Raw genomic sequence first — 60,948 nt, forward strand, 5'->3', positions numbered from 1 at the left:
AACAGCGCTTGTTTGGAACAGCGCTTGTTTGGAACAGCGCTTGTTTGGAACAGCGCTTGTTTGGAACAGCGCCTGTTTGGAACAGCGCCTGTTTGGAACAGCGCTAGTTTGGAACAGCGCTAGTTTGGAACAGCGCTTGTTTGGAACAGCGCTTGCTTGGTACAAGAAAGGTTAGCCAGCAACTACATGTTGTTCAATATTATTACTGTGGCATGATTATTCTAGCAACCTAACTTCTTACATGTTTCATAATTTATTGTTTGCTGGCTAGCAAGCTATTAAATAGCTAATGTTACCAAACCTCATGATGTAACGGTTTTCTTCCGTTGAACGAGAGGAGGACCAAAATGCAGTGTGGTTAGTGTTCAGCATGTCTAATATAGATGATAAATGAGAATACTACAAAATATAAAACATGTTAATACCAAAACAGTCCTATCTAGTGCATAGACACAAAGACAGAAGACAACCACCCACAAAGTACCCATAGAATATGGCTGCCTAAATATGGTTCCCAATCAGAGACAATGATAGACAGCTGCCTCTAATTGAGAACCAATCTAGGCAACCATAGACATACAAACTACCTAGAAAGGAGACAGCCCCATAAACATACAAAAAACCCTAGACCCGACCAAACACATAAATCCCCCATGTCACACCCTGACCTAACCAAAATAATAAAGAAAACAAAGACAACTAAGGCCAGGGTGTGACACATGAATAGCCTAAGTGTTACTGTTAGCAAGCTAATCTCGTTCACCACACACTTCCGCTCAATTAGCCTGGGGACAAGGCAAGCGAATATATTATCAACAGCAGATGACAAGTTTCAAGTCCTATTCTGTAAATCCTTCACAAAAATATGTATCAACATTTTACTTATAGTAGCTAATTGTGAAGTATGGAATTTCCTGAAACAGTAATTTATGAGCGTTGGTTGAGGGTGAGCCAGTCCCATCTGATAGATGGAAGAAGAAGTCCAGTCCAGCATGCAGATGGTGGGTCTGTCTCCAACATGCAGATGGTAGTCCTGTCTCCAGCACGCAGATGGCGGGCCTGTCTCCAGCTGCAACAGTGAAACAGTCAGATACTTTCTCGAAATATCTCTGGCACAGTACACACGGCTATATCGAGTAATTTGCACAATGGCCGGGGCTGAGTTTAACACCTTGCAAACCTAAATTATGAGGCTACCGTGTTTAGTATTTAGTCTGATCATATTAGCCAATGTTTTTTGTTGCAAAAGCAATTATTGATTGGTTTATGAGAATGCATTGATCACTTGAAGAAGTTTAGTCTTAGGCAAAAAAATATTGCCTGTCAAAATCGGAGCAGCATAGCACAATTGGCATCCATGAATAAGCGCCACTGCCCTTACCTAACCCTAACTTTAACTCTTACCGTAACGATTTTGAATATCAACTTCAATGGGGTAAGGATGTCCCTTAGGGTTGTCCCAAGGATCCAGGATTGCACATACCATATCTTCACTGCAGCATGCTCAAGTTTATAGAATGATGAAAAGAAACACAATTTTTAAATAAAATAAAAACCTAAAATGTTTGAAGCATATTTTGGAACACACACTAAATATGCCTAGGCTACCAGCAATTTAAAAAAACAATTGTGCAGCAATTACCCAGCCCTCAAATACCCTCAAATACAGTAGAGAGAAAGCAATTTTATTCTTGATCATAATTGTATATATTTTTTCAATGGTTTTCATGGTTGTGCCTTTCGATGTTCAAACAGGATCCTGAAACGCCTTGGTCTTAGTATTTTGTATTTTTTCTATTTATTTGGTCAGGCCAGGGTGTGACATGGGTTTATTTTGTGGTGAGTTTTTGTATTGGGGTTTTAGTAGGTATTGGGATTGTGGTTTAGTAGGGTTGTCTAGCATAGTCTATGGCTGCCTGAGGTGGTTCTCAGTCAGTCAGGTGATTCTTGTTGTCTCTGATTGGGAACCATATTTAGGTAGCCTGGGTTTCACTGCGTGTTTGTGGGTGATTGTTCCTGTCTCTGTGTTTGTTGTCACAAGATAGGCTGTATAGGTTTTCAAATGCCGTTTGTTGTTTTTGTATATTTAGTTATTTTCATTAAAGAACATGAGTAACCACCACGCTGCATTTTGGTCCGACTCTCCTTCTCCACAAGATAACCGTTACAGATGCAGATGACAAAATATGGCAACGTTTCTTCCACTCAAAATGAATAAATAATTCCTAATCTATTAAAATACATTTGTAAATAAGTAATAATACAATGGTCGTTTCATCAAGAGAATGCCCCTATGCACAATCCCTACATCTGTCCTCTAGATGATTCATTCTGTCACTCTGCACTAAACTCAGATAATCAATTACATGCAAACGCCCCGTCCTGTATTGGACTCAAAATGCTGTGCATTGCAGAGAACACTGAGTCTTTGAAAAGTACAGACAGACACACACACACACAGTCACACACACACACAGTCACACACTATGGCAGTCTTCTGAAAATATATGCAGAGCAATCTGTTCGTTTGGCACGAGTTCAGCATCCCTAAAAAGTCTGAAATATGCAGCCTGGCGCTACTGACCTCCAGGGACTGTGATAACAATAAACAAATACACAGTTTATCACACTTCATTCTGCCAGACTCTCCACCAGACACTTCCTTCTGCCAGTTTATCACCAACACGTCCTCCTGCCAGACTCTAGTTCTACCAGACTCTCCACCAGTCTCTTTCTTCTACCACACTCTCCACCCGTCTCTGTCTTCTGCCAGACTTTCCTTCTACCAGACTCTCCACCCCTCTCTTTCCTCTACCAGACTCTCCACCACTCTCTTTCTTCTACCAGACTCTCCACCAGACTATTTATTCTGCCAGACTCTCCACCACTATTGTTCTTCTACCACACTCTCCCCCACACTCTTTCTTCTGCCAGACTTTTCCTTCTACCAGACTTTCCATCATACTCTTCCTTCTGCCAGTCTCTCCTTCAGACTCTTCCTTCTGCCAGACTGTAGTTCTGCCAGACTGTAGTTCTGCCAGACTGTAGTTCTTCCCATCCCAATAATATGAAGCGTACCCCCATAAAAAGGAAAATTAACAAACAGGTTTTGCTTTCCAGATTGTAGCTTATTCCCTAAATAGTGCACTACTTTAGACCATATCACTATTCCCTATATAGTGTACTACCTTGGTCTCTGGTCAAAAGTAGTTCTAAGGCAATATGATGCTATTTGGGATGCAGACAATGTATGCAACAGTAGTAAGGTGGTTCCAGATGAACTTAATCTGTTTTCCTAGAAGCCGGGGATTTTGTCCCTCTGACCTTTTATCACCAACAGTGCTATAAGACAATTCTATCAAATCATTCATTCTTCCATTGCCACCCTGTTTGTGGATTTGAATATACAGCCTTGTGTACATGAGTGTGTCACTGATTATTCTTTGGTAGGTAAGGATTTTGTCTATTGAGTGTACAGTTATTTTGTAGTGCCTTACACACACACACAGCCCTACACAAAAACTCATAGTCCTAGTGCTCTCACCAAGCAGATGCACAGGGACCAACCATCAAAATTCATGCCTCTCAAACGTCCCGTCCTGTATTGTTCTCAAAATGCTGTGCCATGCACTAGTATCAGTGCTGTGTTGCCTGCTCTGTTTGCGTAGCTGGCGACACACACACACACACACACACACACACACACACACACACACACACACACACACACACACACACACACACACACACACACACACACACACACACACACACACACACACACACACACACACACACACACACACACACACACACACACACACACACACACACACACACACACAGAGAGAATCAGATATGCAGGATGCGTTGTCTGAGACAAGATTCTACAGCCTCTAGGGCTGATGGGAGATCCACAAAGTTCAGCAGAGCTTGCTTCCTGTGTCCTCCAGAAATTTCACTCTGGGTTGTAGTCACTAAAAGGTCAGGGCTGAATGGAATAAAACGGCACATTCTGGTAGGAATGCAATGCTACTGTAGCTCAACACTCTTCACATCCTGTTCTTCCTTCTGTGCCAAAGCTGGTCATCACACACACGCACGCTCGCACAAACACACACACACACACTCACACACTTGTGCACACACAGACATACACACACACATACACATGCACACACGTTGGAACAAAACTATTCTTGTAAACAGTACATTTTAGGTTGAGGTGATGACTTTCATTCTGAGTTGGTAGCTACTATTCAGTAGGTATTAAACAACAGAAAATCAATACGTTTGGAAACAAGGATTACCTCTGTTTTGTTGAGTCATGTTTCTATTGTTGAGGGGGATTGTTGTGTGTGTAGATGTGCGCGAGGTGGGGGGCCTTGTGCGTATGTGTATGGTAGCAAGCGTGTGTGTGTGAGAGAAAAAGAGAGAATCGGTGTACCACTGTATGTGTGTGCAAGTGCATAGTGCATGTACATGGGCCATGTGTGAGTCTGAACGTTTGTCTGTTTGACCGTGAGTACGTGTTTTGCCTTCCCTTGAGATCATCCTTTAAATGGGGAGTTAGTGTGTGTGGCATGCTCTGTGTACGTGCATGAGTGTGTGTTTGTTTGTTTGTGTGTGTCATTAATCCATGACATGGGGAGAGACTAGGGAGTTAGTGTGTGTGTGTGTGTGTGTGTGTGTGTGTGTGTGTGTGTGTGTGTGTGTGTGTGTGTGTGTGTGTGTGTGTGTGTGTGTGTGTGTGTGTGTGTGTGTGTGTGTGTGTGTGTGTGTGTGTGTGTGTGTGTGTGTGTGTGTGTGTGTGTGTGTGTGTGTGTGTGTGTGTGTGTGTGTGTAGTACATGAACTATGTGAACTCTTTCTGCTGGCCTGTCTAAATAAAGCCACAGCATATTTGGTAATTGCTCACAAAGTCTCTTAGGAGGCATTGTGTGTTGGTCTCCTTGTGTGTTGGTCTGCTGGTGTGTTCAAGCTGTGTCCACACATACTACTGTTGACTCCTAATAAATGTGACAGCGTGGGACTGTTGAGACATTGTTCACTAAACTGGAGCATGCTGTTATCAGCAGAATAAATGTTCCCAAAAAACGTCAGTGAATTGGAGCTGGTGAACGGAATTGCACTTATATTATGTTTGCACTTATAGTATAAGAAGTGTACTAATTAAGAATATAGTGTCATGACTGCTTCTGGTACTTCTAAAGTGCAGACCAATGCTTAACCATTGTTTGAATCTGGGTCACACAATCTCCCTAAGCCCCCAGAAAGAATTTGTAAACATGTCTACATTATGAAGTCAATTTAAATCCATAAGACATACTCTTGCTCAGGAATGGCGTTGTGGATAACAGCCATTTTACAGGCTCCTGACGAATTCTGCTATTTAGTGGGGGGGGTTTTGCGCTGATCGTAACTTATTTTGTACATAATGTTTCTGCCATCGTTTCTTATGACCGAAAAGAGCTTCTGGGCATCAGAACAGCGATCACTAACCTCGGTTTGGAAGAAGATTTATACTTCAACGAGTCGGAGGCGCAGGACATACTGCTGGACATCAGAACAGCGATCACTAACCTCGGTTTGGAAGAAGATTTATACCTCAACGAGTCTGAGGCACAGGACATACTGCTCACCCGTACCAGGCCCTAATCGCTGAGACTCAAAAATAAAAAGCCATTGTAAGAGAGGCCGACGTGCGGGCACCCTGACGAAACTACGTCGGCGAGTACATTAACCACCTCTACCCGCCGTTCTATTGGTGAACCTAAATCAAATCAAATCAAATTTATTTATATAGCCCTTCGTACATCAGCTGATATCTCAAAGTGCTGTACAGAAACCCAGCCTAAAACCCCAAACAGCAAACAATGCAGGTGTAAAAGCACGGTGGCTAGGAAAAACTCCCTAGAAAGGCCAAAACCTAGGAAGAAACCTAGAGAGGAACCGGGCTATGTGGGGTGGCCAGTCCTCTTCTGGCTGTGCCGGGTAGAGATTATAACAGAACATGACCAAGATGTTCAAATGTTCATAAATGACCAGCATGGTCAAATAATAATAAGGCAGAACAGTTGAAACTGGAGCAGCAGCACAGTCAGGTGGACTGGGGACAGCAAGGAGCCATCATGTCAGGTAGTCCTGGGGCACGGTCCTAGGGCTCAGGTCCTCCGAGAGAGAGAAAGAAAGAGAGAATTAGAGAGAGCATATGTGGGGTGGCCAGTCCTCTTCTGGCTGTGCCGGGTGGAGATTATAACAGAACGTGGCCAAGATGTTCAAATGTTCATAAATGACCAGCATGGTTGAATAATAGTAAGGCAGAACAGTTGAAACTGGAGCAGGAGCATGGCCAGGTGGACTGGGGACAGCAAGGAGTCCTCATGTCAGGTAGTCCTGGGACATGGTCCTAGGGCCCAGGCCAGTTGAAACTGGAGCAGCAGCATGGCCAGGTGGACTGGGGACAGCAAGGAGTCATCATGTCAGGTAGTCCTGGGGCATGGTTCTAGGGCTCAGGTCCTCCGAGAGAGAGAAAGAAAGAGAGAAGGAGAGAATTAGAGAACGCACACTTAGATTTACACAGGACACCGAATAGGACAGGAGAAGTACTCCAGATAAACAAACTGACCCTAGCCCCCGACACATAAACTACTGCAGCATAAATACTGGAGGCTGAGACAGGAGGGGTCAGGAGACACTGTGGCCCCATCCGAGGACACCCCGGACAGGGCCAAACAGGAAGGATATAACCCCACCCACTTTGCCAAAGCACAGCCCCCACACCACTAGAGGGAAATCTTCAACCACCAACTTACCATCCTGAGACAAGGCCGAGTATAGCCCACAAAGATCTCCGACACGGTACAACCCAAGGGGGGGGAACCCAGACAGGCCGACCACAACAGTGAATCAACCCCCCCAGGTGACGCATCCCCCCCCAGGGACGGCACGAGAGAGCCCCAGCAAGCCAGTGACTCAGCCCCCGTAACAGGGTTAGAGGCAGAGAATCCCAGTGGAAAAAGGGGAACCGGCCAGGCAGAGACAGCAAGGGCGGTTCGTTGCTCCAGAGCCTTTCCGTTCACCCTCCCACTCCTGGGCCAGACTACACTCAATCATATGACCCACTGAAGAGATGAGTCTTCAGTAAAGACTTAAAGGTTGAGACCGAGTTTGCGTCTCTGACATGGGTAGGCAGACCGTTCCATAAAAATGGAGCTCTATAGGAGAAAGCCCTGCCTCCAGCTGTTTGCTTAGAAATTCTAGGGACAATTAGGAGGCCTGCGTCTTGTGACCGTAGCGTACGTATAGGTATGTACGGCAGGACCAAATCAGAGAGGTAGGTAGGAGCAAGCCCATGTAATGCTTTGTAGGTTAGCAGTAAAACCTTGAAATCAGCCCTTGCTTTGACAGGAAGCCAGTGTAGAGAGGCTAGCACTGGAGTAATATGATCAAATTTTTTGGTTCTAGTCAGGATTCTAGCAGCAGCCGTATTTAGCACTAACTGAAGTTTATTTAGTGCTTTATCCGGGTAGCCGGAAAATAGAGCATTGCAGTAGTCTAACCTAGAAGTGACAAAAGCATGGATTAATTTTTCTGCATCATTTTTGGACAGAAAGTTTCTGATTTTTGCAATGTTACGTAGATGGAAAAAAGCTGTCCTCGAAATGGTCTTGATATGTTCTTCAAAAGAGAGATCAGGGTCCAGAGTAACGCCGAGGTCCTTCACAGTTTTATTTGAGACGACTGTACAACCATTAAGATTAATTGTCAGATTCAACAGAAGATCTCTTTGTTTCTTGGGACCTAGAACAAGCATCTCTGTTTTGTCCGAGTTTAATAGTAGAAAGTTTGCAGCCATCCACTTCCTTATGTCTGAAACACATGCTTCTAGCGAGGGCAATTTTGGTGCTTCACCATGTTTCATTGAAATGTACAGCTGTGTGTCATCCGCATAGCAGTGAAAGTTTACATTATGTTTTCGAATAACATCCCCAAGAGGTAAAATATATAGTGAAAACAATAGTGGTCCTAAAACAGAACCTTGAGGAACACCGAAATGTACAGTTGATTTGTCAGAGGACAAACCATTCACAGAGACAAACTGATATCTTTCCGACAGATAAGACCTAAACCAGGCCAGAACATGTCCGTGTAGACCAATTTGGGTTTCCAATCTCTCCAAAAGAATGTGGTGATCAATGGTATCAAAAGCAGCACTAAGGTCTAGGAGCACGAGGACAGATGCAGAGCCTCGGTCCGATGCCATCAAAATGTCATTTACCACCTTCACAAGTGCCGTCTCAGTGCTATGATGGGGTCTAAAACCAGACTGAAGCATTTCGTATACATTGTTTGTCTTCAGGAAGGCAGTGAGTTGCTGCGCAACAGCCTTCTCTAAAATCTTTGAGAGGAATGGAAGATTCGATATAGGCCGATAGTTTTTTATATTTTCTGGGTCAAGGTTTGGCTTTTTCAAGAGAGGCTTTATTACTGCCACTTTTAGTGAGTTTGGTACACATCCAGTGGATAGAGAGCCGTTTATTATGTTCAACATAGGAGGGCCAAGCACAGGAAGCAGCTCTTTCAGTAGTTTAGTTGGAATAGGGTCCAGTATACAGCTTGAAGGTTTAGAGGCCATGATTATTTTCATCATTGTGTCAAGAGATATAGTACTAAAACACTTGAGCGTCTCTCTTGATCCTAGGTCCTGGCAGAGTTGTGCAGACTCAGGACAACTGAGGTTTGGAGGAATACGCAGGTTTAAAGAGGAGTCCGTAATTTGCTTTCTAATAATCATAATCTTTTCCTCAAAGAAGTTCATGAATTTATCACTGCTAAAGTGCAAGTCATCCTCTCTTGGGGAATGCTGCTTTTTAGTTAGCTTTGCCACAGTATCAAAAAGGAATTTCGGATTGTTCTTATTTTCCTCAATTAAGTTAGAAAAATAGGACGATCGAGCAGCAGTAAGGGCTCTTCGGTACTGCACGGTACCATCCTTCCAAGCTAGTCGGAAGACTTCCAGTTTGGTGTGGCGCCATTTCCGTTCCAATTTTCTGGAAGCTTGCTTCAGAGCTCGGGTATTTTCTGTGTACCATGGAGCTAGTTTCTTATGAGACATTTTTTTAGTTTTTAGGGGTGCAACTGCATCTAGGGTATTGCGCAAGGTTAAATTGAGATCCTCAGTTAGGTGGTTAACGGATTTTTGTCCTCTGGCGTCCTTGGGTAGGCAGAGGGAGTCTGGAAGGGCATCAAGGAATCTTTGTGTTGTCTGTGAATTTATAGCACGACTTTTGATGTTCCTTGGTTGGGGTCTGAGCAGATTATTTGTTGCAATTGCAAACGTAATAAAATGGTGGTCTGATAGTCCAGGATTATGAGGAAAAACATTAAGATCCACAACATTTATTCCATGGGACAAAACTAGGTCCAGCGTATGACTGTGAGAGTGAGTGGGTCCAGAGACATGTTGGACAAAACCCACTGAGTCGATGATGGCTCCAAAAGCCTTTTGGAGTGGGTCTGTGGACTTTTCCATGTGAATATTAAAGTCACCAAAGATTAGAATATTATCTGCAATGACTACAAGGTCTGATAGGAATTCAGGGAACTCAGTGAGAAACGCTGTATATGGCCCAGGAGGCCTGTAAACAGTAGCTATAAAAAGTGATTGAGTAGGCTGCATAGATTTCATGACTAGAAGCTCAAAAGACGAAAACGTCATTTTTTTTTTGTAAATTGAAATTTGCTATCATAAATGTTAGCAACACCTCCGCCTTTGCGGGATGCACGGGGGATATGGTCACTAGTGTAGCCAGGAGGTGAGGCCTCATTTAACACAGTAAATTCATCAGGCTTAAGCCATGTTTCAGTCAGGCCAATCACATCAAGATTATGAACAGTGATTAGTTCATTGACTATAATTGCCTTTGAAGTAAGGGATCTAACATTAAGTAGCCCTATTTTGAGATGTGAGGTATCATGATCTCTTTCAGTAATGACAGGAATGGAGGTGGTCTTTATCCTAGTGAGATTGCTAAGGCGAACACCGCCATGTTTAGTTTTGCCCAACCCAGGTCGAGGCACAGACACGGTCTCAATGGTGATAGCTGAGCTGACTACACTAACTATGCTAGTGGCAGACTCCACTATGCTGGCAGGCTGGCTAATAGCCTGCTGCCTGGCCTGCACCCTATTTCATTGTGTAGCTAGAGGAGTTAGAGCCCTGTCTATGTTGGCAGATAAGATGAGAGCACCCCTCCAGCTAGGATGGAGTCCGTCACTCCTCAGCAGGTCAGGCTTGGTCCTATTTGTGGGCGAGTCCCAGAAAGAGGGCCAATTATCTACAAATTCTATCTTTTGGGAGGGGCAGAAAACAGTTTTCAACCAGCGATTGAGTTGTGAGACTCTGCTGTAGAGCTCATCACTCCCCCTAACTGGGAGGGGGCCAGAGACAATTACTCGATGCCGACACATCTTTTTAGCTGATATGCACGCAGAAGCTATGTTGCGCTTGGTGATCTCTGACTGTTTCATCCTAACATCGTTGGTGCCGACGTGGATAACAATATCTCTATACTCTCTACACTCGCCAGTTTTAGCTTTAGCCAGCACCATCTTCAGATTAGCCTTAACGTCGGTAGCCCTGCCCCGGGTAAACAGTGTATGATCGCTGGATGATTCGCTTTAAGTCTAATACTGCGGGTAATGGAGTCGCCAATGACTAGAGTTTTCAATTTGTCAGAGCTAATGGTGGGAAGCTTCGGCGTCTCAGACCCCGTAACGGGAGGAGTAGAGACCAGAGAAGACTCGGCCTCTGACACCGACCCGCTGCTTAATGGGGAGAACCGGTTGAAAGTTTCTGTCTGCTGAATGAGCGACACCGGTTGAGCGTTCCTACAGCATTTCCTTCCAGAAACCGTGAGAAAGTTGTCCGGCTGCGGGGACTGTGCCAGGGGATTTATACTACTATCTGTACTTACTGGTGGCACAGACGCTGTTTCATCCTTTCCTACACTGAAATTACCCTTGCCTAACGATTGCGTCTGAAGCTGGGCTTGCAGTACAGCTATCCTCGCCGTAAGGCGAGCACAGCGGCTGCAATTAGAAGGCATCATGTTAATGTTACTACTTAGCTTCGGCTGTTGGAGGTCCTGACGAATCGTGTCCAGATAAAGCGTCCGGAGTGAAAAAGTCGAGGAAAAAATAAATATATGAACGGTAATTAAAAAGTGAAACCCGTAAAGTTGTCAGGTAGCAAAATAGGTTGGCAACAAAACGCACAGCAATTTGAAAACAAGGCTGCAAGTTGCGACCGGAAATGACGTCACTGGAGAATCACTGGAGAACAAACTGGACGAGCTCCGTTAGAGAATATTTTATTAACAGGATTTGAATAACTGTAATATCCTATGTTTCTCTGTGTTGTGGCTGAACAAGGACCTGGATAATATACTGTATATCTAGCTGTTTTTTCTTTGTATAGGCTCTTTGTTAACAACCGCGTGTGTGCGATCTTCAATATTAAGGAAGTCTCAAGGTTCTGCATGCCTGAGTTAGAATACCTCATAAACTGTTGACCATACTATTTACCAAGAGAGTTTTCATCTATATTATTCCGTAGTTGTCTTATTATCACCACAAACCGATGCTGGCACTAAGACCACACGCAACAAGCTGTATAAGGCCATAAGCAATCAAGAAAATGCTCATCCAGAGGTCACGCTCAAGCAAAGCTCTCCCTTGCCCTTCAAATCTGACCATAACTATCCTCGTCAAGGCTTGACTTTTACTTAGTGAGCCACTTGTCCATTGGAAAAGTAATGCAGATTTTTACTTATTCAAAACCTCAAGTCACTTGTCCAATAATAAAAAATGGGTTGTAACACAATTTGTGCTATATTGTATGATGCAAGGAACCACTTTACTGAATGAAAGGCATTACTATCTTTTTTTAACATAGGTAATCAAAAAGAATATAGGCTACACTCTCACCTATTGGCTTCTTCGCATATTCAAGCCTGTTTCAAAATACAACATTGCCCCTTTATGGCTCTCCTGGAGGAGGGTTGGCCACCCTTGGTAGCCTATAAAATATTGCAACGTTACAATTACAACCAAATACTTTGTATGTCTTTATAAAATAATTCCCTCCAGGGCTCAAAATTTAACACTGAACCATGCATAAGAGCACCAGGTGCTCCACACGACTGTGTGATCACGCTGCGTAACCAATGTGAGTAAGACATTTAAACATTCACAAGGCCTCGGGGCCAGACGGATTACCAGGACGCATACTCAGAGCATGCACTGACCAGCTGGCAAATGTCTTCACTGACATTTTCAACCTCTCCCTGACCCAGTCTGTAATACCTGCAAGTTTCAAGCAGTCCATAATTGTGCCTGTTCCCAAGAATGCCAAGGTAATCTGTTTAATTTACTACAGTATGACCCCATAGCACTCACATCTGAAGCCATGAAATGCATTAAAAGAGTGGTCATGGCTCAATCAACACCATCATCCCAGACACCCTGGACCCACTCCAATTTGAATACCACCCCAACAGATTAACTATCTCTATTGCACACCTTCCTCTGCAACTGGATCCTGGACTTCCTGACGGGCCGCCCCCAAGTGGTGAGGGTAGAAAACAACTCATTGGCCATGCTGACCCTCAATATGGGTGCTTATTCCCCTCCTGTACTCCCTGTCTACCCATGACTGCATGGCTCTGCACCACTCTATCACAATCATTACGTTTTCAGATAATGGTAGGCCTGATCACAATTGTTGAAATAGTCCCAAAACGTTTTGCTTGTCATCAATCATGTTTTCAAGAAATGCAATTTTCAAAGTACACAAATCATCCCTGTATGTTGCATTTAGCATCATATGATGATTTCTGTATTTTGAAAAGACACCATTTGTTGTTTTGTTATGAATCGTTATTTTATTTTTTGGTATCATGGGACAGCATAAACGTGGAAAATGAACATGCACAACTTAATCATCCATGTAAAAGTGTGTCAAATACACTATATATACAAAATAATGTGGACACCCCTTCAATTTATTTTTTCATGGTTCAGTTTAGGCCAATTAGTACAACATCTAGTGGAATGCCTTCCCAGAAGAGTGGAGGCTGTTTTAGCAAAGGGCGGGACCACCTCCATATTATTGCCCATGATTTTGGAGTGAGATGTTCGAGCAGGTGTCCACATGCTTTTGGTCATGTAGTGTATGTATGTTGAAAACACTGTTAAAAGCACTATGTGTGTAAATAACCCTAATCTTGCCAACATACAAAAAGAGCTGTGAATGGTTCAGTTGGGACCATCAGGCGATATCCTGACAAGTTATACACGTTTTTCTTTACAACATTCCCATAAAATGTGTCTAGAACATTAACATATTGCATTCTAAGAATGTGTTCTGTGTATATTTGGTGGGACTTTAATGGAATATTCTCCTAAACCTCAGAAAACTGGACACAGGTATGTTCATGCAACATTCTCATGAAACCTGTCTGGAACATTAAAGGAATACTTCGGGATTTTGGCAATGAGGCCTTTTATCTACAGTTGAAGTCAGAAGTTTACATACACCTTAGCCAAATACATTTCAACTCCGTTTTTCACAATTGCTGACATTTAATCCAAGTAAAAAATCCCTGTCTTAGGTCGGTTAGGATCAGCACTTTATTTTAAAAATGTGAAATGTCAGAATAATACAGTAGTATAGTCCTTGCTCGCACATGATTTTTCTGCCCATACATTTTCTATGGGATCGAAGTCAGGCTTTGTGATGGCCACTCCAATACCTTGACTTTGTTGTCCTTAAGCCATTTTGCCACATTTTTGGAAGTATGCTTGGGGCCATTGTCTATTTGCAAGACACATTTGCGACCAAGCTTTATCTTCCTGACTGTTGTCTTGAGATGTTGCTTCAATATATCCACATGATTTTCCGTCCTCATGATGCCATCTATTTTGTGAAGTGCACCAGTCCCTCCTGCAGCAAAGCATCCCCACAACATGATGCTGCCTCCCCCGTGCTACACGGTTGGGATGTTTTTTTCCATCTTGCAAGCCTCCCCCTGTTCCCTCCAGATATAAAAATGGTCATTATGGCCAAACAATTATATTTTTGTTTCATCAGACCAGAGGACATTTCTCCAATGTGCAGTTGCAAACCGTAGTCTGGCTTTTTTATGGCGGGTTTGGAGCAGTGGCTTCTTCCTTGCTGAGTGGCATTTCAGGTTGTCGATACAGTTTTTTACTGTGGATATAGATACTTTTGTACCTGTTTCCTCCAGCATCTTGACAAGGTCCTTTCCTGTTGTTCTGGGATTGATTTGCAATTTTTGCACCAAAAAGTTGCGACTTTAACTGTACTTCTCCAGAGTCAGATGAACTCGTGGATACTATTTTTATGTATCTGTGTCCAGTATGAAGAAAGTTAGAGGTAGTTTCTCGAGCCAATGCTAACTAGCACGGCAACCATGTTCTGTGAATATTTGGCGGAATGTTGATGAAATATTCTCATAACCCTCAGAGAACTGAACACATGAATGTTCTTGCAACATCCCATTAAACATGTCTAGAACATGAATGTTGTATCACGGCTCAGAATAAGACCCAGATGCAGACAGTTCGAAGTAACAAAAGTTTATTACAAAAAACAGGGAGCAGGCAAACGACAGGTCAAGGGCAGGTCAGTAATCCATAGCAGAGTCCGAAAGGTACAGAACGGCAGGCAAGCTCAGGGTCAGGGCAGGCATAGGTCAGTAATCCAGGTCAGTGTCACAAGGTACAGAATGGCAGGCAGAATGGTCAAAACTGGGAAAACTAGAAAACAGGGACTCGAGACAAACAGGAGTATGGGGATAACCGCTGGTAGGCAGACAAATGAAGAACACAGGTATAAATACACTGGGGATAACGGGGAAGATGGGCAACACCTACAGGTGGGTGGAGACAAGCACAAGTCAGGTGAAACAGATCAGGGTGTGACATGTATATATTCTGAGAACATTATAACCACGTTCTAAATCAATTATTCTTGACAGTAAGGGAATATTCTCCTAACTTTAACACCAAAACATGAAGTGTTCTAAGAAGGTTTTTACTATTATAGATAGAATGTTCCCCTAACTAACGGAAAACTGGAAACTCAATCAGGGATGTAGTGAAGGGTACGCGTTTACGCACCTTTTATTAGTGAAATAGTGTTTAAAATTGTATTTTTATTAAGTGAATTATTGTTTACCCACATATTATTACGTTCCCAGCATTGATCAATGGTCAGAATGCTAATATTATTAATCTGAGTTCTAATTGTGCCTACTTCTCTGTGAACAAGAGGACTCATGATTTAGCTATGCTCAATATTTTTTCCTGCTCCCCCATATTTGCCTTATTAACAGCACATTCCTTCACCACTCTGTCCAGCGACAAACTCCGCCCACGTCACAGGCCGAGACGTGAAACTAACTACCTCAGCCCAGACCAAAGCTAGCAAGTGGCAGAGAGATGTACACCGCTGACATTGGCCTTGCAAGATGCTAGACATAAGGCACAAAAAAAAACAGTAACTGTGGGGTCCCCTGAAATGTAAATAAGAACATTAATAACTTGTTTCTCTTCAAATGGGTATAGAATACAACATTTTAGAGTCAACTAAGAGATGTTTACACTGTTCAAATGCACTTTCATATCAGTATGTTTTGGAACAGCATGTGGGAACTAAAATTGAGTGAAATATAAAGACAATTTAAATATTATTCTCAAGTATATAAAAATATATTTTTTTAAACTGCTTTACAGAAAGTAGTGTGACAGACAGTGGTTAAGCAAACAGTGTTGAGGCTGAGGCATGCTGCAATGCAGGAGGAGGCAGAGGACATACAGAGAGAGGAAGCAAGGAGATAGAGGTTACAGTGGTTCCCAAATGTGTGGTCCCATGAAATGTAAAGACAGTCCCCTGACAGAATCTGTAATCTTATCAAACAAAATAACTTGTAACTTATAGAATAGAATATAGAATACATGTATAGAATACAACATTTTAGAGTAAACTAATGGCCTTTTATACAGGTGCACTTTAGCAGTTTACAATACAGAAAACTGTATTGCAGTGCAGTTCAAATGCGATACTAAGAAAATGAATGTGATTAAAAATATTATTTCAGTATAAACATCTCCACAGCCTATTTTTTCTGGACTTTTCTAGTGTCCAGTCCAAATAAACTGTTTTGGGAGGGATGCCCTGATGTGCATTTTGTGTAATTTTTAACTACAGAAAATGGCTAACCGGGCTATCTGCATTGTGTCCCACTACCCGCCAACCACTCTTTTTATGCTACTTCTACTCTCTATTCATTATATATGCATAGTCACTTTAACCATACCTACATGTACATACTACCTCAATAAGCCTGACTAACCGGTGTCTGTATTTTGCCTTGCTGCTCTCATTTTTAAATGTCTTTTTACTGTTATTTTATTTCTTTAATTACCTGCACACACACACACACACACACACACACACACACACACACACACACACACACACACACACACACACACACACACACACACACACACACACACACACACACACACACACACACACACACACACACACACACACACACACACACACACACACACACACACACACACACACACACACACACACACACTTGTTTTTCTCCACACTATTGGTTAGAGCCTGTAAGTAACTATTTCACTGTAAGGTCTGTAAGGTCTGCACACGTGACAAATAAACTTTGATTTAATTTGATTTGACATTAGGCTTTCCTTATAGACCGGCATGAAAATGCAATCAAACAATACAGTTCTAAAAATGTCATGTTTTTTATCTTTATTTAACTAGGCAAGTCAGCTAAGAATAAATTCTTATTTTCAATGACGGCCTATGAACAGTAGGTTAACTGCCTGTTCAGGGGCAGAATGACAGATTTGTACCTTGTCAGCTCGGGGATTTCAACTTGCAACCTTTCGGTTACTAGTCCAACGCTCTAACAACTAGGCTATCAATAGGCTACCCTGCCGGTTTATCTCTATGGCTGTTCCTCTAATCTCAATTGACCACTGGAGTTTATAGTTTACCCACCTTTTATACATCACCGCACTCAATCATTAGGGGAACATTACGGTTCACATTACAAAAACGTTCTCTCTCCCTAGAATTGTTAGCTGGGTATAACACTTAGAATGCAGCGATGTTTTGGACATGCTAGAATGGATATCGGAAAGTAGCCCTTCTTTTAAACAGATTGAATGGCCCAATCACAGACACAAGAGGAATAGATTAGTGTTTGTTTTGTGAATGCATTCATTTGATTGTACATGATGTCAGAAATAGATTTCTTTGATGGTGTCTTCAGCTGACTACTTCATTTGAGTAGAGCCCAAAATCTTTTCTAGTAGTGCTTTCTGGGAAACAGACAAAACAATTTAGCTCAATGACAGTAAACATGTCATAGGATTTGGGTAAAAAAACAAAAACAATCCATCAATTACATAACGCAGGATAATCAAATACTGACAGAAGACACTTGGCAGACACTGAAGAAAACACTACGTGTGGAAACGTTGGTTATGTCTACCCAACTTTCTTTCTTTTTGTACAGCTTTCTCTCCATTAGTCAGTATCTATCCAATCATTTTGGGGTGTGTCAGCTCATGCTTCTTGCATACACTGGTATACTGCACAGTGTGTGATGCATGTGTGTATGCCTGAATTGAACACACGATCTTGACGTAGCTCTTACTATCTCAGCCATACAGGACCAGATATGATAGTAACTATATCAACCAAGATTTGGTTTTTATAAATGTCACATTCCTAATTCAATAGAGGGTCCAATAATTTTTTGTTTTATACAAACATACTTCCAGCTGAAATACAAACATGGCTTCTGTTGTGATGAGTCCATATTTATAAATACATGTCTGACCTGATAAAAAATAATCTGATTCCACAGCGAGTCAGGGTCCACACACACACACACACACACACACACACACACACACACACACACACACACACACACACACACACACACACACACACACACACACACACACACACACACACACACACACACACACACACACACACACACACACACACACACACACACACACACACACACACTCTCTGTACTCTGGGAACTCCCTAAATGTTCTACCGTCGTATGGGAGAAAACATCTATTATTGACCACAAGGCTCTTTTGCATATTCACAGCCACCAAATACAGCTCCATCACCAACCAAATCAAGTTGTACCAATCTAAGTGCATTTTTAAGAGCTTCTCCTGTGCCTTTGTATACTTTTTAGCCAGTAGTTTTAAAAGTAGTGCTCACAAGCCAAAAGTGGTCCACGAAAAGTGTGTACGACGCCACATTATGTGAAGATATCATACACCCAAGACATGCAGGTTAGCATTTTGGGAGGTAATGATATTTGTGCATCTAACTTTCTCACTCATCATTATTCACGATTCATTCAGGATTATCCATAATCATGGTAGCATCCACATTAATGTAGAAGTGTTTAGAAACATATTCTATTCTTATTTACAATAAAAGTGACTCCAAAATGACACAATCAATTATTTACCATTCATTTCTATTTGGGCACAAAATGATCTGAAACATAACCGAAACAAACAGCAAATGCATCCAACAAATTCAGTCACAAGCTTGATGTAGTCATTGCGTGCTATGAATTTAGGACCAAATATGTAACTAATTAGTACATTAATACACATATAAGTGATGTGCTTCCACACCTGCATTGCTTGCTGTTTGGGGTTTTAGGCTGGGTTTCTGTACAGCACTTTGAGATATCAGCTGATGTACGAAGGGCTATATAAATACATTTGATTTGAAATTTGATTTGAAATTGTCCCAATACTTTCGGTCCCCTAAAATGGGGGGAATATGTACAAACAAGTGTTGGAGTTTCTAAGCAGTTCACCCGATATGGATGAAAATACCTTCAAATGAAAGCTGACAGTCTGCACTTTAACCTCATAGTCATTGTTTGATCTGCTTCCCTCTCCCAATAATTACAGAGGGCACTGTATAGGTAGGGTTAAAGTGACTAGGCAAAATGATCGATAATAGACAGTATAGTGTCAAAAAGAGTTTGTGCAAAAGTGTCAATGGAGATTTGTCTGGGTAGTATTTGTTTAACTATTTAGCAGTCTTATGGATTGTGGATAGAAGCTGTTCAGGAGCCTTTTGGTCCCAGACTTAGTGCCGTGTGATAGCAGAGAGAACAGCACATGGCTGGAATCTTTGACCATTTTTAGGGCTTTCCTCTGAAAATGCCTGGTATAGAGGTCCTTGATGGCAGGAAGTTCGACCCCAGTGATGTACAGGGCCGTACGCACTATCCTCTTGTGTTAGCTGTCAATCACATGGTGAGGGGTGGAAGCTCATTGGTTGAACTCTAATTACTAGGAGCTGGCCCATGTGGGAGAAAATGTAGGAAAAATGGCACAGCACAGCTTCCAGAAAAACAATCAGGGATTTCGTAGCAAATTCAGGTAAGACAGTAATTCTGCTCATAGATTATGCATGTTTGAACTACACATTGACACATCCAACACATAGTGGGCAAAGTTCCAGAGCATGTCCTTAAACAGGGAACAGCCTCTCAGGATGTTTTCCAAACCCAAATGAAAACTGGAAGAAAATTGGAAATGGAACATCTCAGAGCTAGCACACCTTCCAAATATATACAGTGCCAGTCAAAAGTTTGGACACACCTACTCAAGGGTTTTTCTTTATTTTTACTACTTTCTACATTGTAGTATAATAGTGAAGACTTGTGGAATCATGTAGTAACCAAAAAAGTGTTGCTGAGCACTTGTTGGCTGCTTTCCCTCACTCGGCGGTCCAACTCATCCCAAACCATCTCAATTGGCTTGAGGTCGGGTCATTGTGGAGGCCAGGTCGTCTGATGCAGCACTCCATCACTCGCCTTCTTGGTCAAACAGCCCTTACACAGCCTGGAGGTGTGTTGAGTCATTGTCCTGTGGAAAAACAAATGATAGTCATACTAAATGCAAATCAGATGGGATGGCGTATCACTGCAGAATGTTGTGGTAGCCACACTGGTTAAGTGTACCTTGAATTCTAAATAAATTACAGACCCTGTCACCAGCAAAGCACCCCCATGCTTCACTGTGGGACCACACATGCAGAGATTTTTTATTTTATCTTTATTTAACTAGGCAAGTCAGTTCTTATTTACAATGACGGCCTACCGCGGCCAAACCCAAATCCAGACAACGCTGGGCCACACTCTGGACTCTCAATCACAGCTGGTTGTGATACAGCCTGGAATCACACCAGAGTCTGTAGTGACACCTCTAGCACTGAGATGCAATGCCTTAGACCGCTGCCGCTATTCAGGAGCCCACTTGGGAGATCATCCGTACACCTACTCTGCGTCTCACAAAGACAAGGCGGTTGGAACCAAGAATCTCAAATTTGGACTCATCAGACAAAAGAACATACTTCCACCAGTCTAATGTCCATTGTTTGTGTTTCTTGGCCCAAGCAATTCTCTTTTTCTTATTAGTCTCCTTTAGTAGTGGTTTCTTTGCAGCAATTCGACCATGAAGGCCTGATTCACACAGTTAATGTTGTGATGTGTCTGTTACTTGAACTCGGTGAACCATTTATTGGGGCTGCAATCTGAGGTGCAGTTAACTCTAATGAACTTATCCTCTGCCGCAGAGGTAACTCCACTCTAATGATGGACTGTTGTTTTTCTTTGCTTATTTGAGCTGTTCTTGCCATAATATAGACTTGGTCTTTTAGCAAATAGAGCTATCTTCCGGATACTACCCCTACCTTGTCACAACACAGCTGATTGGCTCAAATGCATTTAGAAGGAAAGAAATTCCACAAATGAACTTTTAACAGGGCACACCTGTTTACATTTACATTACATTTAAGTCATTTAGCAGACGCTCTTATCCAGAGCGACTTACAAATTGGTGCATTCACCTTATGACATCCAGTGGCACAGTCACTTTACAATAGTGCATCTAAATCTTAAAGGGGGGTGAGAGGGAATACTTATCCTATCCTAGGTATTCCTTAAAGAGGTGGGGTTTCAGGTGTCTCCGGAAGGTGGTGATTGACTCCGCTGTCCTGGCGTCGTGAGGGAGTTTGTTCCACCATTGGGGGGCCAGAGCAGCGAACAGTTTTGACTGGGCTGAGCGGGAGCTGTACTTCCTCAGTGGTAGGGAGGCGAGCAGGCCAGAGGTGGATGAACGCAGTGCCCTTGTTTGGGTGTAGGGCCTGATCAGAGCCTGGAGGTACTGAGGTGCCGTTCCCCTCACAGCTCCGTAGGCAAGCACCATGGTCTTGTAGCGGATGCGAGCTTCAACTGGAAGCCAGTGGAGAGAACGGAGGAGCGGGGTGACGTGAGAGAACTTGGGAAGGTTGAACACCAGACGGGCTGCGGCGTTCTGGATGAGTTGAAGGGGTTTAATGGCACAGGCAGGGAGGCCAGCCAACAGCGAGTTGCAGTAATCCAGACGGGAGATGACAAGTGCCTGGATTAGGACCTGCGCCGCTTCCTGTGTGAGGCAGGGTCGTACTCTGCGGATGTTGTAGAGCATGAACCTACAGGAACGGGCCACCGCCTTGATGTTGGTTGAGAACGACAGGGTGTTGTCCAGGATCACACCAAGGTTCTTAGCGCTCTGGGAGGAGGACACAATGGAGTTGTCAACCGTGATGGCGAGATCATGGAACGGGCAGTCCTTCCCCGGGAGGAAGAGCAGCTCCGTCTTGCCGGAGCAGGTGACTACCTCATGAAGCTGGTTGAGAGAATGCCAAGAGCCAAGAGTGTGCAAAGCTGTCATCAAGGCAAAGGTTGGCTACTTTGAACAATCTCCAATATAAGATATATTTGGATTTGTTTAACACTTTTTTGGTTACTACATGATTCCATATGTGTTATTTCATAGTTTTGATGCCTTTACTATTATTCTACAATGTAGAAAATATTGTTTTTTTAAATAAAGAAAACCCCTGGAATGAGTAGGTGTGTCCAAACATTTGACTGGTACTAGATATACTGTATATATTTAAACGCCTTGCCTCAATCTAATGGTATTCATGCTGTAGGCTAACCCGTTTCCAATAGGCTATCTTAAGTGAAAAATCAATGAAAGATGGTAGCTGTGTTGTTACCCCACTTAACCTTTTCGTTGTGGAAATTATCCCATTATTTTGAGTAGATCAAGGAGAAAAATAACAATATTTTTGTCAAATGCAAACTCTGCAAAGGCAGCATTGATCTCTTCATCCAGAAACTGTTATGCTGATGAATGAGGACCCAAAAGCGACTTAACGAAAACAGAGTCTTTATTCCAGTTCTAGACAAAAGTGATAATCCTGGAAATTATCAAGGTGAAAACAAAACAGGAAAACTGAAATCCACTCGTCAGTAGAGAGGACTGACTGGAGACTCGACCACAGACTGCAGGTTGCTTCGGGAAGGCACCGGCCGTAACAGACCTAGACACCTGCTCACACGCAGCATCTGAAGAAGGTAAAACACGACAGGGCGAGACAAGGACACTGAACAGCGAACATCATACAAGGATCCGACAAGGACAGAAGCGGAAAACAGAGGGAGAAATAGGGGCTCTAATCAGAGGGCAAAATAGGGGACAGGTGTGAAAAGAGTAAATGAGGTAGTTAGGAGAATGAGGAACAGCTGGGAGCAGGAACGGAACGATAGAGAGAGAGAGCGAGAGAGGGAGAGAAAGAGGGAAAGAACCTAATAAGACCAGCAGAGGGAAACGAATAGAAGGGAAGCACAGAGACAAGACATGATAACCAATGACAAAACATGACAGAAACACCACATCAAACCTGAAAAAGCATTTGGCTATTGTGCACAAATGCACAAAGCTGGTAGCCAAAGTTCCAGAAATGCATGAAAGAGGAGAAATCTAATCACATTATGATAATTAACAAAGATGCCTAATATTTCTAAGTGTTCAAACGAAATTTCCATTTTAAAAAATGAAATGTCTGATAAATGCAATAATGACATTAACATTGTTAAGAATGTGAGAGTAGGGTGTCTCCCGTAGCAAGTTTCAAACCCATGCTACCAACACCAATGATGAACGCCCTTGCCACTGTCCCAATAAGAGATATTTCTAGGGCATGTGCTTATGACCCAGTATTCGGCCCTGTCCAGAAGAAACCCTAAACCCTTCTCCCTAGGTATTTGTGTAGATCTGAAACAACTTGATAGGTGTAAGCAATAGGGTGAATGCACTTTGAAGTAAATCTCAGATGTGTTCAAATTCACCCAAGGAAATATTTTATTGATCATAATGATTCAGGAGTATCATGAAAACAGGTTAACATGCTCCACCAACATTAGACAACTATGCTGACTATACCTTCAATGGCTGAAATAAGTTTAACAAATCAAGGATGTGAGAATATTGTAATTTTCCTAAATCCTTCTTTGTGGAACCTGGCCCCACGACTGGACAGTACTCAATGTGCAACAAAATTAGGGACTGTACGACCTGCCTTGTTGTTAGCGTTGTTAACAAGGCAGAGTAGCACTTTATTGTGGACAGACCTCTCCCCATCTTAGCTACTGTTGCATCAATACATTTTGACCATGACAGTTTACAATCCATGGTACTCCAAGAAGTTTAGTCTCCTCAACTTGCTCAATTTCCACATTATTCATTACAAGACTTGTTGAGGTTTAGGGTTTAGTGAATGATGTGTCACAAATACAATGCTTCTTTCTTGCAACCCATTCTGAAACTGACTGCAGCTCTTTGTTAAGTGTTGCAGTGGTTTCACTTACTGTGGAAGCTGATCAGCATACATAGACAGACTTTACTCAGTGCCAGTGGCAGGTCATTAGTAAGGTATGGAGTTATTTTCGGCTCATGCATTCTCATTTCGACGCCAAACCCATCACGTGTGTGCGTGGCCAAGGAACTCTATTTTAATGTCATCTGAACAAAGCACCAGTTACAATCCAAGTGCCAATGCTGTTTAGAAAACTCCAGGCAATTTTATCTGCTGAATTAAATTAAAGTAGAGCTCTTTGCCATGCAATGAGACTGCATGCTGTTGACCCTTGTTAAGGTCAACAGCATAATGAACTTTCCCTTGCACCAGGATATTTTAGCCAAAAACCTGGTTGCCTCTGCTAGGAGGCTAAAACTTGGCCACAAGTGGGATCTTCTAGCAAGACAATAACCTCAAGCACACATCAACATCCACAAAGAAATGATGATTTCTTTGTGGCTACAGAATCAACATTTTGCACTGGCCATTTCAGTCTCTGCACTTAAAAATCATTGAACCTGTGGTTTGAATTGAAGACGGCAGTCCATAAGTTCAGATGAAGGATATTAAGGATCTTTAAGAATGCTGTACGGAGAAATGGTCTAAGATCCCATCCAATGAGTTCTCGAACTCATAAAGTCTTTATTATTATCCTCAATACATTTTACATTTACATTTACATTTAAGTCATTTAGCAGACGCTCTTATCCAGAGCGACTTACAAATTGGTGCATTCACCTTATGACATCCAGTGGAACAGTCACTTTACAATAGTGCATCTAAATCTTAAAGGGGGGGGTGAGAAGGATTACATATCCTATCCTAGGTATTCCTTAAAGAGGTGGGGTTTCAGGTGTCTCCGGAAGGTGGTGATTGACTCCGCTGTCCTGGCGTCGTGAGGGAGTTTGTTCCACCATTGGGGGGCCAGAGCAGCGAACAGTTTTGACTGGGCTGAGCGGGAACTGTACTTCCTCAGTGGTTGGGAGGCGAGCAGGCCAGAGGTGGATGAACGCAGTGCCCTTGTTTGGGTGTAGGGCCTGATCAGAGCCTGGAGGTACTGAGGTGCCTTTCCCCTCACAGCTCCGTAGGCAAGCACCATGGTCTTGTAGCGGATGCGAGCTTCAACTGGAAGCCAGTGGAGAGAGCGGAGGAGCGGGGTGACGTGAGAGAACTTGGGAAGGTTGAACACCAGATGGGCTGCGGCGTTCTGGATGAGTTGTAGGGGTTTAATGGCACAGGCAGGGAGCCCAGCCAACAGCGAGTTGCAGTAATCCAGACGGGAGATGACAAGTGCCTAGATTAGGACCTGCGCCGCTTCCTGTGTGAGGCAGGGTCGTACTCTGCGGATGTTGTAGAGCATGAACCTACAGGAACGGGCCACCGCCTTGATGTTAATTGAGAACGACAGGGTGTTGTCCAGGATCACGCCAAGGTTCTTAGCGCTCTGGGAGGAGGACACAATGGAGTTGTCAACCGTGATGGCGAGATCATGGAACGGGCAGTCCTTCCCCGGGAGGAAGAGCAGCTCCGTCTTGCCGATGTTCAGCTTGAGGTGGTGATCCGTCATCCACACTGATATGTCTGCCAGACATGCAGAGATGCGATTCGCCACCTGGTCATCAGAAGGGGGAAAGGAGAAGATTAATTGTGTGTCGTCTGCATAGCAATGATAGGAGAGACCATGTGAGGTTATGACAGAGCCAAGTGACTTGGTGTATAGTGAGAATAGGAGAGGGCCTAGGACAGAGCCCTGGGGGACACCAGTGGTGAGAGCGCGTGGTGAGGAGACAGATTCTCGCCACGCCACCTGGTAGGAGCGACCTGTCAGGTAGGACGGAATCCAAGCGTGGGCCGCGCCGGAGATGCCCAAATCGGAGAGGGTGGAGAGGAGGATCTGATGGTTCACAGTATCGAAGGCAGCCGATAGGTCTAGAAGGATGAGAGCAGAGGAGAGAGAGTTAGCTTTAGCGGTTCGGAGCGCCTCCGTGATACAGAGAAGAGCAGTCTCAGTTGAATGACTAGTCTTGAAACCTGACTGATTAGGATCAAGAAGGTCATTCTGAGAGAGATAGCGGGAGAGCTGGCCAAGGACGGCACGTTCAAGAGTTTTGGAGAAGGGATACTGGTCTGTAGTTGTTGACATCGGAGGGATCGAGTGTAGGTTTTTTCAGAAGGGGTGCAACTCTCGCTCTCTTGAAGACTGAAGGGACGTAGCCAGCGGTCAGGGATGAGTTGATGAGCGAGGTGAGGTAAGGGAGAAGGTCTCCGGAAATGGTCTGGAGAAGAGAGGAGGGGATAGGGTCAAGCGGGCAGGTTGTTGGGCGGCCGGCCGTCACAAGACGCGAGATTTCATCTGGAGAGAGAGGGGTGAAAGAGGTCAGAGCACAGGGTAGGGCAGTGTGAGCAGAACCAGCGGTGTCGTTTGACTTCTTTTCAAAATGGTTGACGAAGTCATCTGCAGAGAGCGAGGAGGGGGGGGGGGTTCAGGAGGGAGGAGAAGGTGGCAAAGAGCTTCCTAGGGTTAGAGGCAGAAGCTTGGAATTTAGAGTGGTAGAAAGAGGCTTTAGCAGCAGAGACAGAAGAGGAAAATGTAGAGAGGAGGGAGCGAAAGGATGCCAGGTCCGCAGGGAGGCGAGTTTTCCTCCATTTCCGCTCGGCTGCCCGGAGCCCTGTTCTGTGAGCTCGCAATGAGTCGTCGAGCCACGGAGCGGGAGGGGAGGACCGAGCCGGCCTGGAGGATAGGGGGCATAGAGAGTCAAAGGATGCAGAAAGGGAGGAGAGGAGGGTTGAGGAGGCAGAATCAGGAGATAGGTTGGAGAAGGTTTGAGCAGAGGGAAGAGATGATAGGATGGAAGAGGAGAGAGTAGCGGGGGAGAGAGAGCGAAGGTTGGTAAGGCGCGATACCATCCGAGTAGGGGCAGTGTGGGAAGTGTTGGATGAGAGCGAGAGGGAAAAGGATACAAGGTAGTGGTCGGAGACTTGGAGGGGAGTTGCAATGAGGTTAGTGGAAGAACAGCATCTAGTAAAGATGAGGTCGAGCGTATTGCCTGCCTTGTGAGTAGGGGGGGAAGGTGAGAGGGTGAGGTCAAAAGAGGAGAGGAGTGGAAAGAAGGAGGCAGAGAGGAATGAGTCAAAGGTAGACATGGGGAGGTTAAAGTCGCCCAGAACTGTGAGAGGTGAGCCGTCCTCAGGAAAGGAGCTTATCAAGGCATCAAGCTCATTGATGAACTCTCCGAGGGAACCTGGAGGGCGATAAGGATGGTAAGCTTGAAAGGGCTGGTAACTGTGACAGCATGGAATTCAAAGGAGGCGATAGACAGATGGGTAAGGGGAGAGAGAGAGAATGACCACTTGGGAGAGATGAGGATCCCGGTGCCACCACCCCGCTGACCAGAAGCTCTCGGAGTGTGCGAGAACACGTGGGCGGACGAAGAGAGAGCAGTAGGAGTGGCAGTGTTATCTGTGGTGATCCATGTGTCATGTTTTGTCATTAATTATCATGTCTTGTCCCTGTGCTTCCCCTTCTATTCGTTTCCCTCTGCTGGTCTTATTAGGTTCTTTCCCTCTTTCTATCCCTCTCTCTCCCCCTCCCTCTCTCACTCTCTCGCTCTCTTCTCTCTCTCTATCTTCCGTTCCTGCTCCCAGCTGTTCCTATTCCCCTAATCAATCATTTAGTCTTCCCACACCTGTTCCCGATCCTTTTCCCTGATTAGAGTCCCTATTTCTCTCCTTGTTTTCCGTTCCTGCCCCGTCGGATCCTCATCTATAATTCACCGTGCTGTGTCTATGTTTTGCCCTGTCGTGTCGTGTTTCCCTCAGATGCTGCGTGGTGAGCAGGTGTCTGAGTCTGCTAGGTTCAAGTGCCTTCCCGAGGCAACCTGCAGTTCTCGATCAAGTCTCCAGTCTGTTCTCGTCTTTACGAGTAGTATTATGCTTTTTGTTTTGTAAAGTTTCTTACTGGATTAAAAACTCTGTTTTCGCCAAGTCGCTTTTGGGTCCTCATTCACCTGCATAACAGAAGGATCCGACCAAGGAATGGACCCAGCGACTACAGACGCTCGTAACACTGCCGTCGAGATCCAAGGAGCCATGCTCGGCAGACACGAGCAGGAATTGTCTGCTGCTCGCCATGCCGTGGAGAACCTGGCCGCTCAGGTTTCCGACCTCTCTGGACAGTTCCAGAGTCTTCGTCTCGTGCCACCTGTTACTTCCTGGCCTGCCGAGCCTCCAGAACCTAGGGTTAATAACCCACCTTGCTACTCCGGGCAGCCCACTGAGTGCCGCTCCTTTCTCACCCAGTGTGAGATTGTGTTCTCTCTCCAACCCAACACATACTCTATATAGAGAGCTCGGGTTGCTTACGTCATTTCACTCCTTACTGGCCGGGCCCGAGAGTGGGGCACAGCTATCTGGGAGGCAAGGGCTGATTGTTCTAACAATTACCAGAACTTTAAAGAGGAGATGATTCGGGTTTTTGACCGTTCAGTTTTTGGTGGGGAGGCTTCTAGGGCCCTGGCTTCCCTATGCCAAGGTGATCGATCCATAACGGATTACTCTATAGAGTTTCGTACTCTTGCTGCCTCTAGTGACTGGAACGAGCCGGCGCTGCTCGCTCGTTTTCTGGAGGGACTCCACACAGTGGTCAAAGATGAGATTCTCTCTCGGGAGGTTCCTTCCAGTGTGGACTCTTTGATTGCTCTCGCCATCCGCATAGAACGACGGGTAGATCTTCGTCACCAGGCTCGTGGAAGAGAGCTCGCATCAACGGTGTTTCCCTGCTCCGCATCGCAACCATCTCCCTCCTCTGGCTCTGAGACTGAGCCCATGCAGCTGGGAGGGATTCGCATCTCGACTAAGGAGAGGGAACGGAGGATCACCAACCGCCTGTGCCTCTATTGCGGATTTGATGGACATTTTGTTAATTCATGTCCAGTAAGAGGCCAGAGCCCATCAGTAAGCGGAGGGCTACTGGTGAGCGCTACTACTCAGGTCTCTTCATCTAGATCCTGTACTACTATGTCGGTCCATCTACGCTGGACCGGTTCGGGTGCTACATGCAGTGCCTTGATTGACTCTGGGGCTGAGGGTTGTTTCATGGACGAAGCATGGGTTCGGAAACATAACATTCCTTTCAGACAGTTAGACAAGCCTACGCCCATGTTTGCCTTAGATGGTAGTCATCTTCCCAGTATCAGATTTGAGACACTACCTTTAACTCTCACAGTATCTGGTAACCACAGTGAGACTATTTCTTTTTTGATTTTTCGTTCACCTTTCACACCTGTTGTTTTGGGTCATCCCTGGCTAGTATGTCATAATCCTTCTATTAATTGGTCTTGTAATTCTATCCTATCCTGGAACGTATCTTGTCATGTGAAGTGCTTAATGTCTGCCATCCCTCCCATTTCTTCTGTCCCCACTTCTCAGGAGGAACCTGGCGATTTGACAGGAGTGCCGGAGGAATATCATGATCTGCGCACGGTCTTCAGTCGGTCCCGAGCCAACTCCCTTCCTCCTCACCGGTCGTATGATTGTAGTATTGATCTCCTTCCGGGGACCACTCCTCCTCGGGGTAGACTATACTCTCTGTCGGCTCCCGAACGTAAGGCTCTCGAGGATTATTTATCTGTGTCTCTTGACGCCGGTACCATAGTGCCTTCTTCCTCTCCGGCCGGGGCGGGGTTCTTTTTGTTAAGAAGAAGGACGGTACTCTGCGCCCCTGCGTGGATTATCGAGGGCTGAATGACATAACGGTTAAGAATCGTTATCCGCTTCCCCTTATGTCATCAGCCTTCGAGATTCTGCAGGGAGCCAGGTGCTTTACTAAGTTGGACCTTCGTAACGCTTACCATCTCGTGCGCATCAGAGAGGGGGACGAGTGGAAAACGGCGTTTAACACTCCGTTAGGGCATTTTGAGTACCGGGTTCTGCCGTTTGGTCTCGCCAATGCGCCAGCTGTTTTTCAGGCATTAGTTAATGATGTTCTGAGAGACATGCTGAACATCTTTGTTTTTGTCTATCTTGACGATATCCTGATTTTTTCACCGTCACTCGAGATTCATGTTCAGCACGTTCGACGTGTTCTACAGCGCCTTTTAGAGAATTGTCTCTACGTAAAGGCTGAGAAGTGCTCTTTTCATGTCTCCTCCGTTACTTTTCTCGGTTCAGTTATTTCCGCTGAAGGCATTCAGATGGATTCCGCTAAGGTCCAAGCTGTCAGTGATTGGCCCGTTCCAAGGTCACGTGTCGAGTTGCAGCGCTTTTTAGGTTTCGCTAATTTCTATCGGCGTTTCATTCGTAATTTCGGTCAAGTTGCTGCCCCTCTCACAGCTCTTACTTCTGTCAAGACGTGTTTTAAGTGGTCCGGTTCCGCCCAGGGAGCTTTTGATCTTCTAAAAAAGAACGTTTTACGTCCGCTCCTATCCTCGTTACTCCTGACGTCACTAGACAATTCATTGTCGAGGTTGACGCTTCAGAGGTAGGCGTGGGAGCCATTCTATCCCAGCGCTTCCAGTCTGACGATAAGGTTCATCCTTGCGCTTATTTTTCTCATCGCCTGTCGCCATCTGAGCGCAACTATGATGTGGGTAACCGTGAACTGCTCGCCATCCGCTTAGCCCTAGGCGAATGGCGACAGTGGTTGGAGGGGCGACCGTTCCTTTTGTCGTTTGGACAGACCATAAGAACCTTGAGTACATCCGTTCTGCCAAACGACTTAATGCCCGTCAAGCTCGTTGGGCGTTGTTTTTCGCTCGTTTCGAGTTTGTGATTTCTTACCGTCCGGGTAGCAAGAACACCAAGCCTGATGCCTTATCCCGTCTGTTTAGTTCTTCTGTGGCTTCTACTGATCCCGAGGGGATTCTTCCTTATGGGCGTGTTGTCGGGTTGACAGTCTGGGGAATTGAAAGACAGGTTAAGCAAGCACTCACGCACACTGCGTCGCCGCGCGCTTGTCCTAGTAACCTCCTTTTCGTTCCTGTTTCCACTCGTCTGGCTGTTCTTCAGTGGGCTCACTCTGCCAAGTTAGCTGGTCATCCCGGTGTTCGAGGCACTCTTGCGTCTATTCGCCAGCGCTTTTGGTGGCCGACTCAGGAGCGTGACACGCGCCGTTTCGTGGCTGCTTGTTCGGACTGCGCGCGCAGACTAAGTCGGGTAACTCTCCTCCTGCCGGTCGTCTCAGACCGCTCCCCATTCCTTCTCGACCATGGTCTCACATCGCCCTAGACTTCATTACCGGTCTGCCTTTGTCTGCGGGGAAGACTGTGATTCTTACGGTTGTCGATAGGTTCTCTAAGGCGGCACATTTCATTCCCCTCGCTAAACTTCCTTCCGCTAAGGAGACGGCACAAATCATTATCGAGAATGTGTTCAGAATTCATGGCCTCCCGTTAGACGCCGTTTCAGACAGAGGCCCGCAATTCACGTCACAGTTTTGGAGGGAGTTCTGTCGTTTGATTGGTGCGTCCGTCAGTCTCTCTTCCGGGTTTCATCCCCAGTCTAACGGTCAAGCAGAGAGGGCCAATCAGACGATTGGTCGCATACTACGCAGCCTTTCTTTCAGAAACCCTGCGTCTTGGGCAGAACAGCTCCCCTGGGCAGAATACGCTCACAACTCGCTTCCTTCGTCTGCTACCGGGTTATCTCCGTTTCAGAGTAGTCTGGGTTACCAGCCTCCTCTGTTCTCATCCCAGCTTGCCGAGTCCAGCGTTCCCTCCGCTCAAGCGTTTGTCCAACGTTGTGAGCGCACCTGGAGGAGGGTGAGGTCTGCACTTTGCCGCTACAGGGCACAGACTGTGAGAGCCGCCAATAAACGCAGGATTAAGAGTCCAAGGTATTGTTGCGGCCAGAGAGTGTGGCTTTCCACTCGCAACCTTCCTCTTACGACAGCTTCTCGTAAGTTGACTCCGCGGTTCATTGGTCCGTTCCGTGTCTCCCAGGTCGTCAATCCTGTCGCTGTGCGACTGCTTCTTCCGCGACATCTTCGTCGCGTCCATCCTGTCTTCCATGTCTCCTGTGTCAAGCCCTTTCTTCGCACCCCGTTCGTCTTCCCTCCCCCTCCCGTCCTTGTCGAGAGCGCACCTATTTACAAGGTACGTAAGATCATGGACATGCGTTCTCGGGGACGGGGTCACCAATACTTAGTGGATTGGGAGGGTTACGGTCCTGAGGAGAGGAGTTGGGTTCCGTCTCGGGACGTGCTGGACCGTTCGCTTATTGATGATTTCCTCCGTTGCCGCCAGGGTTCCTCCTCGAGTGCGCCAGGAGGCGCTCGGTGAGTGGGGGGTACTGTCATGTTTTGTCATTAATTATCATGTCTTGTCCCTGTGCTTCCCCTTCTATTCGTTTCCCTCTGCTGGTCTTATTAGGTTCTTTCCCTCTTTCTATCCCTCTCTCTCCCCCTCCCTCTCTCACTCTCTCGCTCTCTCTTCTCTCTATCGTTCCGTTCCTGCTCCCAGCTGTTCCTATTCCCCTAATCAATCATTTAGTCTTCCCACACCTGTTCCCGATCCTTTTCCCTGATTAGAGTCCCTATTTCTCTCCTTGTTTTCCGTTCCTGCCCCGTCGGATCCTCATCTATAATTCACCGTGCTGTGTCTATGTTTTGCCCTGTCGTGTCGTGTTTCCCTCAGATGCTGCGTGGTGAGCAGGTGTCTGAGTCTGCTAGGTTCAAGTGCCTTCCCGAGGCAACCTGCAGTTCTCGATCAAGTCTCCAGTCTGTTCTCGTCTTTACGAGTAGTATTATGCTTTTTGTTTTGTAAAGTTTCTTACTGGATTAAAAACTCTGTTTTCGCCAAGTCGCTTTTGGGTCCTCATTCACCTGCATAACACCATGTTTCCGTCAGTGCCAAGAAGTCGAGGGACTGGAGGGAGGCATAGGCTGAGATGAACTCTGCCTTGTTGGCCGCAGATCGGCAGTTCCAGAGGCTACCTGAGACCTGGAACTCCACGTGGGTCGTGCGCGCTGGGACCACCAGATTAGGGTGGCCGCGGCCACGCGGTGTGGAGCGATTGTATGGTCTGTGCAGAGAGGAGAGAACAGGGATAGACAGACACATAGTTGGCAGGCTACAGAAGAGGCTACGCTAATGCAAAGGAGATTGGAATGACAAGTGGACTACACGTCTCGAATGTTCAGAAAGTTAAGCTTACGTAGCAAGAAACTTATTGACTAAAATTATTAAAATGATACAGTACTGCTGAAGTAGGCTAGCTGGCAGTGGCTGCGTTGTTGACTTTGTAGGCTAGCTGGCAGTGGCTGCGTTGTTGACACTACACTAATCAAGTCGTTCCGTTGAGTGTAATAGTTTCTACAGTGCTGCTATTCGGGGGCTAGCTGGCTAGCTAGCAGTGTTGATTACGTTACGTTGCGTTAAAAGAACGACAATAGCTGGCTAGCTAACCTAGAAAATCGCTCTAGACTACACAATTATCTTTGATACAAAGACGGCTATGTAGCTATCTATGTAGCTAGCTACGATCAAACAAATCAAACCGTAGGTTTGTAGGTCCTATGATTGAGTGTAGTCTGGCCCAGGAGTGTGAAGGTGAATGGAAAGGCACTGGAGCAACAAACCGCCCTTGCTGTCTCTGCCTGGCCTGTTCCCCTCTCTCCACTGGGATTCTCTGCCTCTAACCCTATTACAGGGGCTGAGTCAATGGCTTACTGGTGCTCTTCCATGCCGTCCCTACGAGGGGTGCATCACTTGAGTGGGTTGAGTCACCGACGTGATCTTCCTGTCCTGGTTGGCGCCCCCCCCCCCCCCCCCCCCCCCCCCCCTCGGCTTGGCTTGTGCTGTAGCGAAGATCTTTGTGGGCTATACTTGGCCTTGTCTCAGGATGGTAAGATGGTGATTGAAGATATCCTTCTAGTGGTGTGGGCTGTGCTTTGGCAAAGTGGGTAGGGTCATATCCTGCCTGTTTGGTCCTGTCCAGGGGTATCATCGGACAGGTCCACAGTGTCTCCCGACCCCTCCTGTCTCAGGCCTCCAGTATTTACAGTATGTTGCAGTAGTTTATGTGATGGGGGGGCTAGGGTCAGTCTGTTATATCTGCAGTACTTCTCCTGTCTTATCTGGTGTCCTGTGTGAATTTAAGTATGCTCTCTCTAATTCTCTACCTCTCTCCTCTCTTCTCTCTTCTTTCTTCTCTCTTCTCTCTTCTCTCTCTCTCTCAGGACCTGAGTCTGATGGCCTGATGACTCCTTGCTGTCCACCTGGCCGTGCTGCTGCTCCAGTTTCAACTGTTCTGCCTGCGGCTATGGAACCCGGACCGGATGTGATACCTGTCCCAGACCTGCTGTTTTCGACTCTCTAGAGACAGCAGGAGCGGTAGAGATACTCTGAATGATCAGCTATGAAAAGCCAACTGACATTTACTCCTGAGGTGCTGACCTGTTGCCAACCCTCATAGCCTGGTTCCTCTCGAGGTTTCTTCCTAGGTTCTGGCCTTTCTAGGGAGTTTTTCCTAGCCAAGGTGCTTCTACATCTGCATTGCTTGATGTTTGGGGTTTTAGGCTGGTTTCTGTACAGCACTTTGTGACATCAGCTGATGTAAGAAGGACTTTATAAATACATTTGATTGATGGATTGATTGATTGATAAAACATTTTAGAAAATGTCTCAGTGCCGTTATTCTCCCAAGGTGAATTATTGAAAGGTTTTGAAAACATATCAATCATTTTGACCCTTATCTATTTGAGAAAAAAATATTTTCTTGTTAAAAAAAAATCTCTTTCTTTGAGCAATTATATGTATAAAATAACATAGTTTCGCAATTATTTTGAGCGTACAATATAACTCAGGATTTGAATTGTTTATTTTATGCAGTAATTTTTACTCATCTTTATCAAGGGATGTCAATCATTTAGGAGCCCACTGTACATCCATATTCCAGTGTCCTCTTCATCTGATAAGTGCTGCTTTGTATTCCAGCAGAGATGGGACACTGGAGAGGTTGTGCTTCCTATGAATATACAGTACAACACTGTGAAATGCACCTAGTTCTGAGAGCTTCCTGGCTAAAGCAAGTCATCTGTCCTCCTGCCCCTCTCTGCTCTGCTTTATAACCAACTAGATCTCACAATTTTATCAATGTCTTCAGATTCTGACGTTAATCCACGTTTTTCAAAATGTCAAATTTCGAAGTTGCTCCGGAAACATCAAATATCAAAGTATTTTTGACACCCTTGGACTAGGTTGACTCCTCCTGCTCATCATCGTTCCAGTTCTCCAAACGTCACATTTTAAAATTAAGGGTTAAGGTTAGGAATAGGGTAAAAAAAAAAAAAATTGTGTCTTCCAAGTCATGAGATTATGTCCATCCACCACCCCAATCCACAATGCCCTAGCAAAACCCTAGCCTACTTGATGGTAATAGCGCTCACTGTTGCCCCTAGTGGACGGATTTGAAGGCCTTTCTCAACGTCCTCGGGACCTGGACAGACATTCAAATGCTGATGCTCCAGATACTCAACTAGTCTAAAGAGTGACAGTTGTATTGCTTCTTTAATCAGTTTTATTTCTTCTTTAATTAATTTCCAAATGATCAATTAGCCTTTTAAAATGATAAACTTGGATGTACCATTGGATCACAGGACTGATGGTTGCTGATAATGGGTCTCTGTACGCCAATGGAGATATTCCATTAAAAATCAGCCATTTTCCAGCTACAATAGTCATTTCCAACATTAACAATGTCTACACTGTATTTCTGATCAATTTGATGTTTTTTTATTGGACAAAAATGTGCTTTTCTTTCAAAAACAAGGACATTTTAAAGTGACCCCAGCACATTCCTCTCCAATTGAATGGTCCAGAAAATGACTTTACAATGTACTGAGTTAAGTGTCATTTTGAGAGGGAGAAATTGACATTGATTGTGTGTGTGTGTGTGTGTGTGTGTGTGTGTGTGTGTGTGTGTGTGTGTGTGTGTGTGTGTGTGTGTGTGTGTGTGTGTGTGTGTGTGTGTGTGTGTGTGTGTGTGTGTGTGTGTGTGTGTGTGTGTGTGTGTGTGACACTCAAGGCAGATTGTTAAACAGTGTGCTGTGCATTTATTCCATGTGGATGATATAGTAACTGGCAGTGCTTGTGCTGCTTTCAGTATGCCTTATACTCAGTTAAAATGAACCACTTTAAAATGACGTCTTCATTCCCGCTCACGTGTTGGGGTACACAAGGTTAGAATTGTCCCATAATATAAAACAAATGATCTCAAATTATAAATCCAATTTTTAACAGTATACTGTGGGCTTTTGGCATCTCCAAAACTTTAAAAGTACAGTAATATTGATCCAGTTAAGTCTGCTATACTTAGGGCCAGCCCCAAGAGTCCGTGTGTAATAATCTAACTCCCATGTGGTGGTGGGCTAAGCCTAAGCATGTTGCCTTTAACGTCATAGCAGTAGGGTATTACATGATATTAAGTGATTGAAATGACATCATGCCATGTTGATTTAAACTGCTTTATTTCTAAATGGAGGGGAGAGGGAGGGAGTCCAGGGTCAAACACAGCAGGGGAAGAAGAAGAAGAAGAGTCCAGGCAGATCACAGAGGAGCAGGGAGAATGATGATTCAATATACATTAAGATTTCATGGCTGCCCTGTTGCCACCAAAAGTTCTATGACAATCACATTCTAGAATGCAAGAGAATGTTATTGTCGCAGAACGATTTGAGCCAACACAGGGGCGGTTGTTTGCTGAGCTCCATGGTTATGCAACCACAGACTGTTATAGCGCCATCCATCAGTACAGTAAAGTATCGTACAAACCACCATTTTAACTGTTTAAGAAACAAGTACAAAATAATACATACAAAAATAAGCTGCAGGAAAATTCAAGGACATTCAAATCCATATGACCAATATTGTAAAGGATTTTCTCAATTCATGACATTTATCTTCTTCATTGACTGAGTCTACTCCTGAATCATGTTCCTCTGCTCACATTAAATAAATCATTCGACATATTCAGATTTTATACAGTGTTTACTCTGTTTTGTTCACATTAGCTTTGCCTTGCTTGGAGTGCCCACCAGGAAGAAAAAAAACTATAAATATGAAACGAACAGAAAACAAAAACTGCTCAAAATAAATAAATAATACATATAGCTTATCCAATCACAGCCCATCGTTAGAGCATGAGTCCCTCTCTGTCTGTGTCAGCTGGTTTCCCAGGGCTCTTCTGTCCCTCGGGGGTCACTAAACGGCCATATTTGAAAGGACAGAGTTCCACAAAATGCCATTTTCACGCAATGTCAGTAACTAACTCTTATCTCACCGTTGATCTTACTCAGATCCTTAACAGTTACCATAACCATAAATGAAGACCAAATAGATAATGTGCTTTCTAAATAGTTCTGTTATACCTCCCTTTTGTCCATTCTAGCAGGCCATCTAGTGACTAGTGTCCCTCAGGGAGAGCTCTCTGGACAGATTCTCTTATCACCACATCTGTTTTCTGTGCTTACCAGTGTGAGGACATCCACAGTACACAATAACAGCCAGATTGTACCACTAGAAGTGGATCATTAGCAAACACACAGTACTCATGCAGGCTCTTATCAAACACACACACACACACACAGTCTCTCTCTCTCTCTCTCTCTCTCTCTCTCTCTCTCTCTCTCTCTCTCTCTCTCTCTCTCTCTCTCTCTCTCTCTCTCTCTCTCTCTCTCACACACACACACACACACACACAGTCTCTCGCACACACACAAGGGTAAGCAGAATTTCCCACAGGACCGTAAAGGGGTTGTTGCCGACAGCCCTCGTCCCATAGTGTCATAACACAGCATTCACAATTACAGACATAGCCTTTGTGGGGGAGAAAACACAAAGAGCATCTTGACCTGTCAGTCTCTGAGAAATACTGTACATAAAGAGCAACCATAAAGAGTCACAGTACCTCTCAGAGATAAAGGATAGATAAAGGATAAATAAAGTGCCAGATAGAAGTCCAGTCAGCCAGTGCAGGCACATTCCCAAATCAATCAATTAATCCATCTTTCAATCATTCATTAATATAGTATTACATTATCTTATGGGATGAATGTCCTTCCAGAAACAGTTGAGGATATACATGACCTTTCAGTGTTATAATCAATATCAACTAGTTTTTTCAAGACTGTTTGAAATGTTTGTGTCAGGCCAGGTAGGTGGCTGAGTTCCTCCTCTCATAAACATCCACTGTTCTGCTCTGTTCTGTTCAATGGGGAGAAGTGTGTTCGGTAATAGCAATGTCCTTTCAGGCTGAAATCAGGTGAATCCACTCAAACAAAGCTAGCCAGTCACTGTCCAGTGTCTTTAATATTTAAAAAAGACTGTATTGCAAAAATCTCTTAATGTCCGAATTTGCTTTCCTTGTCCCAATTTGGGAAAGTATTTATTCTCTTTGCAATGCAATATGCTTTAAGCACTTGGAATTGTGCTATATAGATTAAATGTACAGACCCAATCCATGTTGATGTTGATGGAACAAGGTAGACCAGTATGAACGTGCATCGTTCTGGATAAGAGCGTCTGCTAATTGACTCAAATGTAAATGTAAAAAATGTGGAAACAGAGGTCACCCTGTTGTGTAGCGATATTGGGGGAGAGGTAAAGCTGTACCTTAAAAGCTCTCTGTGAGGCACTCTGAATCCCAAATTGCACCCTATTCCCTACATAGTGCACTGTTTTGACTAGAGCCCTATAGACCCTGGTCAAAAGTTGTGCACTATAAAGGGAATAGTGTGCCATTTGGCATTTAGAGAGTGTGTTAAGTGGTTTCTTCTCTTCATCTTCTTTTAGTCCACCTGCACCGACCCAGAGCTGGGCAGGTGGAAACAAATTCCTGATCCTTTATTTTGCATTCACCTATATCCTTTGTTTTTCAGTGCAGATGAAGAAAAATACACAAGTAGAGGAACCAATAATGGACAATTGAGATGCACCCGCTGTCCTCACAGAGCCAGAGGCAAGGTATGTTTGTTTTACAAAGGTGTCTTTCAAAATATAGCCTAAGCCCCACACTACAGCAGTGGTGGGGATCAGCGTTTGAGAGGGAGTTGAACAGTAAAAGCCTTGTTGTTGTATCTCTCATGTGGATAACATCTCTACAGGAACGCATGCTATTCCTGAGGCAGGAAAAAAGTAACTATGCAGACATAAGTAGAGAGACGACTTGGGTCTTGTGTATTCCTCATGGTTCTGCCCTCTGATAGAGAGAGGTACTTAAACAGGCTGACAGGTATTTGGGTTAATTCTCAGTCCTCTATCACTCCAAAACATCATCTCCTCACGTTGTTCTGTTTCGTTTTTCAGACGGCTAATTAAAGGATACTGTATTGTTTTAAAGAATGTTGTGTGTAGATCAGGAGTTCTCAGTGAGCAGTGGTGTATAGGGTTGCAAAATACCATGAACATTCAATACATTTCCTGGTTTTCCCAGAAATCCAGGCTGGAGGACTCTGGATTTCCTGCTTATTCCCTCCTGATTCTGGGAATCTTCCAACAGGGATTTCAGGAAAACAATGGCATTCATTGAACGTTTAAATAATTTTGCAACCCTAGTGGTGTACTTCTGTACACAAAAGTTTCTCAATTTTAAATTAAACAGATTTCCCAGACAACCTTAATATGAGTCAGTCAATTAGACTCTGATGAGAGCAGCGCTACACTGTCATTTTACCAACAACCACATGTCCTTAATGTCACGAGTGACTAAAAAGCCAAAATGGCGTTTTCTTTCACTCCTCTCTTCCTCTTCTCCATCCACTTTCTGTGCATAATATGTGATGCTCACACCTTAAAACATCCCTCCTACCTTTAAAAAAAATACCATGGTCAGATTAGTACACAGTATCATTCTAAAGCCCCCCAGAGTAGAAGTCACTGAACATATATTGCACATACTCTCCCCACACTATGTCCTTGCAATGGGCCCTCACAGTTCTCCAGGTAACAGCTGGACTTCTGCAGATACGCACCAAGGGACTAAAACAACAAGCCCTTAGAGAGTTTCTTTCTTACACAAGGTCTTTTTAACCCTGTTGCAAGGTGAGCTTTTCTACAGCTATTCTGAGTCCGCCTTCTATTTGGAAAGTCTGCAGCAGTTCACGGTAGAATCGGCAGCCCTTTGTAGTGTCATCAATTAGAATCTAAAATCAGTGATCATTTTCAAAAAAGGACAGAATATTTGTGCTGTTTTGTAATCCTCAACAGGTTTAGAGGGGAATGAAAAGAAGGGACTGACCTTACAGGTAATCTGTTTAAGGCCCCTTTACTAAAATAATGTTGCCATTGGTGTCCTTACAGAGCAACCAGTCTAGAAGAAGGTTCCCTTGGTGTTCTTACAAAGGATCTTCTTGAAGGCCTTCCTGAAGTCCTGGTTGAAGATGGTGTATATGACGGGGTTCAGGCAGGAGTTGCAGTAGCCGATCCAGAAGAAGAACTTAAAGAGGGGATCAGGGAGGGCGCAGGTCTCAGGGCAGATGGCCTGCAGTGAGTAGGAGAAGAAGAAAGGGAACCAACAGACGACAAACACTCCGATCACCACGGCCAGGACGAATGTGAAACGTTTCTCTCGGTTCACCATGGCTTTACGACGTGCCGCTCCTGGAGTGGTGTCTGGCTTAGACCTCCTCCCCGCCACCAGCCGGGCTCCCTTAGAGGTGGCGATCATGTCCCTGTACTTCTGGATGGTGGCAGGGGAGTGGATGCCAGGTGAACCCGCCATGCTAGGGGTGTTGACTCCCCTCCTCCCCCCTCCCTCGTGCTCCATGTCACTGTCAGAGCTGTTTGAGCTATCCCCATTATTGTTGTACTTTTTCCCCTTCTTACCCTTCTTCCCCTTCTTCTCCCCATCTTTGGGTTTGGCCTGGGAAAGTGGGGGAATGGTGGAGGAGGGAGAGGGAGAGACTGAGGAGTGTGAGGGACCCATGGGTGAGGTAGGAGGGGAGGTGGTTGTTGGGGTTGGAGCTAGGGATGGATCCGGAGGATGAAGAAGGTTATTGGGGGTGGGAGAAGAGGGGGTCTCATTGGCCTGGTCAGGGGACAGTGATGGAGTAATAGCCAGGGTGGGTGGTCTGATGCTGGAAGATTTATGGGGAATAGCTGGGGTTTTCCCTCCCTCCTCCTTCCCGTTGGCTTGGATCCCCCGAGGGGTTTGACTTGGGGTGGCACAGCCCACCCCATCCTTCCTGGGCTCGCCTGGCGGGTTCTGTGTGCGCTGCTTGGCGATCTGGTAGATCCTCATGTAGACCAGGATCATGATGAGACAAGGGGCGAAGAAGGAGCCGACAGTGGAGTAGAGAATATACCAGCGCTCGTCGTTCAGCTGGCACTGAGGACCCCTCTCACTACCTTCGCCACCTGGCTCGCTCTTATTCAGCGACAGGAGAGGAGGAAAGGAGATGATGGCTGAGATGAGCCACACCACCACGATGGAGGCTTTGATACGCATGGGTGTGCGCTGGCGGGAGTAGGTAACCCGGCTGATGGACAGATAACGGTCTAATGAGATGGCGCACAGGTGAGCTATAGAGGAAGTACAGAACAGAACGTCCAGCGCCAGGTAGATCTCACACCACAGAGTCTTGAAGTACCAGTAACCCAGCAGTTCATTGGCCAGGGAAAACGGGATGATGAGGGTTGCCACTAAAATGTCCGCAGCTGCTAACGACACTAAAAACAGGTTCTGTGGTCCTCTGAGTGCACGGCTGGTCAGGACTGCGATGATGACAAAGATGTTTCCCACGATGGTAAAGACTATCATGAGGGTGATAGCCGTAGCAAAGAGCGCCGTGGCTTCGGGGGAGTAAGGGGCCAGTTGCAGGGAAGAGACGCTCTGGTTGCAGGGAAGAGATGAACCGCTGGTCGAGCTATTAGGGTTGCCCAGCTCCACTGAACATGCACTATCCAAGGGTGATGCCATGACTAACACGATGGATGGGGTTGATTGCAGTGGTTAATAAAATGTTGTAGTAATCAATATGTTTGTTTAATAGTCCTTGAGGATGGCTGAGGTAAAATTATATTTTTTTAAAAGCAGTCCTATAGCTGAGCTTGTTTATGTTGCTGTCAAAGCATTCACTGAAAAGTTTAGGGGGGAAATATTAGCCTATAACTGATCTTTCCACAGCCTATAAAAAGTCATAATTTCGTGTTACGTGTTATCGCAGTTCATTCACCTTCTCCTGCCAATTTCATCATCCAAGTCCATTCTAATCAGTCAAACGCTAAACTATGCCCATGGAGTGCGCCAGTGGTCAATGGTTTTCTATTCGAGTGCGATGAATACAGTAGAGCGCAAATATATTTCCCGTCGATCTGGGCTATGTGGAATACCTACAGTATGAAATTAAACCGCTCAAACAATTAAAAGTAGTCCAGCACACAAAACAGAATGGATTGTGGCGGAACGTGATTGCAGGGCGGTTACAGAAATAGCCTTTCAATCTAATTTCTGACTATAATACAAGGCGACACCGGCGAGATTGGGAACAGGTTACAACCACCTTTTCCTCAGTAGGATAACCACGTCAGATGTCAGTGCGCGCACCTTTTCTCCCTCAAAACCCCGCTGTCTCTTAGCAGACGCAAACAGCAAGGCGATCTGAGCATATACAAGCTGTGCATGTAGGCTAATCTAAGAATAAATTATTCTAACAAATATGGTTTGAACAGATGTAGCTCATACAATGGTTGAGCTTCGGCAGACTAACTGGCGTGTTACCAAAATATGTCCTCACATTATTCGAGTAAAGTGTACTTCTTAAATAATAAGTTGTTTCTGAATGGCACTGGGAAGTTAGTATTTATGTTGCCAAAAAAAACGTTCTTTAATTTATGAAAACAAAACCGTGTCCAACATAATTCCAAGTTGCGCATTGAGTCCATCACCCAGAGTCGTTGCTTTGCTGTTTCGGTTTCCTCGTGTTTCCCCGTTACTAGAGCTCATATCTCGGTTTGGTAGGAATGTGTGCGAGTGTTTAGTATATCCAAGCGCGGAAGATGCGCAGTCATGCTTTGGCTGGCTCGTGGCCCCTGGTTCGGTCTATTCGCTCAGTGGTACTCCTGAGTGCAGCGCCTCGTTGCCTCTCTCCTTGAGTTTATCAGTTTGTCTCGCAGCAACGCGTGCATCTCCAGGAGTGAGCGTGACCGCGAGCCCTGGTCTAATAACGGGAGCGCCTCTCCTCTCCTCCTCGCGCTTCTCCAACCCGAGTGATGTCAATACGGTCGTCATGAGACCATGCCATCTCTCTCTCTCTCTCTCTCTCTCTCTCTCTCTCTCTCTCTCTCTCTCTCTCTCTCTCTCTCTCTCTCTCTCTCTCTCTCTCTCTCTCTCTCTCTCTCTCTCTCTCTCTCTCTCTCTCTCTCTCTCTCTTTACCCACTAACACACTGTCCATCGGTACGCCGTTATATCTTTAAGGTAAAACACAGTCGTAGAACCCTTCCGCTATGCGTTGGTCAGTTAACTCTACAGAATGCATAGGTCTCAGGCTAGAACACACTTATTTATCTTTCTACAAAGACCTACAGTGTGAGTTTCTTATTCTATAACCACCACCAACATCATCACCATCATCACCACCAATCACCATGGAGTTCAAAATAAAGGTACAAAATAATAATAACATTATCATCACCTTCATCAATCATCATCATCATTATAAACATCACCCTCCTGATCATGATTTCATTGTTGGTTCCATAATGGTCTATTGGCTACTCTGCAAGATAAACCCCTATTGTATGCAACCTTATGTTCCCATGAATTAGCCTCTTGACCCTTGCTTGATGAAGACAAAACACTGTTGTTAGTGACATGGATTGATCAAACAACGTGAATGAACAAACGAAAATCGAAATAGTCCCTCCCGTATGGTACAAACACAGACAGAGGAAACATTAACCCACAACTCAAAAGTTAAACCAGGCTACCTAAGTATGGTTGTCAATCAGGGACAACAATTGACAGCTGCCTCTGAATGAGAACCATACCAGACCAGACACAGAAATCCCAAAACATAGAAAAAGGAACATAGACAACCCACCCAACTCACGCCTTGACCATACTAAAACAAAGAACTAAGGTCAGAATGTGACAGTACCCCCCCCCCCCCCAAAGGTGCGGACTCCGGCCGCAAAACCTGAACCTATAGGGGAGGGTCTGGGTGGGTGTCTGACGTGGACCCCATTCCACAGCAGCTCCGGAGTGAAGGGCGATTCCGGCAGCGCCGGCGTGACGGATGATTCTGGCAGCTCCTGACTGACGAGTGGCTCTGGCAGCTCCTGACTGACGGGCGGCTCTGGCAGCTCTTGGCTGATGGACGGCTCTGGCAGCTCAGGACAGACGGGCGGCTCTGGCAGCTCAGGACAGACGGGCGGCTCTGGCAGCTCAGGACAGACGGGCGGCTCTGGCCGCTCAGGACACACGGGCGAATCTGGTAGCTCAGGACAGGAGGAAGACTCTGGCAGCGCTGAGCAGGCGGGAGTACCTGTAGGGAGGAGACGGAGAGACAGCCTGGTGTGGGGGGCTGCCACCGGAGGGTTGGTGCGTGGAGGCGGCACTGGATAGACCAGACCGTGGAGGCGCACTGGAGGTCTCGAGCACCGAGCCTGCCCAACCCTACCTGGCTGAATGCTCCCCGTAGCCAGGCCAGTGCGGCGAAGTGGAATAGCCCGCACTGGGCTGTGCTGGCGAACCGGGGACACCATGCGTAGGGCTGGTGCCATGTACCCCGGCCCCAGGAGACGCACTGGAGACCAGATAAGCTGAGCCGGTTTCATGGCACCTGGCTCGATGCCCACTCTAGCCTGGCCGATACGAGGCGCTGCTATGTACCGCACCGGGCTATGCCTGTGCACCGGGGACACCCTGCGCCTCACGGCATAACACGGTGCCTGCCTGGTCCCTCTCTTTCCACGGTTAACACGGGGAGTGGGCGTAGGTCTCCTACCTGACTTCGCCACACTCCCCGTGTCTCCCCCCAAATACATTTTTGCCGCTGCCTCTCGGGCTTCCAACCGCGCTGTCGTGCTGCCTCCTCATACCACGCCTCTCGGCTTTCGCTGCCTTCAGCTCTGCCTTGGGGATACTCTCCTGGCTGTGCCCAGGGTCCCTTGCTGTCCAAAATCTCCTCCCATGTCCAGGAGTCTGGAGATCGCTGCTGCTGCCCGTTACCACGCTGCTTGGTCCTTTGGTGGTGGGTGATTCTGTAACGATTGTCTTCTTCTGATGAGGAGTAAGAGAGGTCGGACCAATGTGCAGCGTGGTAAGTGTCCATTTTAATAAAGAAAACTGAACACTACAAAAATACAAAAAACGTGAATGAACAAACGAAAATTGAAACAGTCTGTATTTTTACCACATGGGACTGTTTCGATTTTTGTTTGTTCATTCACGTTGTTATTTTGTATTTTTGTAGTGTTCAGTTTTCTATATTAAAATGCACACTTACCACGCTGCACATTGGTCCAACCTCTCTTACTCCTTGTCAGAAGAAGAGGACAATCGTTACAGCAACAAACAAAAATCCAGGACACTCTAATAAGTCTAATATGGTACCTTTGGTATGGTTACATAAGACAGAAGGTTTCTTAAGCCAAAGGTTGCGTGTTCGAATCTCTTCACAAACAACTTGTGCATTTTAGCTAATTAGAAAGGTTGCTGGGTCGAATCCCTGAGCCGGACTAGGTGAAAATATATATTGATGTGCACTTGAGCAACCTATCACTTAACCTATCAGGTATCAAGTTAAGACCCTGATGCAGACTGTGTCAATGTAAAAATCTTTATTACAGCAATAGGGGCAAAGGTACAGGACGGCAGGCAGGCTCAGGGTCAGGTCAGGCAGAGGTTGGTAATCCAGAGTAGGGCAAAGGTACAGGTCAGCAGGCAGGCTCAGGGGCAGGCAGAGTGGTCAGGAGGGTGGGTACAGGGTCAGGACAGGCAAGAGTCAAAAACCAGGAGGACAAGAAAAGAGAGACTGGGGAAATGCAGGTGCTGACACAGACAGAGAACACAGGTGTAAATACACAGGGGATAATGGGGACGATGGGCGACACGTGCAGGGGAGTGGAGACAATCACAAAGACAGGTGAAACAGATCAGGCTGTGACAGTACCCCCTACCCCCTCTAGGGGCGCCTACTGGTGTCCTACCTGTCCACATACCTTGTAGACCGGGATGCCGGCGGTGGAAGTTGGCAATGAGGGCTGGGTCCAGGATGTCTCTAGCTGGGACCCAGCACCTCTACTCCAGGTCATAACCCTCCATAACCAGGATCACACACACACACACACACACACACACACACACACACACACACACACACACACACACACACACACACACACACACACACACACACACACACACACACACACACACACACACACACACACACACACACACACACACACACACACACACATACACACACCTTGACCCTCTCTCGACTCTATTTACGCTACCTAAGATGAATTGCTTTATGTTTTGATGTTCAATATCGACTAAGAGTACAATCTAGCAAATCTACACCCACACAGAGGCATGCATTTAACAGTGTATAGATGTATAGTGGGAGGTGGTAGTTACACACACTCACACACAGTATGCCATGTTCTCATTACGGGTGTCAACAATTGGTGGGTGGTTGTCGTGAGGCCATAATGTTTGTTTCCCATTTTCCATCGCCCACACAATGTCAGTTAGGAGTGAGAAACCGACCATAGAATTAGATTCCTAACCAACTCATTCTGATTCCATGACCCCAACCACAAGCAAATAACTGCTTTCGTTCTGTTCAATGCCAAGCGTTCTAAATACAAAAAGCACTTTTCACAGGAGAGTGCTCTCCAATCAAGTGTTACCTGCAGTCGTGTGTGAACTACTGCGGTTGGTAAAACAGTGAAAGTGGATTCAGGAGGTTATTCTACACAATTTTCAGCCCTCACACACCCACTCCAAATAAGTCTATTGGAAAAGAACAACCCCACACACTCCAAACATATCTTAAAGAAATATCTGTCACGCTTCACTGCACATTTTATGTTACAGAGCGACGGAACAACCGATTTTGCATGTGTAACTCTGTTTCTCATTAAGAAAAAACTAGCTATTTGACTTTTTGGTATGGTTCGTTGTGGCAGTTACTGATGCGCTTTTTGGTCAGAACAATTCTTCAACCAATAAGATTTTAGCTAGCTTGATAATCTAGCTAACGTTGCTTATAATTAAGTTAGCTAGCTTGCTTAACATTGACTACAGTATATGATCAAACTAGCTACATTAGGCTCTAGATACCGTTGTCATATTTTATTTGAAAAGGTAAAAGGTCAGTGGTGAAACTTCACAACTTGGCAACTCGAACAACAGTTTGTAATTTAGATTTGAAGTGAATTTCAAGTGAAACCTACCAGTCGGAACAAGACATTTCCGACAACTCACATAGCACATGAACGCAGCATGTCTCAATGTCTGTGTGTTCTGAGGTAGGATTGGATAGAGTGCAAACTCTGCAGCTGTGTGTCCTGTGTTAATGAGCAAGTGAGAATTGTCCAAATCAAAACTCAACCTTTAAGTAAGTCATGACGAACTCATTAACAAAACTCAATTTTGGACAAGACTGACTTTATGAACAAAATAATCCTATTTACACATTGTAGTCAAATTGACTACAAAGTGTAAATAGAAAGTGACACGAGAATACATTTTTCTGACTAATACCAATGCCACATAGGACATTTTCTATCAGATAAATTGTTTTAAACTGAGAAGATTATTTTAGAATTTGTGCTTTTGGAATAAAAATTAGACTAGAGTCAAACTAGACAAGGTCTGAAGTATCCTACTGCTCTCTCAGGAAGTACCAATGGATTCCTGTCACTGATTGGCCAGAGAGCCCACTCACCTGGTATCTCCCAGCTGGCACATAATGTTCTAAGAACCATATGTTTCTTAGAGCTTGGTGACTGTTGTTGTATGGTTATTTTACATAAAATATTCCCACAACGTTCTGGGAATGGTGCAGGATAGTTGCTTGGCTTCGGAACATTCTCAGCACATTTAAGGAACTTCATCAAATAATATCATTTTCTTGGTATTTCTTTACTATAACCAGAATGTTTCCTAAAGGTTCAAACATGGTTACATTTCATTTCAATTTTGGTCATGTTCTATGAACGTTCTCCAACTGGTTTGATATTGGGAACATTCTCAAATAATTCAGAGTACGTTAACGAACAACATTCTTCTGTGGAAATGTCAGTACTTCATCATATTGTTTCCTCATGGTTCTATTTAAAGTCATATTCTCACATTGTTCCGAGAATGTTAAGAAACAACGTTCTTCTGTGGGAATTTCAGGACTTCAGCATAATGTTTCTTACAGGTTTCCTCATGGTTCTATTTAAAGTCATGTTCTCAAGTTTTACAGAGAACGTTAAGGAAACTTTCCATAATAAATACAAGAAAACTTTAGTCACATTCAGACAACATTCTAAAAATGTTATTAAAAAACATATACATCCCGTTCTCAGCATCAACCAAACTCTCTCTATCCCCTATCATGTTAAGTGTGTTCAGGTGTGTTGGCCGAACCCACTAGTTTCTTAATGAGTGTTTGTATCCTTTGAAATATGGTCTGTTTGAATAGACTAAAATGAAAAGCTTTGTATGAGTTAAAAAATAACAAGGCATGCTAGCTCCCTCCTGGTGGCACAGTGGACAAATTCCATGGTTAGAGTCCAGGAGATCATAGATTTGAAACTCACTGACACCGTGCCACAATATAAAATAAATGTGTTTGCAGCCTCCACACAGACAGTGTGGGGAAAAAGGCGCAACAGTGCCTCTTCAACCTCAAGAGGTAGAAGAAATTTGGCTTGGCACCTAAAACCCTCACAAATGTTTACAGATGCACAATTGAGGGCATCCTGTTGGGCTGTATCACCGCCTGGTACGGCAACTGCACTGCCCACAACCGCAGGGCACTCCAGTGGGTGGTGCGGTCTGCACAATGCATCACTGGGGTTGAAAACTACCTGCCCTCCAGTACACCTACAGCACCCTATACACATAGACTTGAATTCACTGGCCACTTTAATAATGGAACACTATCACTTTAATAATGTTTATATATTTTGCATTACTCAGTATATACTGTATTCTATCCTATTCTACTGTATCTTAGTCTATGCCGCTCTGACACTGCTTGCCCAAATATTTATGTATTCTTAATTCCATTTATGTACTTTAGATTTGTATGTATTGTTGTGAAATTGTTAGATATTACTTGCTAGATATTACTGCACTGTTGGAGCTAGAAACACAAGCATTTCACTACACCCGCAATAATATCTGCTAAACAGGTGTATGTGAGCAATACAATTTGATTTGATTAATGCCTCAGCAAATTCATTTCCATGTGTCTTATTTGTGCTTGGAGTTCAAAATATGTAACACACACTAAGCTAGCAGAGTTATAAAAATTCTTATTGAAACATTTACTCCGAACGTTATCTAATAACCTATGATTTCCGTTCTCAGAACATTAAAAAAACCTCAGGGAACCATAGTAAAACGTTCTCAGACCCTCCCTGCATTACAAAATGCATGTTTCCAGAACAGGTGGAAGTTTCACTTCCGTTCGCAGGACGTTTAAAAAACATTATGTTTTACAGGTCAGGAAACTTATGACTCGTTCCCAGAACCCGGTGGTGTAGTGGAGGGTATACTCACTTCTTAAACCCCATGCTGCGTATCAAAGTAGTGTTATGCAGGTATACGACGTATCAGTTAATAAGGCTGATGGAACAGAACAGATTGTTGATAAACTATTATTTCTTCACATTTTAGGTGTAGCAAAGTGCACAACATGGTAGGCCTTTGTGCGAATGTTACAAAATGCGAGTGGTTTCATAGACAGAGACAGAAATATCTGTTAGAAATGTAGAAAGAGGGGAGATCTAAAGATGCAACAACTATAATGGATTGCTAATATGACTATGATAATGCATTTGGCTTCTAGACAATGAATGAAAGTTGAAAGAAAACCAATAGAACATGAGGAAGTCTTTATATAATAATTTTCTTCACGTTTCTATGGTGGGATTTTGGCTGTAGGCTACTTTGAAACAAGGTAATACATGTTTAATAATATGAAGTAAAACATAGTCTTCTGGTAGATGGAAAGGCTTTCCCAAAAATGACATGTTAACTATCTACAAAGTAGCTTATTTATGCCAACCTGGCAGAATGATATCATGATTATTTGCAATAATCCAGTGGCCGTTGTTTTTGCTAAATCCATCTCATGTGCTACAGAAACACTGCTAACCAAACAACAGTACAACAGTGCTTGCCTGCACACATGAAGTAAAGGGTAACTACTCTCAAAAATAAAATGTCTTATATTTTTCCCAGACCTCAGAATTGGTCTCCTGATGTAGTTTAAACATTTTCATGGACTTTAGTAGAACATCCAATTTTTCTATAACAAAAGTGTGACTTTGAGAGCAAAGACCTGATTTTAAAAAACAGAGACTTGTGAATTTCTGACGCAATTGACAGTCTCATTTATCTGTTTCAATAGTAGGCCTACTATTAGTCTCCTTGCACAGTACAGCTTGGTTTGGCCTGACTGTAAAATACCAATATGGGATTGATAATTTTAGGTCATTGAGTGTATGTCACTGTTTGTAATAGAATTATTAACACAGGGTGCCGTTTGGGATTTCTTTTGCTCAATTACAGTATACCCACTTCTCCAGGCACCACTACATCACTGCCAGAACCAATGAGAAACCAAAAATGTGCATTCCCACAACTTCCAAGGAATGAAATGTCTCAGGTCTAAATTAGTCCCTGATTAGAGGATAAAATCAACTGTGCAGCAGTGCTACAAATCTGTATTTTGACAGCACACCTTGTTTTACAGAAAGTATCCATATCCCTTGACTTATTCTACATTTTATTATGTTACAGCCTGAATTCAACATTTATAAAATAGATTTTGTCACCCTAAATGACAAAGTGAAAACGTGTTTTAGACATTTTTGCTAAATAAATGTATTGAAAATTATATACAAAAATACCTCATTTACATAGGTATTCACACAAACTTGGCAGTGATTACAGCTGTGAATCTTTCTGTGTAAGTCTCTAAGAGCTTTGCACACCTGGATTGTACAATATTTGCATATTATTCTCTTTAAAAATCTTCAAGCTCTGTCAAGTTGGTTGTTGATCATTGCTAGACAACCATTTTCAATTATTGCCATAGATTTTCAAGCATATTTAAGCATAGCCATGGGAAGTAGTTGCAAATGTAGTGCACTGGTCCTTTTATAGTCCTGTATTAGCAGGCCAGCATGGTCTCAAAATCAAATCAAATCAAATGTATTTCTAAAGCCCTTCTTACATCAGCTGATATCTCAAAGTGCTGTACAGAAACCCAGCCTTAAACCCCAAACAGCAAGCAATGCAGGTGTAGAAGCACGGTGGCTAGGAAAAACTCCCTAGAAAGGCCAAAACCGAGGAAGAAACCTAGAGAGGAACTAGGCTATGAGGGGTTGCCAGTCGTCTTCTGGCTGTGCCGGGTGAAGATTATAATAGAAGATGTTCAAATGTTCATAGATGACCAGCAGGGTCAAATAATAATAATCACAGTGGTTGTCGAGGGTGCAACAGGTCAGCATCTCAGGAGTAAATGTCAGTTGGCTTTTCATAGCTGATCATTCAGAGTATCTCTACCACTCCTGCTGTCTCTAGAGAGTTGAAAACAGCAGGTAGCACGTCCGGTGAACAGGTCAGGGTTCCATAGCCACAGGCAGAACAGTTGAAACTGGAGCAGCAGCATGGCCAGGTGGACTGGGGACAGCAAGGAGTCATCAGGTAGTCCTGATGCATGGTCCTAGGACTCAGGTCCTCAGAGAGAAAAAAAAGAAAAAATCAAGAAAGAAATCAAGAAAAAAAGAAAGAAAGAAAGAGACAGAGAAAGAGAGAGATAATTAGAGAGAGCATACTTAAATTCACACAGGACACCGAATAAGATAGGAGAAATACTGCAGACATAACAAACAGCCCCCCGACACATAAACTACTGCAGCATAATACTGGAGGCTGAGACAAGAGGGGTCGGGTGACACTGTGGCCCCTCTTGGGGGGGGGGGGGGGTGTCGCCAATCCATACAGGAAGATCACGTCAATAGTGGCCGGGGACTTTAATGCAGGCAAACTAAATACATTTTACCTAATTTCGACCAGCATGTCACATGTGCAACCAGAGGAAAAAAAAACTCTAAACCACCTTTACTCCACACACAGAGACTGATACAAAGCTCTCCCTCGCTCTCCATTTGGCAAATCTGACCATAATTCCTCCTGATTCCTGGTTACAAGCAAAAACTAAAGCATGAAGTACCAGTTACTTGCTCAATATGGAAGTGGTCAGATGATGCGGATGCTACGCTAAAGTACTGTTTTGCTAGTACAAACTGGAATATCACTGGATTAATCCAATGGCATTGGGAAGTATACCACCTCAGTCACCGGCTCCATCAATAAGTGCATTGATGACGTCATTTCCACAGTGACAGAACATACATTTCCCAACCAGAAACCATGGATTTCAGGCAACATCCACACCAAGCTAAAAGCTAGAGATTCCGCTTTCAAGGAGCGGGACACTAATCCGGACACTTATAAGAAATCCCACTATGCCCTCAGACGAACAATCAAACAAGCAAAGCTTCAATACAGGACTAAATTGAATCCTACTACACTGGCTCTGATGCTCGTCGGATGTGGCAGGGCTTGAAAGATGTTACAGACTATAAAGGGAAACCCAGCAGCGAGCTGTCCAGTGACGCAAAACTACCAGATGAGCCAAATGCCTTTTAGGTGCACGTCGAGGTAAGCAACACTGAAGCATGCATGAGAGCACCAGCTGTTCCAGATGACTGTGTGATCACACTCCCCACAAATGATGTGAGCAAGACCTTTAAACAAGTCAACATTCACAAAGCCACGGGGCCAGACGGATTACCAGGACGTGTACTCAAAGCATGTGTAGACCAACTGGCAAGTGTCTTCACAGACATTTTCAACCTCTCCGTGACCAAGTCTGTAATACCTACATGTTTTAAACAGACAAACCACCATAGTCCCTGTGCCCAAAAAAGTGAAGGTAACCTGCCTAAATGATTACCGCCCATAGCACTCATGTCGGTAGCCATGAAGTGCTTTGAAAGGTTTGTCATGGCTCACATCAACACCATCATGCCAGAAACTCTAATCAGGGACTGAATCAGACCTGGGACACCAGTTGAGTTGAATCTGGCAGTCCTCTGGACCTCAAGGCTTGTATTTGAGTATCCCTGGTTTAGGCGGATCGCCATGCAAGAAGGTTTTGGAGGGACCCATTGGTTTAGTGAGAAAGCCTGCCACTGTGTGTATATGTGAAAGAAACCTCAATTGAACCAAGGTGGGTAGCTGCTGGTGGTATCCTTATGTTATTCCAATCACACATGTATGTGTGTATTTGTACTTGCGTGCATTTGTGTGTATATGTGAGTGTATGTGTGTGTGCACACCTTTGTATACTGTATTGTTGGCCTGGCAACATGTAACGATTTTGAAGAAATCGCCTAAACACTCACACAGTCATCCTCTCTGGGAAAGCTTCTCTTGTAATGTATTGTGTGTGTAGCAACACTAGAACTAAAGCCCTACCAGAAATTTCACACCTGTTCCTCATCCTGCTTGGCACACGGTATGTATGTGCATGTGTTACATTGAATTGGCCATGATTGGCCTGCCAATATTTCACCCTGCACAGTGTAAGCAATATGTCAATCTCTGTTTGTATTCTCTCTTGCTCTCCTACCCCCCCTCTCTCTCTCTCTCTCTCTCTCTCTCTCTCTCTCTCTCTCTCTCTCTCTCTCTCTCTCTCTCTCTCTCTCTCTCGGTTAGAGCATAAATAATCATGTCCATCAGTGTGTGGGTACGTAACTGCTTAGAGTGGTGCATGGAGGCAAGACAGATCTAATCATTTCAGACAGTAAATCTGAATCTGAATAACTGATTTTTTCATAGGTCATAGTACTAACTGACATTTACATTTTAACACAGACTCTCCTACTGTCTCTTTCCTTGGCCCAAAATTGTGTGTGTGTGTGTGTGTGTGTGTGTGTGTGTGTGTGTGTGTGTGTGTGTGTGTGTGTGTGTGTGTGTGTGTGTGTGTGTGTGTGTGTGTGTGTGTGTGTGTGTGTGTGTGTGTGTGTGTGTGTGTGTGTGTGTGTGTGTGTGTGTGTGTGTGTGTGTGTGTGTGTGTGTGTGTGTGTGTGTGAGTGAGAGAGAGAGAGAGAGAGAGAGAGTGTAAGGAACATATCTTTAAGTACTAACAACCACAAGAAGGTGCTGAGTAAAAGGAACACATGGGGTCCTTTTTTGTTTTGTTACGTATTCTTGCCAAGAGAGAAGGAGTCTTGATATTGACTAAATGTCTTAGCCATGACAGATCTGTATTCGTACTGGGACCAACTCTGACAACAAGAGATGATTGAGGACCTGAACAGGACACACACACACACATACTGAGATAATACATAGAGCTACAAAGCTCTTTATCCAGGCTTTGGTTTGATCAAGACAGCAAAATTGAATTATATTCTGAGAAAATGAAGCAGTCTGTCTTCAAATAGGTAGGCTAGTATCCTCATGGGGGTGAGGGTTAGATTTTAGGGTGAGGAATGGAGGGGGTGGGGACACCGAAGAAAATGTAAAATTCATCAGGTAATTTTATCATTTAGATTACATTTTCAAGTTAGAGTGGAATAGCAGGCACTTGTCTTCATGATGCCATTAGGTCTGGTCAGAAAGATGTCTTTCGATTTACATTAGATAACATGGACGGGGGACCTGATCCTCAATCTAGATCAGCACTCCTACTCTGAGACGTTCAATAAATACGGCTCATTTTTTGCCCTTTACTTCTCAGATCTCCATCTCTCTATTTCCTATTTTATAAATAAATGTTTAAAAAAGGTCGTAAAATTATGAATGAAAATGGAGTCTGATTCATATTTTGGTATTTGCTCCATTAGTCCATTGTTGATATAGTCCCAAAATGTTTTGCATGTCAGCAATCAAGTTTTCAAGATATGTAACTTTCAAAATACAGTTTTTAATTTTAACTAGGCAAGTCAGTTAAGAACATATTCTTATTTACAATGACAGCCAAGGAACAGTGAGTTAACTGCCTTATTCAGGGGAAAAACAACAGATGACTTTTACCTTGTCAGCTCAGGGATTTGATCTAGCAACCATTCAGTTACTAGCCCAATACTTTAACCACTAGGCTACCTGCTTCCCCTAGGCTAATCTGGCTTGTATGATGCATTTTGCATCATGTGATGCTGCGTTTGGCTTCATGTGATGGAAAATGCATCATAGGTGCAAATGTCGGTATTTTGAGGAGGACTGGTCCTAGACCGCCATCCACTGGATATCTCTAGATATCTACATTTATTATCTGAATAATACTAAAACTTGGTCTTCAAAGCTATCACTAGAGGACGCTGTTACATTATAAACCACCTCTTCATACAGGCAGGTGTTCGCTGTCCCTCTTTGCTTTATGGCCCTGAACCTGATCCACTACAGGCTTGTGCAAGCTTTTGCTCCAACATGCTGGAAAGATGTAAGGCTGTGGCCAGTTCACTTGAGATTAACTTTTGGATGGACAAAAACGGACAATTAATAATGTCATCTTGGTAACCAACTCCAGTGTATATTTGGCTTTGTGTTTTAAGTTATTGCCCTGCTGAAAGGTGAATTTGTTTCCCAGTCTTTTGGAAAGCAGACAGAACAAGGGTTTTCCCTAGGACTTTTCATGAGCTGAACTCTACTCCATTTATTTATTTCCTAAAATACTCCCTAGTCCTTGCCAATGACAAGCATACACATTACATGATGCAGCCACCACTATGCTTGAAAATATAAAGAGTGGTACTCGGTGATGTGTTGTGTTGGATTGGCCCCAAACATAACACTTTGTTTTACTTTGGTGCCTTATTGCAAACATGATGCATGTTTTGGAATATTTGTATTCTGTACAGACTTCCTTCTTTTGACTCTGTAAATTAGGTTAGTATTGTGGAGTAACTATAATGTGAATGATCCATCCTCAGTTGTATCCTGTCACAGCCATTAAACTCTCCGGAAGCCTGTATCTTTGTAGTGTCTGGCTGTATTGATACACCGTCCAAAGTGTAATTAATAACTTCACGCTCAAAGGGATATTCACTGTCTCCTTTTTTAACCCATCTACCATAGGTTCCGTTGTTTGCGAAGCAATGGAAAACCTCCCAGGTCTTTGTGGTTGAATCTGTGTTTGAAGTTCACCGCTCAACTAAGTGACCTTACAGATAATTATATGTAAGGGGTACAGAGATGAGGTAGTCATTCAGGAATCATGTTAAACACTATTATTGCACACAGAGTGAGTCCATGCACCTTATGTGACTTGTAATCACATTTTTACTTCGGAACTTATTTCAGCTTGCCTTAAAGTGGGAATTGTATTGAGACATTTATATTGGACAATTTAGCCACTACACACACAATACCCCATAATGCCAAAGTGTAATGATGTTTTTATCCATTTTTACTAATTAAATATTAAAAGTCAATAAGTCATTGAGTCAATAAGTATTCAACCCCTTTGTTAATCCTTTAGCCACAATGGAGAGGGGTGAAATGTTAGTCTAGATGCATTAACATCCCGTGTCCAGAGTTTGATTCAAGTTGAAAAATAATACATTTATTTGTCGTTGTCCTGGATACAAAAATGCATTGAATTCTACCAAAACTAATTCTGATCATTAAACTAAAGGAACAAACAGCATGATAAACATGGTCTGGCATGGTCAAAAGACTGTGCAGCCATTCCAGTCACTCCCAGTAGGCCTTGGAGCATGTATGCCTTCTAACTTCCTCCATTGGCCTGTAGAGGGGGTACACACACTTGACAGGGGATTAACAGCAAACACACATACAACAGAAATGCATTGAATTGGAAACATGCCGATATACAATATGACATATTTGGCTCCTACAGTGTGTATGCCAGTGACACAAAATCTCAATGTAATCCACTTTATATTCAAGCTGTAACTCCACAAAATGTAGGAAAAGTCAAGGGGTGTGAATACTTTAAGGCACTGTATGTATACAGGGCATCATTATATAAACATACATAGACAAACATGTGTTTTCCAGTTTATAAAGTATTTAATCTATGTGAAAAAAACAGCAGGAATCTGCCTCCACATTGGCAAATAAAGTGCAGTAACCGACAGTGTAAATCACAATACTGTCAAAACCATAATAAAATTAAAAATTAAAGTTTTATAAAAACACCATAAGGATTGAGATGGCTTCTTCCCTTTGCCCAGAGCAGACCTACAAGCTTCAGCCAACACCTATGATTTGATAAGGATGAGCTTGTTTCAGATTTGCACTGGTGTTAGGAAATTGATTGTATTGATGTATTGCCCAGAGCAGACCTACAAGCTACAGCCAACACCTATGATTTGATAAGGATGAGCTTGTTTCAGATTTGCACTGGTGTTAGGAAATTGATTGTATTGATGTATTTCCCTTAATACATTAAATCACCTGATCAAGATACAAATTATTCACATTTAGCTTTACAGACAGTAGTTATTACTCTGGTACCCAACAGCTTGCTGGGGTTTATCACACAGTATAGGCCTTTATGTCAGCCCTTGCAAAATGTCCAAAAAGGCAAACACACACACACATATATATATCTCCTGCCAGCAGTACAGCAGATATACATTTCTCTCACCATGTACGGTCTCTGTGGGTTTCTCTCAGATACAGCCCAGCCAGTGGCAGAGTTGGTAAACATTTCTCTGAGCAGTTATGAGGCTGTGGCCACGCAGAGACACATAAAAACGTGTGAAATCGATCAAGTTTCTTCCTCACAGTCCAAGTGGATTAGGTGGACTTTAGTCCAACATTTTGGACTAATCCACCTAGTGGAAGTGCATATATACAGTACATTTCTCTTGAGTCTTCCTCAGAAATATATTTCTGCTAGTCTTGTTAGTGGCAAAGCGTATATATAAATATATGGCTAATGATGGGGTCAGTGACACAGAACGTCGGTCTCAAACTGCAGCAGCTGTCCCATGAAGGCCAGGTTAGGAGAGATGACCTGGCGTCGCTGCTTCACGAAGTCGAAAGCCTCGTCCAATCGGACGCGGCGGGCGTGGATGAGGTAGGCCAGACAGATAGTGGCCGAGCGAGAGATGCCGGCCTGGCAGTGCACCAGCACACGACCACCACTCTCCTTCACCGAGTCTACAACAGAGAAGGTACAGAGCAGGGTAGTTAGCTTTGAGCTCTGTATTTTAGCAAACAGTCTCAATAGTCTAAAATGGTTTCCTTCCTCGTCTCTTCAATCTATATATATGTGAAAAAAATGTCCCAGAAATTGGCAATCTTTCACCTGTCCTACATTTTCAAATTAAGGAGAGGAGACAATGGTCGTGTTCCCCTGCTCAGACGTTGCTGACGCATGCCAGATCTTACAATGCCTTGATAGATACTTTACGTACCAGCTTACCACATCATATGTTATATTAATCTGGTGCACAACGCCACAGTCGATGACATGGAACACAACCATTGGTGGATGATTGCAACGTCTGAGCAGGGGAACCTGACCAATGTCTGCGTACCAAATTAGAATAAGGTGCCTTTTGGGACACACCCAGAAGGTGATGCTAGTAGTAGAACTGACCTATGAAGGCGATGGCCTCAGGGAAGCGGGCTGCGATGTCTGCAGCCAGGCTGTCCTCTACAGTGAGTCTCATGTATTTTAGGTCCTCTTCATACAGGTTGGGGCTGGAGGAGGACACGTTGAGCACTGCCGTGATCCCCGCTGCAGTGAGATTTTCGCGCCTTGAGGAATGAACTGCACTGCCCAGGAACAGGAAGGGGAGGAGCTCCACTGGACCCTCCTGTTAATCGAATACAAACCAACCAATCAAAAACAATAACCAACCAAAACATGACTTTGATTTCAATCCATGAAGGACTAACATCCCAAACCAAATGAAGTAGTGGACAAATGCCTGAGAAAAATGTCCTCATGCAACTGTTTCAGTTATTTTCCCAGTCTCTCACCTGATCATAGGGTGGTGTTTTCCGCCCTGTCACGCTAGGCTCTGGGTCCATCATTGCAGGGCTGTGTCCCAGCAAGCCTGGGGAGTTGAAACAGACTTCTGGATATTCTTCATGGAACCCCTCAAAGCCACCTGCCATTAAGAAACATTACAATGACACTCAGCAGCTTATGACATAACTCCTTACCTCTTCTGTACCAGATAGGAACATGACCTAGTTAGATGATGGTTTGTAGTGGAAATTATAAAAAATGTATGTAACGTAATAATATGGTTATTATAAAATTTTGGCCTAAAAATATGAATTAACAACTCCAGTTTTGGACTTTTTGGGGTATTCTTGTTTTATTTTGTAGGCCATTTGATTTCATTCAAAATGTATCTAATAGTCGACTTGTTTTGCTTTGTAGCCTGGTAAATCTCACCTTTTAGAAAGCAGATCTGTGCTGAGCTGGATTGGACATCGGCTTGTAAAGCGTTCAGCAGCATACTGGCCAAGCTCTCCCCTTTCAGTTCGGCCATAGAAAGGCTACTCTCATCAAGCACCACCATTGGCGAGAAATCCCCCCTGCACAGCCGACCAAGGAGGTCCTTGTCCGCGACCAACCACTCCAAACAAACAACGGAGCTCTTGGACCGACGCCGGAGCATTGAGTTCCAGTTGACATTGCGGGACTCAGAGATGTGAGTCCTGGAGAAGGCAAGGAAAGGCCGACAGTCCAGCAGTACACAGCCGCCTGAGGTGAACTGGTCCCGGGGAGTTCTGAGGATGTGGGCCAACTCAATACCAGTTATCTCCAGAGGCTCGCTGCTTGAACACATTATTTAGTTCTGGTCCCAAAAATAAACAGGTAAAAAAATTGTCGCTTTGATTTTTTTCTCCTGTGGAAAGTTATAGACTAGCCTAAAAGCAACAAAATGTTTGGCAAAACACACTTGTTCTTGATCAGAATATATTTCAAACTTGATCAACTAATTAAAACAATTTGACTTCAGTCAGAGAGTACTGAATGTGACTATTTCCATAAACAATTCACCTCGAAATTAGTACTAAACTGTCTTTACTTCTTGTTTCTTGTTAAGAGATGGGATGAGATTGGAGGGACAGGGTTTTATACCAAACTGCTACTCCGCCCTCTTTTTCCACATAAGGAGGACACATCACAGACGGAACGACCATATAAGCTCATCTGTCTGTACCGGAACTCCTTATAAGGTGTTTGACTTAAAAACTCGGATTTTCCAAAACCACACGTGGTGCTTGGGGTTTACCCTGTGTTTGTTCTAAATTACGTCATGTTTTGACTTTAAGCACCCATTTTTAACACACACACACATCTCATTTAAACTGTTTCCATTGATTCACGGCTGATTCATTGAAATTGCAGGGGGGTAGCCTATGACATATAAAACATATTTTTACATGCTATTTTGTTATCAATCAAGGGTGTACAGATAAGTTTAGGGTTGGGTTAAAGGTTATGGTCAGATAAATATCTGTGTTTCGGTTCCCATCCTCTAGTTGTGTCCTTGCCTCTGGTTTCAGTTGGACGTGTGACAGTTGATTAGAATTAATACCTTGCTGTTGATTAGAATGGATATCCATTATCACTGTGGTGGAAAAATACCCCCAGACAGCCAGCCATCCAAACTACAGAACTATATATATATATATATATATATATATATATATATATATATATATATATATATATATGTGACTTCTTTCTCTCTCTAAGAGTAACTTTTCATTAAGAAAACATATTTTAACCATAGTTATAGTGAAGTAAGTCAATTATGTTCTTCATTTTGACAGTTTGTTTCAAAAGTTATATATTTTTGTCATTTAGTAGT

The 60,948-nt window shown here is 44.1% G+C and overlaps 2 protein-coding genes across 2 annotated transcripts; both read right to left on the bottom strand.

Annotated features, from left to right (window-relative positions):
• Positions 1–36,353: 36,353 nt before the first annotated feature.
• adra2b (adrenoceptor alpha 2B) lies at positions 36,354–43,066 on the bottom strand. Its single transcript, XM_046351059.1, has one exon. It carries the CDS (start codon positions 41,800–41,802, stop codon positions 40,195–40,197), a length of 1,608 nt encoding a protein of 535 aa, XP_046207015.1. The 5' UTR covers positions 41,803–43,066; the 3' UTR covers positions 36,354–40,194.
• A 13,617-nt stretch (positions 43,067–56,683) lies between these two features.
• On the bottom strand, positions 56,684–60,241 carry dusp2 (dual specificity phosphatase 2). The gene is made up of 4 exons (XM_046348691.1): positions 59,520–60,241; positions 59,096–59,226; positions 58,710–58,929; positions 56,684–58,267 (listed from the first exon to the last, which is right to left on the bottom strand). The coding sequence occupies exons 1-4, from the start codon at positions 59,914–59,916 to the stop codon at positions 58,053–58,055; spliced, it is 963 nt and encodes a 320-aa protein (XP_046204647.1). The 5' UTR covers positions 59,917–60,241; the 3' UTR covers positions 56,684–58,052.
• Between the last annotated feature and the right edge of the window lie 707 nt (positions 60,242–60,948).

This window comes from Oncorhynchus gorbuscha, linkage group LG05 (genome assembly GCF_021184085.1).
Source record: "Oncorhynchus gorbuscha isolate QuinsamMale2020 ecotype Even-year linkage group LG05, OgorEven_v1.0, whole genome shotgun sequence".
Lineage (NCBI taxonomy): Eukaryota > Metazoa > Chordata > Actinopteri > Salmoniformes > Salmonidae > Oncorhynchus > Oncorhynchus gorbuscha.

What these genes read in the sequence shown, in the direction of transcription:
- adra2b (XM_046351059.1), bottom strand. Translation starts at nt 41,802, where the DNA reads ATGGCATCACCCTTGGATAGTGCATGTTCAGTGGAGCTGGGCAACCCT.
- dusp2 (XM_046348691.1), bottom strand. Translation starts at nt 59,916, where the DNA reads ATGTGTTCAAGCAGCGAGCCTCTGGAGATAACTGGTATTGAGTTGGCC. An exon ending in AAACACCACCCTATGATCAG is followed by an intron (nt 58,930 to 59,095) that starts GTGAGAGACTGG and finishes TTCGATTAACAG; the next exon opens with GAGGGTCCAGTGGAGCTCCT. An exon ending in TGAGGCCATCGCCTTCATAG is followed by an intron (nt 58,268 to 58,709) that starts GTCAGTTCTACT and finishes TCTCTGTTGTAG; the next exon opens with ACTCGGTGAAGGAGAGTGGT.